This window comes from Heteronotia binoei, chromosome 5 (genome assembly GCF_032191835.1).
Source record: "Heteronotia binoei isolate CCM8104 ecotype False Entrance Well chromosome 5, APGP_CSIRO_Hbin_v1, whole genome shotgun sequence".
Taxonomy (NCBI): domain Eukaryota; kingdom Metazoa; phylum Chordata; class Lepidosauria; order Squamata; family Gekkonidae; genus Heteronotia; species Heteronotia binoei.
In genome coordinates this window covers 38178631-38248827 of record NC_083227.1, presented here as the reverse complement: position 1 = coordinate 38248827, position 70197 = coordinate 38178631, and the positions used below count along the sequence as shown (strand labels likewise).

General features: G+C 44.4%; 3 protein-coding genes across 6 annotated transcripts; 1 reads left to right on the top strand and 2 right to left on the bottom strand.

Moving 5' to 3' along the window:
- Positions 1–657: 657 nt before the first annotated feature.
- On the bottom strand, positions 658–8582 carry LOC132572292 (E3 ubiquitin-protein ligase TRIM39-like). 2 transcript variants are annotated; one of them, XM_060239187.1, is made up of 6 exons: positions 7982–8582; positions 7082–7177; positions 4080–4310; positions 2979–3001; positions 1933–2051; positions 658–1174 (listed from the first exon to the last, which is right to left on the bottom strand). In XM_060239187.1, the coding sequence occupies exons 1-6, from the start codon at positions 8432–8434 to the stop codon at positions 666–668; spliced, it is 1431 nt and encodes a 476-aa protein (XP_060095170.1). In that variant the 5' UTR covers positions 8435–8582; the 3' UTR covers positions 658–665. The 2 variants fall into 2 exon arrangements, with proteins under 2 accessions (XP_060095170.1, XP_060095169.1); XM_060239186.1 differs by lacking the exon at positions 2979–3001 and having other exon boundaries at positions 4057–4310; positions 7982–8501.
- An 8937-nt stretch (positions 8583–17519) lies between these two features.
- On the bottom strand, positions 17520–53530 carry VARS2 (valyl-tRNA synthetase 2, mitochondrial). The gene is made up of 30 exons (XM_060239191.1): positions 53388–53530; positions 52442–52799; positions 50994–51078; positions 49120–49220; positions 48041–48162; positions 47212–47278; positions 46836–46933; positions 46297–46378; positions 44044–44163; positions 43848–43959; positions 42785–42873; positions 42385–42475; positions 41887–42014; positions 41143–41246; positions 38246–38327; positions 37889–37965; positions 36716–36803; positions 36520–36625; positions 35445–35515; positions 33865–33990; positions 32951–33055; positions 31801–31869; positions 31632–31710; positions 30154–30281; positions 28879–29031; positions 28260–28469; positions 27872–27983; positions 26484–26665; positions 20244–20393; positions 17520–18506 (listed from the first exon to the last, which is right to left on the bottom strand). The coding sequence occupies exons 2-30, from the start codon at positions 52682–52684 to the stop codon at positions 18432–18434; spliced, it is 3255 nt and encodes a 1084-aa protein (XP_060095174.1). The 5' UTR covers positions 52685–52799; positions 53388–53530; the 3' UTR covers positions 17520–18431.
- A 2132-nt stretch (positions 53531–55662) lies between these two features.
- On the top strand, positions 55663–68478 carry GTF2H4 (general transcription factor IIH subunit 4). 3 transcript variants are annotated; one of them, XM_060239193.1, is made up of 13 exons: positions 55663–55858; positions 56532–56636; positions 57415–57546; positions 58055–58151; positions 59027–59115; positions 59793–59901; positions 59992–60060; positions 62129–62212; positions 62471–62603; positions 64074–64204; positions 64653–64700; positions 66578–66656; positions 67678–68478. In XM_060239193.1, exons 1-13 carry the CDS (start codon positions 55728–55730, stop codon positions 67848–67850), a joined length of 1380 nt encoding a protein of 459 aa, XP_060095176.1. In that variant the 5' UTR covers positions 55663–55727; the 3' UTR covers positions 67851–68478. The 3 variants fall into 3 exon arrangements, with proteins under 3 accessions (XP_060095176.1, XP_060095175.1, XP_060095177.1); XM_060239192.1 differs by having other exon boundaries at positions 59790–59901; XM_060239194.1 differs by lacking the exon at positions 66578–66656 and having other exon boundaries at positions 59790–59901.
- Positions 68479–70197: the final 1719 nt, after the last annotated feature.

Here is a 70197-nt window from a genome sequence, read left to right as displayed (position 1 = left end):
ACCCTCACATATCTAAAGGCCAAATGACTTGTTATTGTGGGGAATCACTGTTCAGACTCTGTGATGTTTACTTTAATAGTAACATGAAGCCATAGTGTTGGGAGAGTCATTCCCTACACATTTCTTGATAGAAACCCCTTTCTTCTCCCAGCAAGGCAAATACAAGTTCCCATAATGAACCTGTCTTTTCCCCTTCACTTGAGATAACAGCTGGGGAGTGCACTAATGCACTTAGAAAAGGCATGGAGAAGAGTTCCTTCTTCCCCCAATTCAAATTCTCTGCTAGGGTTTCTTTTAATAACGGGATTAACAGATCTCATAAGAACATAAGAGAAGCCATGTTGGATCAGACCAATGGCCCACCCAGTCCAACACTCTGTCACACAGTGGCCAAAAAACCCAAGTGTCATCAGGAGGTCCACCAGTGGGACCAGGACACTAGAAGCTCTCCCACTGTGCCCCCCCAAGCACCAAAACCTCCCATCATCCCACCTTGCTTGGATCTCACATTTGATTTACAGTGAACCAGAGTCTGTTTGATGAGCTAGCTGAGGCCTCCTACTTGTAGAAATATTAATGATGAACATGTCTTAATGGCAAATGCCAAGTGGCATCACTGAATAACTTCCAGGTGAGGAGAAGCAACCAGGTTATGGCTTTATATCTCAAGGACACAGTTTAATAGATGCTTCAGGGGACCACAGCCAGAAGAAAGGGAAAAGCTTCTCTGTGAAGCAGGTCCTGAAAGTAAATAGAGGTTCTGGGTTAGGGAAGTCCGAGAATGTCACCCGGCCTGCGTCATAGTCCAAGGTGACCAGAAGCCTGCGGGTTGGGGTGTCCCTCTCTGTCTCAGGGACTGGCGCTGCAGGAAGGAGCTTGTACGGGCCTAGCTCCACTGCCCAAACTCCACGTTCTGGATGAAGTACCATTGGCTTCTTCCTATCCATAGATTCTTTAGCTACGCCCAGGGCCCAGCCACAATGACCTTTGACATCCACCAGCCAGTGGTGGCGGCCGCTTGTGAAACCTTCAGAACCCAGCACACAGAAGGAGGGGTAGAATCTTCTAGAGTCATTGCAGAAAGCTGGACAAGAACACCTGCGGCTCACAGTCTTCCGATCCGTTGAAATGGCGAGGCTGGGATGAGCTGAATCAGAATCCAAGGTCAAGATCTCTGTAATAAAGAAAAAAGAGCTGTGTTATGGACCATCTCTCACCAGCAACATTAAGGACTGAGCAAATACAACCATCTAGATATCTAATTCTGAACCTTGCCCCAAAGAATGGGTCAAAAATGCTGCACAGTGCTAGAAACAGATTGGAAAGATGGAGAACTAGGAGATCTCCTTCCCCCTGACCTTTCCAAAAACCCAAAAAAGTTAATGAAGGAGAGTGATTTGTTTTTAAAACCCATATGAAGTACCCTCCAATAAGAGCATAAACTCCTCCAGTTGCCCCTACTAGGCTATAGAGTGAATCATAGACCGAGCTTGTCAAGGAACCTGCAATCACTCCAGCCAAGTACACCAGGCCAATTCTATGTCCTTTGTGATCTACATCAAGGGGGATTGCCCAAAAAATATGAAGGAAAAGGTTTCCTAGGATATGCTCAATGCCAGCATGCACAAGCATGTAAGACTAGAATCTCCAAGCTTCTTTCCTCTTGTCAGGAATGTACGTAAAAGGACTGTCCCAGATGCTGGAATCATGGAGGAGAGGTCCATCATTGGCTTCTAGACATGATGACAAAAAGAAACCTCCATACACAGAGACAGAAAACCTCTGAATACCAGCACCAGGACAAGGAGGAAGCATCAGGGGGAAGCCTGGGCCTCTATATACCCTGTTTGTTGGCCCTGCAGCTCTTACATTCTTATGTCATATTCATAGTAATCATACAGTCAACCCACAGCAACGTCGCTGATAACCTACCCCGTGTCTCAGTCATGTCCTCCCACAGAGCTGCCTTCTTCCGGGAGAAATAGGAAATTCTCTCTTCCAGTTCAGTGGTAGACACTGGCACCCATTTTGGAAAGGTCCAGTTTTTACACCTACAGTGGAAACAGTTCATAAGAAATAGCCAACCAGATAGTGAATAGTCATGAGATGGCAGCTAGGTACTTTGTCCAACAAACATTCAGGATGGAGTCATACAGACAACTTTGAGTTACATAACAGGGGCTCAATAGCCTATCACAAAACACCAGTAGCCGTACAGAGAGGCAGAGTCTTTTTTGTAGAAAAAGCCCAGCAGTAACTCATTTGCATATTAAGCCACACCCCCTGATGCCAACCCAGCCGGAACTGCATTCCTGTGTGTTCCTGCTAAAAAAAGCCCTGCAGAGAGGTGGTTGTCTGTATCTCTGATCATACAGTTAGAACCAGCATTATATTGGCATTCCCTAGAAAGTGGACAGCTGAAAAGGTACAGAGAAAATATGAATCTGAGAGAAAAACTTCATATAGGACTTAAGAACAATATTAAGAAAATTCAGATTTTGTAGGCAAGGAGAAAGGAAAACAGAGTGGAAGGTATTTGGTCATGGACTGTATTAAAGCAAACTGAAACTGAACAGAGTGGAAGAAGGCCTCAAAGGTAGCAACAAGGGTCCACCAACCAGGGTGATAAGCAGGTGCTGAAGGGAAAAATGTGGAACAGGCAGAGCCCTATGAGGCAGAATAAGAACTATGGAAAGGAGAGGATCAATGAGAAAAAGAAATGGAGGAAAAAATAACTCATGAAGCGTCTCAGAACAGAGAGGAAGGAAAGGAATAAAACAGAAAAGGAACCTGCAGGGCCTTAAAACCAAGAGGGAAATAGCTGGGTGTGAAATTGTCCATTAGCCGCCCTGAGCCTGCTTCGGCGGGGAGGGCGGGATATAAATCGAATAAAATAAATATGGATTTAAATTGCCCTACAAGACTTTCTTAGTTTAGAAAGAATTTTTTTTTTAAATTGCAACAAACCAGGTGATTACCTGCTCAAGAGCCTTCCAATGTCCTAAAAAGAGAAAAGGGGGAGAGCTACAGTGAAAAACTGGAATTCAAAGGGGAGAAAGCCAGAAGTTCTCAAAGAATCACCATTCAGGCATTTCAAATTCTTCCACACAGAGCAGCACTCCAGTAGCAGCTTGTGCAGCAGCAATGGGTTATGTGATTTCCCTCCCAGTGACTTTGTACTGTTGGTACCACAGGTTATCTTTGAGGAAAGCATCAATATTTCCTTGGCACACATCCCCCTGCCCCTTTTGGTTGTACACAACAAAACAACCATCTTGGGCTACTTTTTAAGGCATGAGGAAGTGATATATAAATGTTCTCACTATTTAATCAATTAATGCATCAAAGTAAATGTGTGAGAGACCCCCTGGTTAGCATTTTTACCAGGTCTTTTAAAAGTTAATTAGCAACCCCATACTGCTGTTTTGCAAATCAGGGAAGCAACCAATCCAATGAGGGAACTCTGGGAAGAAGCCGTGATGGTGTGTCCCATCTGATCAGGATCAAGCAGGGCTTTTTTTTTTTCCTGAGGAAACACAGTGGAAATTCTCAAAAGATGTTTAAAAGTTCACGAGGGAAACACCCAAGGGACACCCATGTGTTTCTCCTTAATTTCCCTCGTGGGAGTTCTGGCACCTCTGTTTCCCGGAAAAGAGCCCTGGAAGTAAGCAATGCTATTCAAATGGGACTAGGGTTGTCTGCTTCAGATTATGAAGTTGTTGGAGATTTCAGGGTGGAACCTGGAAAGGATCCTGAGTGGGGTTTAATACTATAGAGTCCACTCTTCAAAGCAGCCATTTCCCCCAAGGGAACTGATCTCTGTAGCCTAGAGATCAGTTGTAACTCTAGGAGATTTCCAGGCCCCACGTGGAGGCTGGCAACCCTGACTGGGACTAAAGATAGCTCCTTTAAGATTTCTTCTTCCACAAGACTGGAGCTGTAGCCATGGTCAACTTTCCAATGGTACAACCACCTGAACTCCCATATATCTTCTTGCCTTACTAGCTAGGAGCTACCTCTTTAATTTGCCTCCACAATTCAAACAATTAAACACACAAACTTCCCTGGCTGGGTTTTACCTTAAGAAGTTCTGTATCCGACTGCTGACACTTCTGCTCTAGCTCCGCTATCAGCCCTCGTAGGAGTGGCGCCCCCCGCTGGACCCGGCTGTCATTCTCCTGTTGCATTTTTGTCAAGTCACTGGTCACTTTGGCAAGCCCCCAGAGCATGTGGTTCTCCCTGTCCTGCAGGATCCTCTGCAGCTTCTGGAACATGTGGGCCGTTCGCTCTCTCTCTGCTTCTGCACGGCCCTGCAAGGGACAGAATGTGAAACTGTGTGTCCTTATACCACCCTGCCCCAATGCAATGTATTAACATTCCCCTGGCTTTAAAAGCAGACATTTATTTATTTAAAACCTTTTTAGGTTGCCTTTCCACTAGGGTTGCCAGGTAGAATTCAAGAAATATCTGGGGATTTTGGGAGTGGAGCCAGGAGACTTCAGGAGTGGAGCCAGAAGCAAGGTTGACTGAACTTCAAAGGGAGTTCTGGCCATCACATTTAAGGGGACCACACACCTTTTAAATGCCTTCCCTCCATTGGAAATAATGAAAGATAGGGGCACCTTCTTTTGGGGCTCACAGAATTGGACCCCCAGTCCAATCTTTTTGAAACTTGGAAGAACATAAGAACATAAGAGAAGCCATGTTAGATCAGGCCAATGGCCCATCCAGTCCAACATTCTGTGTCACACAGCGGCCAAATATATATATATATATATATATATACATACATGCCGCAAAACAAGGTCTTTTGAGGAGAAGCACTGGATGCCATGCTGCAAATTTGGTGCCTCTACCTCAAACAACAGCCCCCGAGAGCCCCAGATACTCATGGATCAATTCTCCATTATACCCTAGGGGAATCAGCCTCCATAGGGAATAATAAGGTGCCCAGCAGACATTTTCCTCCCCCACCGCTTTCTGATGGCCCTGAAGCAGGGGGAGGGCCTTCAAACCTGGGGATCCCTTGCCCCCAACTGGGGATTGGCAACCCTATTTTCCACCCAGCTAGGGTCTTCAAGGCGATGAACATGAAAACATCTAAACATTTTAAAAAGCATTTAAAATAAAATAAAATGATCCAATAAAAACTCAAAGCTGTTTAGGGTACAATTGGAGAAACGGGGGATACAAGAGAAATAAAGAAAAGAAAGAGGGAAGGGGGGCTTTCTGAGTAGAGCTAGGCTCTCCCGACTGATTTTCCTACCAGCTCAAGGCTGTGCCTCTTAGGCTAAAAACGGAAGGAAAAGAGATGTTTGGCTCACATATGTGGGCAGGCCCAGGTAGGCCTGTGGAACATGAGAAGTTATACAATTCCTTCTAGGCAACTTGCAGCCTCTTCTCCCTTTCCTCCCCTGCCACCCTTTTCCCATGGCAGAATGAATTACACAAGCCCACGACTTTTGGATTTCCTACTCTCAGCAACCCTTTTCCACATCAGTTTGCCTAACAACAAGGTGTAATGCAGAGGATTCTCAACTCAGAAGAAACATTCCCCAGATTTTGCTATTGCCTCACACTAACTGTGGATGCTTTAATTCTTCTTGTTTATTGTACTAGTTAACTGTTTCATTTTAGATTGAGCTCTCTGCCTTATGTGAGTTATGTTTTTCTTAAGGTGCTAGCCAACACTGTAACAAGGGTGGAAAGGGAGTTTTGTAAAATTAAATGAACTTCTGTAAAAGGCAGCTTGGGTAATGGTTGTTTGTACGGTAGGGCAGTTTGCTCTTCAATCATTCTGTTTCCACTTTCCACTATCAGTTGCAAGCAGAACTGAAACTCAGGTTCTGCATGGCTCTTGAAACAAACTCTACATTCCCCTCACTTCACTACAGATGCTATTTTTGTGTCCTCAAGCATTTCCTCAGCTTGATTACAATATATTAGGGTTGCCAGGTCCAACTAAGGAAACATCTGGGGACTCTGGGGGTGGTGCCAGGAGCAAGGTTGTGACAAGCATGATTGAACTCTTCTGGCCGTCACATTTAAAGGGGCCACACACCTTTTAAATACCTTCCTTTCATCGGAAATAATGGAGGATGGGGGCACCTTCTTTGGGGGTTCATAGTATTGGATCCCCTGGTCCAATCTTTTTGAAGGGAGTTTTTTTGAGAAGAGGCACCAGATCAAAAAAACAGCCCCTCCCCAGCGCCTCAGACACCCATGGACTGATTTGCCGCAAAACAAGGAAAATTTAAAAGATTACTGTCCTTGAGAAATCTCAGATTGCCAAATGTGGCAATTGCATTTTATGTTTAACAAAAATCACCACAGCTCAGACCTGAAAAAAGAAAGGATGACAACGGGGAAACCTTTAATCCCAACAAATTTGTTTAAAGTCTCAGTTCTGAGTGAACATATCACGAGAATTCCAGCCAAAGCAGCTAATGTTAAAGTAACTAATTTCTAACATTAATATGCTTCCCCTACAATATTCAACAGCATGACAGCATTGTATGCGTTCTAAATTGCTCTCTGAGTCCATGTGAAGCAATGGCACTGTCATACAACTGTGCAGTGAAAAGGAATATTGATAACTCCAGATACTGGCCAAATTGTCTTTCAGGGAACCTGGTCTGACATTGCCAAATTCCTTGAAAAGTTTCTGAAGAACCTCAATTTCAACACTACTTGAAAACCAATGGCTTAGTTAGGGCTGTTTATTGAGGTGCATGGATGGTTATGCATCTCTGCAAAACGGTTGGACTAACAGCTAATTATGTAGCCTTGTGCTGCCCTCCAGTGGTATTATTCTGAGCCAAGAAATACTGCAAACAGGAGCAGGAAACAGTGTGAAGCCACCCTTGATATCTCATGTGTTAGCTTCCCACAATTCCTGGGCAGGCCTAACTTTTCTAAAGGGAAGGACTGTGCAGTGGTATAGGAGCTCCAAAAAAGCCCCAGATCAAATCCCAGGAATCTCCAGGTAAAGGACTGCAGATAGCTACTCTTGAGAAAGGATGCTGGAAACCCTGGAAAGCCAGTGCCACTCAGAGTAAAAACACCCCTCAGGGATACTTACTAATAGCATTTCCAGCCTCTTCCCTTTGTTTTGTGCAAGTAACTCCCTGTTGTCGTTCTCATTTTTGAGTACTGTCAAGTGGTGCAGAAGCTGTGCCTGCCAAGACAAGGACAGGGAATTTATGATCAAGGAACTGAGTCATTCCTGGTTCTGTTCCTCTCTTCAGTTGCCGAATTCTTACATAGGCCTCTCTCTCTCTCTCTTTCCCTCTCATGCCATTCCTCCAAGGAACCCAGGACACTGTTCATAAGCTCACCCCACCCCCTCCCATTTTATCTGCACAACAACCTATGAGGTAGAGAGACTGACAGGACCATGGGCTTCGAGGCAGATTGCAGAAATGAGCTAAAATTTTCAGAATTGAGACAACCATTTGAAATCAACAGACAACTAAATACAAGAACTTTGTGAGCACTTTATTGGATTTACTAAGGACTAGCACAAGCACTTTAAATTTGCTCTACGGAATGGGTGAGATGACGTCAACACTACTGATTTTCTACAAGAATTATATGGACTTTTTGTGGACTTTATTGATGTATGCTAGGAATTGGATTTCACGATATTGAAAACAGATAGTGGACTATTTGTAAATAATGTATTATTTTTTCACAGTTGTTCTTTCTATTGGATTGGAGGTTGGCAAGCGCAGTCACTCACACCACGTTCAGAAATTTAAATTTTTTGGAGATCCAAGAAAAGTGACACCCAGAAGGATTGACAAGTGCACATGATAACAAGCCATCACCAAAATCAGTCCCCCCCAACCCCCAGGGGCAGTGATTTGGCAGGGAAAGATATCAAAGAACTTGGATTATCCCTTTAAAAATAGCATAGGTCTGGCAATGAATCTACAACCAATTGTACACCTCCCCCCCCCCCCCCTCAAATGCTGTGTACCTTGCATTCCTGAGCTGCCTCCTCTACAGGGACTATCTGGTGAAGTCTATGCTCCTGAGATCTGTCACAAACTACACAGATCAAGGCCTGATCATCCAGGCAGAATAACTTCAGGGCCTCCAGATGCTTCTTGCACATTTCTCTGGCGCTGTCCTCCGGCTTGCTGCTAGGCTTAGAAGCTGCCTCAGAAGCGGAGCCCATGACCGAAGCCAACTCCTTGGCCCTCTCTGCCACTTTCCCCAGCTGGGTGTTTGGCCGGAGTTTCCCTTTGCGAGACCTCTTCCTGCACTGGGGGCAAGGGAAACTGTCGCCTAGGCCTTCCCACGTCCTGGTGATGCAGGCCCGGCAAAAGTTGTGCTCGCAGTTCAGGATCACCGGCTCCGTGAAGTAATCCAAGCAGATGGAGCAGAAGAGCTCGTCCTCCAGGGCGCGGGCAGGGTTCACGGCCGCCATGGCGGCCGCAGGCAGCACCGACAACAACAAACACGGGCAGGAACTGTTCTGTGTGTCTCTTGGGAGCCCTGCCAAGGCCCTGCTGCAGCTGCAGCTTGAAATAGCAAGGAGGCGTGGAGAGACGGGGAAACAGAAAGGGGTTTGAGCTGGGAGGGAATAGGGCCATGAGACTGTTGCAGTTAAGGGAGCCAAAGGCCAGCAGACGGGGTGGGGGTTTACCCTAGCTTGCTTGTGCTTAACGGCAGTTTGATCTGGAGGCAAAAGTCCAGTGGCACCATAAAGATTTACATGTCAACATGAGGAGGGAGCAGAATCTGGTCATAAATCAGTCTGTAAGCACCCTCACTCTAAATGCATCACCATGGGGAGATAAGCATTCTCAGCTGCTAATACTTGGGAAGCCCCGAGGCATAAGGTTGCCAAGTCCAATTCAAGAAATAACTGGGGACTTTGGGGGTGGAGCCAGGAGATTTTAAGGGTGGAGCCAGGAGACATTGGGGGTGGAGCCAGGAGGAAGGTTGTGACAAGCACAATCAAAGTCCAAAGGGAGTTCTGGCCATCACATTTAAAGAGGCAGCACACTTTTTAAATGCCTTCCCTGCTTTTGAAATAATGGATAGGGGCACCTTTTTCTGGGGCTCATAGAATTGGACCCAAACTTTTTGAAACTTGGAGGGTATTTTGATGAGAGTCATTGGACGCTATGCTGCAAATCTGGTGTCTCTACCTAAAAAAAAAGCCCCCCCCCCCCGAGCCCCAGATACCTGCAGATCAATTCTCCATTGTACCCTTTGGGAATCGGTCTTCATAGGGAATAATGGAGTGCCTAGCAGACATCCCCGCCCCCCCGCTCTATGATGACTCTGAAGTGGGGGAAGGGCCTTCAAACTGGGGGATCCCATCCCCATCTGGGGATTGGCAGCCCTACCAATGGGGGAGCGCACACCTTTAACAGGGTTGCCAAGCTCCAGGTGGAGCCTGGAGATCTTCTGGAATTACAACCTCTTCTGGAGATCTTCTGGAATTACAACCTCCAGACAGCACACACAAATCAGTCCCCATTAAAAAGCTGCTGCTTTGGAGAGTGAAATTTATGGCTTTATAACCTGCTTGAGTTTCCTCCCTTTCCCCAAATTAACAAGAATTTCCCAACTTGGAGCTGGCAACCCTAAGTCCAGATGCTACTAAAGGGCACAGAAGCAAGGGCCAGAAAACTGTTGGCTACCCTACTTATAAACAATATGTAGTCAGTTGGAAGTAGGGTTGCCAAGTTCAGTTCAAGAAATATCTGGGAACTTTTGGGGTGGAACCAGGAGCAAGGTTGTGACAAGGGAGTTCTGGCCATCATACTTAAATGCCTTCCCTTCATTGAAAATAATAAAGGATAGGGGCAACTTCTTTTGGGGATAGGGGCAACTTCACAGAATTGGACCCCCTGGTCTGTGAAACTTGGAGGGTGTTTTGAGGATAGGCATTGGATGCTATGCTGAAAATTTGATGCTTCTACCTCAAAAAACAGGGGCCTCCAGAGCCCCAGATACCCCATGGATCAAATTTCCATTATATACTATGGGAATTGTTCTCCATAGGGTATAATGGAGTGCCCAGCAGACATTTCCCTCCCTGCCCCTGCTTTCTGATGCAAGGGAGGGCTTCCAAACCGGGGAATCTCCTACCCCTACCTGGGGACTGGCAACCCTAACTGGAGGTGTGTATGATTTTTTAATCTAATTATGTTTTTGTTGTTTGTGTTTATTCTATACTGCTAACACTGCAAAATATAGATCCAGCTGGGCAGCCATGTTGGGCAGGAGAACAAAGTTGGAGTCCAGTGGCACCTTTAAGACCAACCAAGTTTTATTCAAGGCGCAGAGTGCTAAAGCTGCAGTACTGCAGTCTGAGCTCCCTGCTCACGACCTGAGTTCGATCCCAGGGGAAGCTGGGTTCAGGCAGCCAGCTCCAGGTTGGCTCAGCCTTTCATTCTTCCAAGGTTGGTAAAATGAGTACCCAGCTTGCTGGTGGGAAAGTGTAGATGACTGGGGAAGGCAATGGCAAACCACCACATAAAAAGTCTGCTGTGGAAACTTTGTGAAAGCAACGTCACGGAAACGACTTGTGCTCGCACAGGGGACTACCTTTACTATTAGCTTTTGTGTGCACACACACTTCCTCAGATACATTGAAATGGAAGTTGCCAGTCCATACATATAGGTAGCAAATTAGCATACAACATAATGATGATTTAACAGGTGCAAAGGAATAACAAGCTAAATTTATATGGTCACCATTCGTTTGAATACTGTCTGATGCTTTTGCCCTTCAGTTTAAAATTCATGTCTCTAGTAGGCAGCCATGGGGTGGTGGAGGAAATTGTTGTACAGTTAGGAATGCCAGACACCAGGGGGGGACCTAGGGATCCCCTAGAATTACAGTGCATTGCCAGACAACAGAGATCAGTCCCTGTGAATAAAAGGGATATTTTGGAGGGTGAACTCCATTGGCATTGTGCCCCACTGAGGTCTTGTCCTCTCCAGGCTCCATCCCTAAATCTTCAGGAGTTTCCCAACCTGTATCTGGCCTATTCCCCCCCCCCACACACACACACACACACCGATGGCCAGAGAGACATACACTATCTTTCCAACAACCCTGTAGTTAGTTTATTTATTTTGCAGATTTATAGTCTGCCCTTTCCCAAAATAGAACAATTAAAAATCCAGCAATAAAACAGTTAAAACAAGCAGATAAGACGGCATGGATGGTGTAAGCACATTTTACAGATTAGAACATAGATGTCATAGGTGTCCTAGATCTTTAGGTGAGTTTACCGATTTATAAAATTTATATCCTGCTTTTCTGCCCAACCAGGACCCTCAAGGTGCCTAACACTTAAAAACAGGGCATTATAAAAGCGCATCATTAAGCCAATTAAAATTAAAGCTAAAATGCATACATTAAAAACCACAGGAACATTATTTTAAACACAGGGCATGGAGGATCGTTGAGGGAACACCACACAAAACAAGTCTTCACCTCCTGGTGGAAAACAGTGACATCCCCATATTGCAGAGGAGGGAAAAGGGTAAAGAGCAGGGTGACATCTCTTAAGGTCATTTTCTGACTGTGACTAAAGGTACAATTAGAATTTTTCCTGTAACAGTCAGAGAGGCAATTATTATTTTTCTAGATCTTTGGATTTTTTCCTGGTATATATAGAAACATGATCCTGCTGTCCATCTTTTGCTAGCTCTATGACAGCCAAGACTTGTGAATGACATACTCTTCGAAAACAATCCTCTGCAAAAACTTTCATGGAACTGCCAAATTCTAACTATGTGCTCTTGTTTGTTGCACTTTTTACGGGGTGGTTTGCCATTGCCTTCCCCAGTCATCTACACTTCCCCCCCAGCAAGCTGGGTACTCATTTTACCGACCTCAGAAGGATAGAAGGCTGAGTCAACCTGTTACTTAACCCATTATTATCCAATTACCTTTAAATTAATTAAATTGAAGTGCTCTAGAGGAATTGGGAATGCGACAGTGGCTCAGTGGTAGAGCATCTGCTTGGTAAGCAGAAGGTCCCAGGTTCAATCCCTGGCATCTCCAAAAAAGGGTCCAAGCAAAAAGGTGTGAAAAACCTCAGCTTGATACCCTGGAGAGCCGCTGCCAGTCTGAGTAGACAATACTGACTTTGATGGACCAAGGGTCTGATTCAGTATAAGGCAGCTTCATATGTTCAATTCCCCAACTGCTGCACAAATTAAATGACAAACAGGGTTGCACCTGCCTCTAACTGTTGTTCATTGAGTGGGCTTCTGTGCAGGCACACATTGGGACTTAGGGTTGCCACAGGTCTCCCCTGGCCACTGGTGGGGGATGCCAGCTTCAGGTTGGGAAACTCCTGGATATTTGGGGGTGGAGCCTAAGGAGGGCAGGGACCTCAGTGAGATACAAAACCATAGAGACTACCCTCCAAAGCATCCATTTTCTCCAGGGGAACTGATCTCTGTTGTTTGGAGATAAACTGTAATTTCAGGGAATTTCAAGCTGTAATCTCCAGGTCTCACCTGGAGGCTGGCATTCCTGTATGTGCACAGGCCATCTGTGGAAAAGATTTCCAAAGTGCTCTGGTAGACTAGGAGTGCCCCTCCTCCTCCGGCACTTTTCTGCCAAAATGATCACATGACCGGGAAGAGGGGCACTACTCCCTCAGATCTCTCCATGCTGCCACTAGAGACCCCAAGAAACTAAGTTCCCAGCACTCCAGCCACTATGCCACACTGGCTTCGCTACAAACGGTGTCACATAAGAGTGACTCATGCAAGTTTATCGTTGTTGAAAGTGGCAGCTAAGGAGTCCCCCAAATCATTGATGATTCTGAAGGCTACCATGCAACTGAGAGGCGCACTTGCTTAGGCTTGCCTCCAAAAGCATAGTAGCTGATCAGTTCTGAGTTCCCCATAGAGATGGCCAGGGCTTTTTCTGTAGCAGGAACTTCTTTTCATATCAGGCCCCACACCCCTGATGTAGCCAATCCTCCAACAGCTTAGAGGGCTCTTAGTACAGGGCCTACTGCAAAGCTCTTGGGAGGATTGGCTACATCAGGGGGGTGTGACCTGATATGTAAAGAAGTTCCCGCTACAAAAAAAGTCCTGGAGATGGCAATAGTAAGCCCTGACTGCATTTGAACTAAAACAACACCATCTGCTCCAATAAAATTACAGACGGAACACAATTACCTTCTCAAGGTTTCACAACCCAATGGTAAATTCAAATCAGGTATAATGCTTTGGACTATAACAACCATTTTTTACCCAACTCCATCTGTAACTTTATTGTATTAGTGGATGCTGACCTTTTACCTGATCATGTTATTTTCAACTCTTGACAAAGGAACATATTTGAAATTATCAAACAATCGTAGATTTTCAAGAGATTCTCTCATTGAATATTGAATTATTGGCTTAGATGCAGATTGGAATTGGTCTTTGAAATTGTTACATACATTGTATCCTACTATGCCAGTTTGGTGCAGTGGTTAAGCACCTGCTGGAATGGCCTTGGATTAGCCATATCTCCTGCAGGAGTTGTCCTTGAAAGGACAGCTGCTGTGAAAGCCCTCTCAGCCCCACCCACCTCACAGGGTGTCTGTTGTGGGAGAAGATAAAGGAGATTGTAAGCTGCTCTGAGTCTCTGATTCAGAGAGAAGGGCAGGGTATAAATCCGCAATTCTTCTTCTAATAAAGCCCTGCTATATTACTACATTTTGAGGGAATTCCTTGGACTGCTTGAAGTCATCTTTATGTGGGTTCCGTTCAATGATTTTCTTTACCTTGTTTTGAGGTGGACCATATTGTGATTTACTGAATTCCTTTTGGACTGAATTTCTATCAGGTTATTGTGCAACTTCTTATATGATTCTTGGATTCTGAGATTTGTTATGGAGCTTTCCCTTATTACCATAGTATTTGTTTGGTGTAGAGAGAGAGAGTTTGGTGGAGAGCCAGTTTGGTGTAGTGGTTAAGTGTGCGGACTCTTATCTGGGAGAACCGGGCTTGATTCCCCACTCCTCCACTTGCACCTGCTAGCATGGCCTTGGGTCAGCCATAACTCTGGCAGAGGTTGTCCTTGAAAGGGCAGCTGCTGTGAGAGCCCTCTCCAGCCCCACCCACCTCACAGGGTGTCTGTTGTGGGGAAGGAAGGTAAAGGAGATTGTGAGCCGCCCTGAGATTCTTCGGAGTGGAGGGCGGGATATAAATCCAATATCTTCTTCTTCTTCTTCTTCTTCTTCTTCTTCTTCTTCTTCTTCTTCTTCTTCTTCTAATTGCTAGGGAGCTGTGTTTTTCACAGATCCAAAAGAAGGCAGAGAGGAGGGTTTCCTTCAGCCAGGCAGCATTTGCCAGTCCACACCTCCAGGCTTCTGGTCAAATTTGAGTAAAAGGGGGGGGGGATTCCTGCAGTAGGCAGGAGCCTTAGTAAACAGCCCTTTCTGAATCAGAGGCTTAATGTGCCATTACTTGGGCAGGTGTGAACTTAGGCAGATGAGGAGGGCAGAAAGGGTTACATCAGTGCTTAGTTCTCGTAAGCCTTTCTTACATGCCCAGGGAATTGCTGTTTGCCACTTTGGAATCAGGCAGCAATTTTCCTCCAGGCAAGTTTGGCCAGGGATCCTGGAGTTGTTGTTGGGTTTTTTTGCCATCTTCTGGGCTTGGAACAGGTATCACTGGAGGTGCGTGTGTGAGAGGCATTTGTGAATTCCCGGCACTGTGCAGGGGGTCGGACTAGATTGAAGGAATGAACAGTCGACCCATGTATCTTGTGAAAGCAGAGAGGTCTGACTTTTCAGCCAACCCTTATTTTATTTATATATCCTGTCCTGAAGCTACATATTTGCTTAGTACATAGTGTTTAAACAAACAACAGGATGCATCTGTTCAAGGGGGACAGACCATTGTTTACAGGATTCAATACAGTCATCAATTTGTCAATACTGCAAGGGTCAGCATAAAGAGTGAGAATGTGGTTGAACATGGATGTGAGATGCCTGTGCCCTTTTAACTCTTCAGACACAATGGGGAATGCGGGACTCCAGGCTGGTATGCCAGGCACATGGTCGCACCCACGTTCCTGTCTGTGGTCTTTGTGGGACCCAGGAATCAAGCAGTTTTTCAGGGCATGATTCCTACACTAGATGATCCTGAAGGTCCCTTCCTACTTTCTGATTCTAAACCTTTGAAAAGAGCCAGTAAGTCCAAGGCTCTGTCTCACCACGGAGGAGGGATATGACTTTATTCAGGCTGGCATGTAGTCAAAGCTTTTGAAAAGAGCTTTTTTTTAGTCCAGCTCTACCCAATCATGCCTTCAGGGGAAACTGGTGACAGCAAGAGCAGGCAGCTCTACTGTATTAACCCCCAGGCTGATAAGGCATAAAGAATGGCTGTTTAACAGCACCAGTTGGGCCAATCCTGAGGAGGCCCTGACCCATGATGGGCAGTGGAAATCCAGAAACATTTCTTCTTTAAATGTAGTTTATTCTTCAACAGAATGAGTATTGATGACAAAAAGAAAACTTTTGAAAGAAACAAGTTTCCTCAGCCTCAAAATTGTATTGAGGAACAAACAGCAGTGGGAATCTTCTCTCCGCACTGGCAAAAAGAGAACTGAGGGAGTAACGCCCCTCCTCCTGGCCACATGATCATTTTGCCAGGAAAGTGTCAGAGGGAAGAGGGGTGCTTCTAGACTACTGGAGAGCTTTGGAAATCTTTTCTGTAAAATGGCTTACACATACACACACACAGTCTCAATGTGCCATGATGATGAAAATACATTGGTTTCCGATGAAAGAGGCCTGTGGTTTCTTCTACTGGGGCACAGGCAACCACTCCATGTATAGAACTGAGTTTTCCTGCATTCCATCCTGTTCTTGAAGCCTCTTCTGACCCTTGGGAAAATCATTCTGGATTCAAAGGAACTGCACAGGGGAATAGTCACCTGAGCTGGAGAGGCTGAACAAGGAAGTGAAATAGCCCCTTCCTTTTCTGCAAGTGCAGAAAGAGGTCAATTTCATTCCCTTTGTCCCTCCTCACTTCAGCCTATGACCTCCACTGCTTTCGCTCCACCTGGATTCCATGACACTCAGAATGATCTTTCTGGAAGTCAGAAAGGGTTATGAGAATGGAAGAATATGTTAAAAACTCTTGTGCCTTCTGTACACAGATGGCTGGCTCCATGCCACAATGAGGCTCCATGTCTTGAGCCTGCAGCCATCTCTGGAGTTCTGATACAGCATAGCGGATGCAGCCACAAAACAGTTGCCACAAAATGGCTGCTGCAGCTTACTTTCAGCTACACAGCAAAGATCCTTGTGCTGTGGTGGCAGCTGCTGCTAAAGCAAGATTTTGAAAAACCGACACAGCCAATCAAACCTCCAGTTATCAATCAGAACCCTTGCTGGGCAAAAATCCCACCTGGCTCCGCCCAAATTTTTAAAAACACTAAAAGGCACCAGGAAAGGAGTTAGCGAGCAGCACCATGATTGGGGACCTTGCCAGTAAGTTGGGCCTAGAAAAACAGTAGTTTTTCTTACATATATAAGCACAGGAATCAGTGGGATCGTAAAACAGTATCCTGAGTTACAGGCAAATGAAAATCAAGCTTGCCGATAAATTCTAGTTCAGCAATTTCACAGGTGCGTGTCCCACTAAAATGTCTTTAATGTTCAAGTCAAGCTGTCTCATGCCTTTTCCACACATCAAGGGTGAATGTGGAGGAAACTGCAGAAAGGGGTAAAGCTGGGAATGGTCACCTTTTAAAATCTCCCATGAACATCCATAGTCTAACTTGAAAGTTTTTGTACGATGACTGGAGCACCGTGTGGTCCCCAACGCTGAGTGTCGCCTTGATGGATTAAAACCAAAGGTTTTGATGTATCAGCATTAAAAAACAACTCTTAAGGATTTTGAACCTGTGCTTTAAAGCTGGATGTGGGGTTTTTTGAGGGGTGGGGGAATAGTTGATGGCTATTGCTAATTGAGCCAGCAGAGGGATAAGGCCCTTTTTTCCTGTCCTGGGAACCCAGAACCCACTCCATGCACTTATTCCTCAGATCAACAAATCCATTTAAGATTTTAATGTATTTATTTCATTTTTACCTTAGTTTTCTCCCCAGTCAGGTCTTAAAGTGGCTTGCAACATCTGTCCCTTCTCCACTTTTGTCTTCACAACAACCCTGTGATGTAGGTTAAGCTGACAGTGCAACTGGCCCAGGGTCACCTAACAAGCTTCTATGGCAGAACAGCAATTCAAACCTGGATCTCCCCAGATTCTAGTTCACCACCCTGTCCACTGCACTGCATGGGCTGATATAGGAGCCTTAGCACAATCAGGGGTCCCAGATGCTTATATATGGGTATAAATCTTTCACCCTTCAGAATATTGTAGACAGACACATGTAATTTTGGTATCTACAAAACAACCATATCTGCTTTGCAGAGTGGCCTGTTCTTTCCTCTTCACCATGCCACAGTTCTCATTCCCCACTTCACAGGCAAAAACAAAGCAGCAAAAGAAGACAACCCACTAGATCTAAGTTTGTTCACCCAGCCTTTAATAGCAGATGGACATTTCAGATGTTATTTTACAGAGGAAGTCTAAAAGAGAGGATTTCTTGCATTGCACAGTTAATGATGCCAGCAGAGATGAATTCAGTCCTCTCCATCATTCCCAAATGGGAGAAAAATCAGCTAATTCAAAGACTGTTTAAAAGAAAACAAATTTAGGCCACAAGGGCTTTTTTCTTTCTTAAAAAAACAAACAAACCACCAACAGGGCAATAAATCATTCTAAGGTTGGTTCAGATGTTCAAAACCATCTATCGTAGTAGACCAAAGTAGACCCACAAGAACTGAGTACATGAACAGGATGTTGTCACAGAAATGTTGTCATTTCTCCTGCAATCACAGCAGCCTATTGCCAGCCCCTGTGGATTATGGGAATTCTGCAGGTAGCAATGACCATATCTGCAGAGGGCTAAGACTTTATGTTATGTTCTCCCAGGGGATGGTTAGGGCACATGGTATGGAGAACATTCTGAATGTGACATCCAAAGAGCAGAACCAAAAACATGTGGCTCTTCTGTGACACAACAGTGACTCCTAGAGGCCAGATGAGGGTATTTTGCACCTGGCACAGGCCACAATTCCTGCAGCAGCAAAGACTGGTGTTCAGTTTTACTAAAGAGAAACAATCCTTCCCCAGGAGGAGTTCTATGACTTCTCATCTCATACATTGCTGCTTTTAGGTCAGGTGTTGACCCTTACCGACCAAATCAAGTCAGTGCAGGCCCCACCAGCAAGCTCCATCAGAAAAGTGAAATTTTAAAAATGGCATCTCATAACCTCATGAACCTTCTGAACATCTTTGTCAGCTCTCAGCTTCCTGGGTCCTGTAATAAAAATGCTGCCTGGTCCTGTTACTCAGTTCCATCAGCCGATGATCCTCATCTTGCAGCCATCTTTTGAAAGGTTTCTGTGACCTGTTTTATCTGCTCCAGCTCTGAATGTACAAAGGAAATCTGCAAGCAAGAGGAAAACATATGGATGAGGATGGAAAGGAGGAGAATTGGGCAGATGTTTACCCACAAGTGAATTCCTCAAATTTCCAGGATTCCACACACACGTCATTATTTAATTATGGGATCACTACACAGAAGCAGGCAATATCAAACCAGCTCTGAACATCTCTTGCCTTGAAAATTCTACAGGGCTGCCATAAGTCGACTGACTTGATCACGCTTTCCACCACTACCATTTTCCTATACTATAAATTGATAATAGAAAGCATTGTCTTCCATCCAAGAACTAACCAGGGCTGACCTGAGATCCAAGTGGGCAGATGTTGGTCTGAAGCAGCAGAACAAAGCAAGAGTCAAGTTGTACCTTTAAGACCAACGAAGTACTTACGTTCTGAATAAAACTTTGCAGGGCTGCCCCTGCTTAGCTTCAGGGATCTGATGAGATCAGGCTAGCCTGGGCCACCCAAGTCATGGTATCGGACTAATATCTAGTAGTGTGAACTGGTCTCTTCAGTAGAAAACGTGACAAATGAAAAACAGAGCTGCATTTACCTGTAACTGCAGTTCATCATTGTGTGTTCGGTGCAAGCGCACATGGGACTGCACACACGCATCTGCAGAGGTTAGATCTGCAAACTTCTAACGTTTTCTAAAACTAGGAGTGCTGTGTCCCTCTACCGACAGTTGAGAGCGAGAACTTTCGTGCCCAAACGGTCATGTAATGGAAATGAGGAAAGTGCTCCTCTCTCAGTCCTCTCTGTGCCACTGTGGGGCTCTGGAAATCTATTCTCTGTGGCTGGCCTGTGCATGTTCAGTCCCATGCATGCCTGCACTGAAGACATGACGATGAAGTGTAATTACGTACATACACACATATGCACCCTGCCTAATCAGAGCGATGAAATTCACTGACCTCATGAAGCTTAGCATTATATTATTTTTCTTTAACAAGCTGTTCTACTGTCAAATTACTGGGCCCACCTAGTGCTGTATTTTCCACTGTTATGGACAACCATTCTCCAGGATTTCAAACAGACCTTCCTCAGTTCTGCTATCAGACAGCCAGCTTGCAAAGCATTTACTCTTCACTAATGATTAAAAACCCAAAATATATTTGCCATGCAGTGTGCCACTCAGTGCAATCCTGAACACAATCTACTGTTTCAATGGATTTAGGAAGATATAACACTGTTTAGCATGGCTTTGTACATTTCTCCACCAGACTACCTCCCCTACTCCACAATCTCTTATGTTCTTATGAGCATAGACAGCTTCAAGAGGGGATTGGATAAACATATGAAGCAGAGGTCCATCAGTGGCTATTAGCCACAGTGTATTAATGGAAATATCTGTCTGGGGCAGTGATGCTCTGTATTCGTGGTGCTTGAGAGGGGCAACGGTGTGAAGGCTTCTAGTGTCCTGGCCCCACTGATGGACCTCCTGACGGCACCTGGATTTTTTTGGCCACTGCATGTACAGTGTTGGACTGGATGGACCATTGGCCTGATCCAACATGGCTTCTCTTATGTTCTTAATCCCAAAAAACTATCTAAAAGGAAAACTGAACATGGAAAATTGTATTACTTTAAGGGAAGAAATCATGAGGCAGATTTTTGATGTACTGGAATCTGCTAGTGGGAATCACCTTCTTTTGGACCAAGTATAAATATTTTGAATATACTATTTACTATTTTGGCGACTCTTCAGCGAACACACTTTCTCAAAGATATATGGTACCTTTTGCTGGAGACGTGATTTGGCTTTCAGGGAGACCTGCTCCTGATATCTGGCCCCTTCTACCCTCAGGGTGAGGCTTGCCAGCTGCTGCTCCAGTTTCTGTTGCTGAGATCTCAGTAGAAGCAGCTCCTTTTGGGGGTCAACCAGTCCCTGTGATGAGAGAGAGAACCACAGATGGACTGGTTAAATGTATGAGAGTACCATCCTGCCTTTGTCTCCTCCAATCACCTCGATTCTTATCCGTGGTGTCATAAGTCCCCAACCCAGCCTGGAAAAAGGGTTGGGGTGGAAAGGCTGCAGCAAGACAAAAAAATACAAAACCCCAGCGTGAGACTGCCCTCATACTAGTCAGGTAGGCTACCACCAGCCCTGTTCAGTCTGTCCCAATAGCTTAGGAGCAAAAGGGCAAGTCTCCCAGCCTTTCAGGGAAATTAACAAGAAAGTCAATCCTGTAGGGTGGGCCTGCAGAACTAGTTTCCAAATACAAAATAGTTACCTAGCAGGTGGCCATTGGGTCAAAAATACTGGAATTAGATTTGAGGTCAGTGAAGGCAAAAATTACAAGTAAAATATAATTATTTTATTAAGTTGCAAAAAATACCTTAAGGCTGATAACAGATGGGCTTTTAAAGCCACCCAGGGGGCAGAAGGCAGGCGGACCAAATCCCACTCCTGAGGGTCCCCATCCCACTCCCTGGCCCCATCCTACTCCCGAGTCGCCCCCAGCTTGCCAGGAGCTGGCTCAAAAAGGCACTGCTTTGAAAGTGGTGCCTTTTTGCTGGGGCACCTCTGAGGTGCCTCCCCAGCCATCTGGAAGGCCGGGAAGCGCCCGGAGAGCACCCAGGGAGCAGCGGATGGGATGCATGAACATTCCAGATGCTCCCTGAGCACCCACAGCCTGCCTCTTTTCCAAGTAGCATCCCAAAGCTCCGGGGCACTCTATTTCCGGCTGTCATTTCTTGTCGGCCTAGAAGACTTATAAAAGTCTGAGAAAAAATAAGAAATCTAAAATTTAGGGTACTAGCTGATACAGTAAGACAAGGTTCTAAGTCACTAAATGTTATTCCATCTTAGGCTGAAGGTCTCGGCATCAACAGAGTTATCCAGGTCTCCAGAGTTATCCAGGTCCAGCAAGCTGTAAGGCCCTCTCAAGCAAGCAATCAAGATGGCTGCCAGAAGCATAGTAACTGCACACAGTCCCCAACAAGCAACAGCAGCATCCCCGAACTTAAAAGCCCAACTGTTTTTATAAGTGAAGGTCTCAATATGGCTCCAGACCTGTTGGAGCCAATCAAAACCCTGAGAGGTGATGTAACTCTCTGTTACTGGGCACATAACCTATGAGGTGACTTGACCTGAGGGAAAGGAAATAAAACTTGCTGCACATTTCCCCTCATCTCATTCCCACAGGTGAAGCCCACAGACCTTAATTGCTTTGAATGTATTAATTGGAAGCTGGTGCTAGGCACACACTCCTATACACAGGTGGACAACCATCTCAGTGGACAACTGATCCATTACCCGGTAGAAAAGTAACAGCTAACCCTTCATCTCTTTGAGATGAGTCCTCCTGAACCAGAGACGTTTCATCTCCTGTTGGCTTTCCCCCAAGATTTAGTTTAAAAACTGCTCTGCCACCTTTTTGATTTTAAGTGCCAGCAGCCTGGTTCCATCTGGGGACAAGTGGAGACCGTCTCTTTTGTACAGCTCCTGCTTGTTCCAGAAAGCACCCCAGTGCCTAACAAACTTAAACCCTCTTCCGGGAATCATCATCTTGGCTTCAGAGTTGCCTGCAGATGCTCCCGCAGCAATTCTGATTCTGGGGGCTTGTAGAGGGGGCTTGTAGAGGGGGCTTGTAGAGCCTACTCTTCGGCATGGGAATTACATGGGTGGGGGGAGGGGGCCAAAGGCAACAGCCCCCGAGACCTGTCATGCGTCCCGAAGCTCCACGGCTTTGAACGCTGAAATCAGCAGAGATAGAAAGCTCCCAAATGCTTCAGCTTTCCCTTTCTACAGTACGCTCTTTAAAGCAACATTTCTCCACATCTAAAGTGACAGTTCTGCCTAACAAGTAGATGTTTTATCTTCTTTAACTCTACCCCCACCCCACCCCAGATGGGCCACTTAACATATCGTCAATAGACTAGCTCACGGAGTACTTCAAAAGGCCTTGCAACGTGATGAGCAGTCTTAATTATTCAAACTGGCTTGAATATAAACACTAAAATTGACCAGACTTTAATTGGACATACAGCACAAAGATTATCAAGAATCTGCAAAATGATCTGACTATAAAAGGGAGTCCTGTCTCCTTTATTTGTCTGTAACTGAAAGAATGTCTCTTAACAATTTCTGTTAAAGTTGCTGTAGAACAAGAATTTACAAAAGAGAAGTGAAAAATAACCTGATTTGAGAGACTGAGCTTATGCACAATTTGAGTTTTAAAATGGCACATGGAAAAGATATCAGTGCAGATTTCAGATCTTTAAAGGAGGATTTTATTTCACTTAAGCAGCTTCTTAAAGATTACTTCATGTTTACAGCTAACTATTTGAGTGAAGAAGATTTAACAGCTAATGAAAGGGCAAATCTACAGGAGCCCTGCATTACAAAGAGTGATTCAGTGGCAGTGAAAACAGAAGGGGAAACTGTGATTATGCGAAACAAACGAAGGGAAAAGAAAACGGCCCTGTCTGACACATTTTTAAATCTTCACCGGATGCTGACCGTCAACAAGATCAACTGGAGAAGGGGATATGGCGAAGAACTCTTTCTTTGGTGGTTGAGGAGGCGGGCCATGTCGAAAAGAGGAAAACTGCACTTCAATTGTCAAATCTGGTGTTGGAAAACAATCCGTAAAAAGGATTTTGGATCTTTTTTTTTCTGCTTTGGTGAACGGCTAAATAAGGAACTTTGACTAAGAAATGTAAGACGACATTAGAAGATAAGCTATGGACAAATGGGCTGCCTTGGATATAACTTGGATGTAGAAATTAAAGGAACTTAAACGTTTTTAATTCTGGGGAAGAAGGACTTTGGAATTTGGGTCTTTTTAATGTTTGGTTCTCATTCTCTTTCTTTTCTCCCTGGTGAATAAGTAAATATTGACAATCTGCCTATTTAGAGAGACTGTTGCTAATGGGGTGAAAATAGGATTTATGGTGGAAGCTAGATAACATAATGGCTTCAGAGACCCTCCCCCAAAGGAGAATTTGAACAATTTGGTAATTTAGTAGATTTGATTTAACATGCCTGTAGGAGAAATGTTTTAGTTAGAGACTGATAAAAGTATTTGACTATATTTGAGATATGTTATGCAATTTCCTATGAATAAAGAAAAGATATTCATGTGCTTTCTTGGTTAGGCTTTTGGTTAAATTAATAATCTAATTTGTGCTTGTCATAGCTGCAAGTTAATTCAGCAAAATTGGAGGATGAGACAGTTTGATTTGTGTTTAATAAGAATTGTTTAGTTGTAAAATGCTTTATTAGTTTACTAAAAGAACTATTCTTTTTTTTTTCTTTGGTCTGGTGAAAGAAAAAAGGAAGGTAACATTTAAAGGAGATTTTTATACTTGTAGGTAGAAATATTAGAATATTATATTGAGAGGTGGAGTTATAATTGATATATTTGTACTGGTTTCTGTTTTCTCCCATTCTGTATGTTCCCTTTTCTTGCTTTCCCTTTCTTTTATGTATAATCTGCAATGCTGCTGTCTTGTAGTAGTTTAAATCAATAAAACTTTTTAAAAACTGACAAACTTAAACCCTTCCTCCCTACACCAGCATCTCATCCACACATTGAGACTTCTAATTTGTGCCTGTCTCTCCAGCCCTGCACGTGGAACAGGTAGCACTTCTGAGAAGGCTACCTTGGAGGTCCTGGCCTTAAGTCTCCTGCCTAGCAGCCTAAATTTTTCCTCCAGGACATCACGACTGCATTTCCCCACATCATTGGTGCCAACATGCACCGCGACCACTGGCTCCTCTGCAGCACTGTCTATCAGCCTATCTACAACACACGTAATGTCCGCTACCTTTGCACCAGGCATGCAAGTCACCATACAGCCAGTAAGCGGTTTTACCACACAGCTGTCTACTTGCCTAAGGATCGAATCACCAACTACCAAGACCCCCCCTCTCTCCCTGCCCAGGGATGGTTCCTTGGTGCAAAAGGATACCCGTTCACCAAATGAAGAAGAGGTCCCTACTGAGGGCGCATTCCCCTTATCCTCAGCACGGTGCCGCAGCAATGGGGCTGCCACATTCAGAGTGGGGCTCATCTAATATGTCCCTGAGAGTCTTTGAGTGCCTGACTGTCTCTGCTTCTCCAGGTCAGTCACCTTGGCCTCAAGGGTATGAACTCGTTCCCTGAGGACCAGGAGCTCCTTGCATCGAGCACACACCCAAGACTTCTGTCCTATGGACAGATAGTCATACATGTGACACTCAGTGCAAAACACTGGAAACCCCCCACCCCCCTGCTGGCATTCTACCTTCATGATAGCTTCTTTAAAAATATACAGTCCCCTTTTAAATCCTATTTTTTTATGTGGCTCTCCTTCTGGAGGGTCTACTTACTTTATTGGGAACACAAGGAAAACAGGGATCTGGGTTCCTGGTCCTTACACAGCCTCCAGGTTAAGAGCCACAGGCCAAGAGCCCTTCGGCTCGCGCCAAAGACTCGCACCTCTGGCAAAAGGTGCAGCTTAATAATGCAAAGAGGGTGGGGCCTCAGTCTGCCCCAGAACACAGCCACTCCTAATCAATCAGCAACAATCACCTTCAGCCCACTCAAACCAAACAAACAGCAGTTCCCCAGCAACCACAAACTCAGAATTTTCAGCAATCACAGTCACACAAACTCAGAAATTCTCAGCAACTTCCCCAGCTGTTTATAAAGCCAAACCTCACCTTTATAGCACTTCTTTTCTGTTCTCTCTTAGAGCTCTCTGTCCATACATACAGTCTGCCAAAGTCTCGAGGCAGCAGGAGGAAGGTTGCGAGCCTAACTTGCCTCGGAAATTATAGATGTTTGTATACAAATGCTAGAAGTGCTTAAAGTTCAACGTGGCAGATGAGGTTCAATGTGGCCAAGTGCAAAGTAATGCATATTGGCGCCAAGAATCCCATCTACAAATACAAGTTGATGGGTTGTGAACTGGCAGAGACTGACCAAGAGAGAGGTCTTGGGTTCATGGTAGATAACTCACTGAAAATGTCAAGACAGTGTACGACTGCAATAAAAAAGGCCAATGCCATGCTGGGAATTATTAGGAAGGGAATTGAAAACAAATCAGCCAGTATCGTAATGCCCCTGTATAAATCAATGGTGCGGTCTCATTTGGAATACTGTGTACAATTCTGGTCACTGCACCACAAAAAGGATATTATAGCATTGGAAAAAGTGCAGAATAGGGCAACTAGAATGGATTAAAGGTTTGGAACACTTTCCCTATGAAGAAAGGTTAAAACGCTTGCGGCTCTTTAGCTTGGAGAAACGTCGACTGCGGGGTGACATGATAGAGGTTTACAAGATTATGCATGGGATGGAGAGAGTAGAGAAAGAAGTACTTTTCTCCCTTTCTCACAATACAAGAACTCGTGGGCATTCAATGAAATTGCTGAGCAGTTAGGTTAAAACGGATAAAAGGAAGTACTTCTTCACCCAAAGGGTGATTAACATGTGGAATTCACTGCCACAGGAGGTGGCGGCTACAAGTATAGCCAGCTTCAAGAGGGGATTGGATAAAAATATGGAGCAGAGGTCCATCAGTGGCTATTAGCCACAGTTTGTGTGTGAGTGTATATTTATATTTTTTTTGACACTGTGTGACACAGAGTGTTGGACTGGATGAGCATTGGCCTGATCCAACATGGCTTCTCTTATGTTCTTACACAGCTGCATGTTATCTAAGCATAGCAAGGTCAGCTTGCTCGCTGTATCTTTGTCTCTGGGAACACTCTCTAGGCTGCATTTGCAGCCTGAAGTGAAGACTGTTGAAAAGACCAAAGTTTTCAGGGAACCATTTTCTTTACGCATGGGTCATTTCATTAGCTTTCCCACCAAGCTGATCAATCTAGTCTATCCTCTGTCCATCTGAGACTAGCCAATGCTCATTCCCTGAAAGGAGGCCCACAATTGTCCCACACTGTGTTTCTTCTGGTCACTGTTTTTCCATGGTCTTCTTGTGAACCATTCTGACCTTGAACCCAGAGAGACATCAATGTGGGTCTTACCTGAATATCTACATAGATGTCAGTATGGTTATTTGCCTTTGTGGTTACGCAGCCCACAGGTGGTTCTGCTGTCTTAGGATCAAGGAAGAATCTCAGAGAACTTGCAAAAGACAGAGTTTGCAATGGCTCCTGGTACTTCTCATACACGTTACTTGCAGCCAGATCTGGGCAGACCACATATACTGAGGGAAAACAAGAGATGAAATAAAGACTATTAAGCCAGGTGGCCAAGGGTGGTAGCCTGTCATACTCCATACAGAGCATGATGGGACATCTTATTTCTGTCACAGGTTGAGACTTGAAGTATAATGACAACATCTTTACACATATCTCTAATATACAGTAAGAACGTATAGATCTCAAAAGAAAAATTACCACTCCCCCAAAAGGCAAATTACCTCCCAAAAGTGGGACCTGCTGGTATCAGGGTGATAAAGGAAATATGTTTTGCCATTTTGAGAGAACAAAATAGGTTAACAAGGGGACAATGGGTATGCCAGCTGTCGTTCTTGTTCATAAAAAGAATTTTCCCAATATGAAAGCAGCCACAGCAAATGAGGAAGACCATGAAGGGTTTTTCTTTACCTAGAACTCTGTTAAAAAGCCCTGTAATTCTTTGATGACAAATTTGTTTTTAATGAATGCATCCCCCTGTGTGCTGAAATTGTCACTCAGTCTTGGGTGAAAGCACTTAAATTTTCAGGAGTTCCACAGTGGTGCACACTAAGAACAAATAAGCTTTGTATAGATTTCTCATTTGTGGAGGAAAAGTTCCCCTTTAAAAATGTGTGTGTGTTTATTCCAATTAGTACCAAGAACATTAGCATCAACCCCATGACCATGGGATAAAAATAAGACAGTGGGCACACCTTCAACATGCGAAGTCATAACAATGAAGCAACTAGGTGGTGCTAGTATCCAAGGGTGGAGAGGAATCTGCATCCTATTGTACTGACAGTGCAAAACAATCTACCACCTCTATGCAGGATGAAGTAAAAGTCTATCCAGAAATTGTTCCATTACCTCACAAGAGGGGACTGGATAAACATATGGAGCAGAGGTCCATCAGTGGCTATTAACCACAGCATATTGCTGGAACTCTCAGTCTGGGGCAAGTGATGCTCTGTTTTCATGGTGCTTGGGAGGGGTAACAGTGGGAGGGCTTCTAGTGTCCTGGCCCCACTGATAGACCTCCTGATGGCACCTGGGGTTTTTTGGCCACTGTGTGACACAGAGTGTTGGACTGCATGGGCCATTGGCCTGTTCCAATATGGCTTCTCTTATGTTCTCTTACGTTCTTAAATAGTTTCAGTAAGACTTTCCATCTTGGTTGAAAATGAAACAATCCCCACTTCCCCCACCACAGCAAACAGCTGAACAGGACTCACCTGTTGGCCGAGCTTTGGTAAGGTGGTATCTTGTCCTCAGATTGCGCACTGCTTTGACAACTTCCTGTACTAACAGGAAGTCTGCCTCTTCCTCAGGGTGACTCCAGTGAGCCTGGAAAAAGGAAGGGGAGGCAGGGAGAAAAGGATCACATTAAGAAATTTATTTTTCCTAAGAAGAGTAGGATAGAATACAGAACTAGACCTTGCTATAGCAAGGCCAGGACAGGAAACTTAGAATTGGCTGTGTCCTCGCCAAGGAGCAAAGATTTACACAGCCAGCTTGAAAAGGGTTGCCTTGTGAAGGGGATAACTGAGTCTTAAGTTGTTCTGAAGTCCCGAAAAACCAATTCCACATCCAGGGCCCACAGTCCAATCCAAGTAGACTCACCAGCTGCTCAATGTTGGGGTATCTTGCCACACAAATGCTGGGAGCAGAAGCTGAGTCCACTTTGGAAAGTCGCTGCCACAATTCCTCTGTCAGGAAGGGCATGAAAGGAGACAGGAGGCGCAAGGCCAAGTCTGCACAGGTGTACAAGGTCTGGCGGATGGAGAGGAGACAAGCCTGATCTTGACCATACAATATGGGTTTGATGGACTCCTGTTCAAAAGAAGAGAGTAATTATTACCAATTTTCCAAAACCGTAAGCCTGAAAAAACTTACCAAAAAACACCATATTTACCACTATTTTTCCTATGGAGAAGTCTCACTGAACACCCCCAAATTCCTAGTTTCCATTATGAATGTAGCAAAATCAATGAGCATATCATGTGGCGTAACAGTCTTATCACATTTTTATCCCACCCTTCTTCCAAGGAGTTCAGGGTAATTCATTTTCCACCATTTTATTTTCACAACAGCCCTATGAAAGCAGCCCTTGTCCCTCCAGCCATGAAAAAAAGCTGTTGGATGTCCCAAAGGATCCAGGAGAGTGAATTTATGTTCTGCAAGCTGAGAGCACAGGCTGCTGGGATACTAACTCCATAGCAGCAAGTACTAGGAAGCTCACCATGTAGACGTTGCAGAAATCGTGCAGCCAGAAATGATGGAGAGCAGTGGTGACGAAATGCAGCTCAAACTTTTCAAACCGCTCGGTGCAGTCTTGCACTGTGTGATAGAGACGGCTAAGGATCCATCGGTCCATGGGAGAACTGGGGAAGAGCTGGAGGAGATGGTAAAGTACGAGCACTGTTTACCTACCTTTCTTTATAATCTTTTTTTTTTAATTGTGCAATCCTCCTTGAATCTCAGCAAATCTCAAGGCAGATTACAAACTTTTTAAAAAATGCAACAGAAACAATATAATGCAATAATCAGCACAACAACACAATGACCAGAGCTCAGATTTTTTAAAAAAACTTTTTTGTTTGATTTTCCTCCTCCTAAACCCACTCTGACCCCCTCCTGGAATAGGAATCATGCCCAGCACAAAGCAGAATCAATGTTGGAAAGGAACCAGTAAATCGCTACTTAAAACCCTTCAGCTGTCTTCTATTCCATGCATTACATTTTTAATTTACAGTGGTGTTGCACATGTTAACAAAACACAATATTCCTATGCGTTTTTCAGTACTCGTGTCTGATACTTGCTTTCTAGGATGTGCATTTATAAGACAGTGCTAAGTAAAACCTATGACAGAACTATTCTATACTAAGGATATACATGCTTCCTATATTCTGAGATGTCAGGAAGATCTCCAAGTGGAAAGATGCCTAATTACCCTGGGTGAGAGGGAAAGCAGGCAGGATATAGCCCAATCTCAGCAGATCTCAGAAGCTAAGCTGGGTCAGTACTTGGATGGGAGGCTACCAAGGAAGGCATTGCAGAGGAAAGCAAATCAAACCACCCCTGGTTTTCACCTGCCTTGAAAGCCCCTTGCTAGTCCCCATAGGTCAGTTGTGACTTGACCGTGATTTTGTAATTGCCCTGATAGCAGTGTGCTCCATGGATGCTCTTACAGCCACTGACACTTTCGTATAGTTTAAACTTCATTGTCTATCCAGAACAAGACTGAACTGTTCCTCGTTAGGACATATATATTAACATGGAGGAGTGTGAGAGAGGGAGGGGAAACACATAAAGATCAAGCTGTTAAGTCTCCTAAATTTCAGCCTAACAACTATGAGGGAAAAAAGCCCTGAGTGCTTCCATGTAAGATTAAGTACAGACTTTTTTGTCAGCACACCTCTGTCTTGCAGTATCCCTGTCACTCGGTAGGAAGACAACAGTCCTTAAACTTCCTGTTATGTAAATACACACACATGCACACACGTTCTCAGTTACCTCCTCTGGTGCCAGTGGGGTGAACTCTTCTTCAAGGGCTGCCAAAGTGAATCTCAGAGCATTCCAGACCTTGTTGCAGAAACGACTGGCGTTCTCCACTGCAGCCACATCCAAGTTAATGCCGTCACCTGTGGGAGGGGATGTGTTCAAGTCTTATTTTGCAAATCCCTCCCAACCCTGTTATAAGGCCAAACTGGAAACAAGAAGTCTTGGAGTAAAGCCCCCATCGCCCCTGGCTGGATAGTTTCTTGTTTCTATTTAAAATTGTTTCTATTTTTATCCCACCCCACCTCCAAAGGGTTCAGTATGGCACGTATGACTCTCCCTTTCCCTCTTTTATTCTGACAGCCATGTTGGTAGAGGTCTGTTGTCACCCAGTGAGCTGTACAGCACAGTGAGGATATGAACTCTGGTCTGGATAGGATCTGGTAGATCCAGGTTTGAATCTTCACTCTGCCATAGACGTTTGCTGGAAGACCCTAGGCCAGATACTTTCAAGCTAACCTAACTAGAGGATTGTTGTGAAGATAAATGGAAAAGAGGAGAATGATGTAAGGCACTTTAGGGCCACAAAGGAGAAAAAGGCAGGATATACATGCAGCAAGTCAACAAATGCATATGTTAACCACTGCATCCCATAAGCATGTTCATGACTGCTTTTTCTAGGTAGGGGATGATGAAAAGGGTAGCTTGCACTTCGCCTCCTTCCCAGCAAGTGTCATAAACTGGGTTCAAATCTCTCCCTCTGCAGCCCTGTCCTGGATAGCCCAATCTTGTCATATCTTGGAAACAAAGCAGGGTCGGCTGTGGCTAGTATTTGGAAGGGTGACCTCCAAGGAAATACCAGGATCATGACACAGAGGCAGGCAATGGCAAGCCACCTCTGGACTAATCCAGCTCACCACCTAGTGGTACATAATGCTAAAAGAGCTACACCTTCTGGTTGTAAGACAACCTTAGGATCTCTTGTCTATACCACACTATGCCATAGAAGTATGATGATGAATATGATTTCTCTTAATTATTCTCCCACTGCAATGAGGCTTGTGCCAATCATTTAATCTCAGCCTTAATCTACCTCAAAGAGCCCCGTGGCACAGAGTGTTAAAGCTGTAGTACTGCAGTCCTAAGCTCTGCTCATGACCTGAGTTCAATCCCCGGTGGAAGCTGGGTTTTCAGGTAGCTGGCTTGAGGTTGACTCAGCCTTCCATCCTTCCGAGGTCAGTAAAATGAGTACCCAGCTTGCTGGGGGGGGGGGGGAGTGTAGATGACTGCGGAAGGCAATGGCAAACCACCCCGTAAAATGTCTGCCGTGAAAACGTGAAAGCAACGTCACCCCAGAGTCGGAAACAACTGGGGCTTGTACAGGGGACCTTTCCTTAATCTACCTCACAGGATTGTTGTGATGATAAAATTGAGAACTTTTTTGCTGACCTAATTACTAAATAAAAAGAGACCAGATGCTACCAACTTCTCACCTTGTGAGGAATAAGAGCAGAGGGCAAACCTTAGAGCATCAGTGCCACACTCAGGGATTCCTTGAGGAAAATCTTGCTGCTGCAAAGAGACAGAGAAAGGAAGACATGGGAACAATTGCAGAAGGCACAGGAATAAACAGAAACTGTTCTTGAAGGGGAGAGAACACACCTGGCCTTCCATAGCAATAGCCACCTCCTTTGGGTCCAAGTTGCTGTTCTGGAGCTTCTCTTGCAGGGCCTGAAAAGGGAAAACAGATTCAGTAAAAATATATATGTCTGACACTAGACTTTGAGGTTTTTCCACCAGTGGAAGTTTCCTTCCTGTTCTGGCTAAGCTGGGGTAACTAAGTTTGAAGTTACAGGGCACATGCAAAATTGGTTGCTGAATTTGCCAATGAGAGCCCCAGCTCTGCAGAGTGTTTTTAAAACTAGGTTTCTAGCCCTTATGGTTGTGTCAACATCTTTAAAAAAAGCTGCTTAAAATTCAAAGTGAAAGACTGAATATGGTCTGCTAATTTAAAGTAGTGAAAGGAAACAGACAGCTTCAAGAGGGGGTTGGATAAGCATATGGAGCAGAGGTCCATCAGTGGCTGTTAGCCACAGGTTATCGTTGGAACTCTCTGTCTGGGGCAAGTGATGCTCTGTATTCTTGGTGCTTGGGGGGGGGCACAGTGGGAGAGCTTCTAGTGTCCTGGTCCCATTGGTGGACCTCCTGATGGCACTTGGGGGTTTTTTGGCCACTGTGTGACACAGTGTTGGACTGGATGGCCCACTGGCCTGATCCAACATGCCTTCTCTTATGTTCTTATGAAATACACAACAGGTTCCTTGTTCTTGAATATGAGCTGATCTTTACACACAGCACAGTCATGTCACATGTCTGCTCTTCCTAGACTGAATCATTCAAAATTTTGAATTTGCATGGGAAAAGCATGTATCTGTATCCCCGGGGAAGGAAACCATCCTTGTATATAGAAAATTATCATGCAAGGAAGGAAGCCCAGCTCTAACCTCTTTCCTTATATATGCAAACTTTTTTCTTTCAATGGGAGAATTCAGACATGAGATCCTCTTTCCCACTTGTGATCTGAAGTGATCAAGACCAAGAAAAATTGTACCACGTGATTCTTTTTGTATAAAATAAATTCAAAATCTATACCCATATGACTGTGGCAAGGGTGATGGGGAAGGAATGGAGAGAGCAGCTCGACTTGCTATAAAAACTATGAAAGCACAGGGATCTTTCCTTGCATGCTGTAGGGTGGGTGTCAGATGCTTGAGGAGGAAATGGAAAGCCCCATCCTCTGAAACAGAAATACCTGCAAAGAGGCTCCATGAATAACATCCAGGGGGTCAATCACATTCCCTAGAGATTTACTCATCTTCCTACCATGAGCATCACGGACCATTGGGTGAAGGAACACCTGAGGGAGAGACAGACGCACAGGCAAATATGGATCTATCAGTGACCTTAATCCTGATCTGTAAATACACCTCACTGCTATCTCCAATCCAGAAGTAACACTGGGACATTTTTCTGAGTTAACATGCACAGGGCTGAGTTGTAAGCTGTTTTGGCATATTGTTAGACTAGCTTTTAAAAATACATTAAACACAGTAACAATGAGCCAGTGTTAGCAGGAGGAACCCTGTATGTATTGGGAATTGACCAGAAAGAAGAATGAAAGAAGAGCCAAGACTTTCTAGGCCCACCTTTACGACCCAGAAGAACTGAGTGTAGGTGGCTCTCCAAGTTCTCCCATCTCCTAGAGAAGCCAAGAGAATGTGCCCATTTAGTAGAGAGCCATTACACCAGAGGCTGGATTGAGAAACAGTTTTTATGGAGCTTCAACCACCAGCTGCTTTGGAGGGCCCATGTGATGGGAAAGTTGGGTATAAGCTGAAATAAATAACGCATAACCACCTAGAAGGAATTATGTGCCATAGGTCACAAGGATTAAAAGAATCTGCTCATCTGGGACCATACTTACAATTCAGTAAGACAGAAAAGTCAAGCACATAGAATATGAACAGAATAAAATAGCAAGGATTCATTCATAAACAAATAACTTTGAGGGACAAAATACAATTATCCACTTTGGGGATGGGTTCACAGTTTAGCTAATTAGGTGGTGGCACAGGTTAGAAAGTATGTTACACATATGAGTATGTCCACAGTGCCCTCAAATGGTGGAAGCATATTATTAGTGGTCCACCTTCAGTCCACACATACCTGAGAGAAAGGTAGTTTTCCAGTTAGCTGTTCTCCCAGCATCACCATTCGGGCCACCCAGAAGAACAGAAGGTCACTTCCTGTCTCTAAGAGGCTGTTGGGATAGAATTCCTGGAAGTCTCCAGTCTGTGTGGAAGAGACACAAAAGCCCCGGAAATTATTACTTCAGGCATCCAGCAATATAGTCTTTCAACCAGTGTTCCCTCTAAGCTGAGTTAGTGTGAGCTAGCGCACAGATTTTTAGCCTCCAGCTCACACATTTTTGTCTTAGCTCAAGAAAAATAGCCTTAGAGCACAAAAATCTATGCAGTAGTTCACAACTTTAAGGCCAGTGGCTCACAGTTCTAATGCTAGTAGCTCACAAAGTAGAATTTTTGCTCACAAGACTCTGCAGCTTAGAGGGAACATTGCTTCAACCTCCCCGCCCCCCCTTCCATCTTTGCTCTGCCCTGGGATCAATCCCATAATAAAGAAATCACTAGGGTCTGGGAAATCCATGTGTCTGACTTGAACCAGGGAGATCTGGTTTTAAGCCTCTCTTTTGAGGTTTTTGGCCAAAGGACTCCAGTTAGTCTCAAATCTCTCCTTCTGTAAATATGGAGAAGATTATTAACCTGGCTCCCAGAATGATTGGGAGGGTGAACAGAATAAAGATTGCAGAGTGTTTTGCACACCTCTCTGCAGTGGAAATTACATGTACATTTGATATAGCTGAAACAAATAAATACCTGAAAAATATCTTACGGTATTTTTCAGTTATTTACTTAGCTGGATGCAGATTAGACAATCTGATTTGGCTACCAATATAGTGACCCAAATAAAAGCCAGTATTATTCAGCTTTTATTTGGGCCAGCTATATCATCAAGTTGCACCAGTGCACCAGCAAAGGCACAGCTTGGAGAAGGCATTCCCTGCACTTGTGGAGACATGCTGCCACAGCAGTGCAACTCCGTGAGTGAAGGGAAGGCATTTAATGCTGAATAATTTCCATTTTTCCAATTATTTACCCAAATCCCAATATCACATCAATATTGGGATTCAGGAATATCAGAAAATACTGATATTTTTCAGGTTCAACGGACCTGAATCTGGAAAAAGCAGGGGGGTTTTCATTCACATTTCTAGTTGATACTTCTCACATAGGTTTCTTTAAGTCCTACAATGTCCCTCAGGTAAAACTGTCCAGCTGATGTTCCCGTGCTGTCCAGCTGATGTTCCCATGAAGAAAATAAATGTGCCCTCCTGGGCTCTTTGGAACATCCTTTAGCTTTCTTCCATGGTGGTGGCTTAAGGGGAAATGGCTACAATCACACTCCTAGGGATAATTGCTCTCACATCTCACACCTTACTTTCACTGAAGTAGAAAACATTGTACAGCCATAATGGACCATGTGGGTTGTGCTACTTTAGCTGTTCCAATAAAAGGCATTACAATGTATTTGCTCTAACAAGACAGGGCTTTCCCTCCATCACCTCTTCTGGCCTCCCAAATGTAGCAAGGTGGCATGATCCTTTTGTATTCTTTGCTCTAAGTTTTTCTACATCTAGCCAACAACCCACACCATGTGATACTGCTCACCTGGTGAGGCCATCCCAACGAGGCAAAAGGGAAGAGAGCAGATGAGAACCAAGTGTCCAAGACATCCTCATCTAAAGAAATGGAAAAACACAAATCCTTTTATTTTGTTTTTCTTAAAATGAAAAGAAGATGACACACTAAAGACTGGCAAAAGCTCCCTCCAGAACCAAGGGAGAGCAATTCCATTAGGGCAGCATGAACCACTCCAGGTACAGCAGAGCAAGTTGACAGGAATACAACCTTGAATATAAGTCAGCCTTGCTAAAAAAAAGTTTTGCAAAAGTTTAAGTGAGCATAAGTGTTATTTGTATGTAAATTTAAGACAAACCCCTTTGATATTCCCTACTCCTGTCTGTGTATCTATTACTTTTATTCTATGTATCAGAACTGTGTCCTAGTAAATGGAAAATGTAAAAGCTTCTGATGAATAATGTTTAATGGCTTTTAATTATTCCTTCCCCCCTTTTGTTTCTGTACCCCTTAATTATATAATAAATTTACACTTTTTTTTTTACAAAGACAGTGACTCCTCTTCTTCTTGATGGCATACATGGGGTGGGAGGAACACCCCAACCTTCCTTTCAGAGAATTAGGTTTCATTAGGAGATCTTTAACGGATGTCCACAGAACTGCTCTGCTGCTGTTGGCAGAGGGAACATCAGAACAGTACCATTACGTGGATGCCAAATTCCCCAGCAGCCTCTCACAGCTTTAAAGCCATTCAAAGAAAGCCGAGAGGTTCATTGTGGTCTTTCTGGCTACAGAAAGAGGACTAGAACAGCGGGGCAATGGATGCACTGCAGCAGTATGGGTGGAGGTAATGCAAATGATCACTTGGGCCTTCAGGTGCTATTTGCCAAATCCTCCATATAGCAGTGGGCAGAATATTTTATCTGACAATATAATCTCAAGCAAAGTGGGATGGAAAGCAACTACAGGAATGTGATAGGGAAAGCCTTTGTGGCTAGGTTTCATGACATAAGGGATTATGAGTTGTTCAGAACTCAGGCTCTCAGCCTAAGCACATCCCCATCTTCCCTTCCAGCATCATGAGAGTCTGGGAAATTTCCTTTACCTCTGACAAGCTTCAGATCCTCTTCTGATTTTCCCAGCATGCCTGCTGCTTTTTTCCGAGCTTCTGCTTTTGTCCTGCCCACTACCCATAATCCGTCACTATCCTCCTGTTATGGGACAGGCAAAAAGAAGCTTAAGCGGTATGATGGGAGTAACCAGGAGTTCCCTTCCCAGCCAACGGTTATGCTTACACTCACCTTCCCTGTATCAAGCGACTGTGAAACGGTGACTCGATAGGCTGGGATTTGATGGCCCCACCACAGCTGGCGGGAAATACACCAGTCACTAAGAAAAACAATCAATTGAAACATCATTAGGATCTTAAGAACTCAGGTGTAGCCACAGGTGAGGCTGAGCATCCATCTTGTCCAGTTTCCTGTTTTCCACAATGACCAGCTAGACGCTTTCACCATTGTCTTTGATTCCAATTTCTGGGCAGCCAAACAGTGGCAAAAGAGATACAGCACACACCTTCTGTTGTTGACATTCTTTTGAAGTACTTCAGGGCAGGATTTGGCACATTATACATTTCAGACAGCATCCAGAAACATGCTTTAAGCCACTAACAGAACAACTTGGAAATAATGAGTGATACTCAGGGATAGTTCAGAAACCAGGGAGGGGCCCAAAAGCTGGGATTCCACAGCAAGTATGCACTGACTGAAGGAGTTTCTGGTAGCAGAACAGGAATTCCTCCCCCCCCCCCCCACTCCTTTCCATTACATCTCAAAATGGTGCTCCTGAGGTTCAGGTAACATCACCCCCTCCCCAACACACCAGAGCAACATCAGGTCTGCAGTGCAGGAGGGACTCAAAAAAATCATGACCCCCTTCTGTTAGCAAAAATTTATCATGGAATCCAAACGCATGATCCAGATTATGGGAAATACCCCAAAGAGACTCCATTCGAGGAAATGACCTCAATCTCAGGTCCTTTAGTTCCACTACCAAGGCATGGACTCCGTTATATGAGTATAATGTACTGACCACAGCATTGAACTTGTACTAGAAAGACACTTGAATTTAAGTCTCTGTTCAGGCATACGGCACATTGACTGGCCCTAGCCAAGCCATTTTCTGCCTCAATAGTAGAGACCACAACACTGGTCTAACATTACAGTAACTAGGGTTGCCAAAAGGTCTGAAGAAAAATGCCCTGCCCCTTTAACAGAGGCTAAATGTGTGGCAATGGGCTGCTAAACCTTTTCTGGCATGGAAGCAAATAAATTACATGCCATTCAGCCTCTACTACAGGCACAGGACATTTCCCCACCACCACCACCACCACCACCAGGCAGCTGATAACCCTACCAACAAAGAGTCCTGACTGACCATTCACCATTTGGATATGACGACTGCCCTCTTCTCACCTGACTTTTGAAAGCCAAGTCCTCCAATTCTTCTCATGAAATTCAGGAATTAGTTTCAAATGTCCAGATTCCACAGCCTTAAAAAAAAAAAAAGGATGAACTGGGTTAATTCCACTAAGATCTTGAATGAGGAGGCAAAATCTAATATCCAAGTATTAACAGATCTCATCCAACAGTTTCACACTCCCGGCATGTCTGCCCCCTAAGTCTGATGACAAAGATTCCTGAAATCTAGCACATGCACACAAGCTTTCATCTCTACTGCCATCTTAGACCCAAGGCTTTGGGACTCTATGGGAATGGAGGGATACGGAGCCCAGTGGGTGAGTCCGCCTAAATTAAAGTTATGAGACTTACCTCCAACGCTCTACGAGCCATCTTTTCACATTGGACAAACCACTGGCTCTTCAGGAGGTTTTCAATCACATCTCCAGAGCGGCTGCAAGTGGGTGAGAAAAAAAACAGACAAAAGGTCACTTTATATTTCCCAGAATGCCTTTCAGCTTGCAATGACATTATGCCAAAGCATCACCATTTAGGCGTTAGTATAACTTATATAAAGCCATCAAGACGTATATTTTACAGAATGGAGTATGCAGACCATGCCTCAAGGAACTTACATCGATCTCCAATTCTGACATATTTATTATCTATCTTACTCCTCCCCCCGGTTGAACCCAAACAGATAACCATAAACCATTTCACCATTTTGCATGCTAAATCTACTACCCACCCTCTATATGTATGACTGCTTTTCCTAATTCCACTTCACTGTTTGATGAAGTGTGCTTGCACGTGAAAGCTCACACCTTGAATAAAATTTTGTTGGTCTTAAAGGTGCCACTGGACACTAACTTTGTTCTATTACAACCTCAAATGTTGCACATGACCAGTTGTCCTGAGAACCTTTTTTCCTACACACTCCAGCCTCCCCTCTGCTCACACAACAGAAAGGTTAATCAGAAGTAGGAGAGTGCTGAATGGAAGAGGCCTAGAATAATGATTGGGCCCAGGGGTGGAATTCTAACAGGAGCTCCTTTGCATATTAGGTCACAAATAAGCAGGCAGCACTGATACAAAAGTCAAAAAGGTGAATACATTTGCATTCTCCATCTTTGTTTAAAAAATAAATCTGAGTTCTGGTAACAATCCTAAACCAAACACACACAAAAAATGGGGGGGAGAGAATACCCAACCCAAAAATTGAATTTGGAACAAAAAGGTTGAGCAAAAACAATTTATTACACAGTGAACTTAAAATACAAATTAATCCAAAACATAGGGCTTGAATTTAGCCTTTAAATTGAAAGCCACTGGACTAAGACTGCCCTCTTCCGGCTGGCATACAATTGACTGCCACCGGTATTTAAGAGCCGTGGAAGAAGACCACCGCCATCAGAACAGCACCAATTTAATCATCTGTTTTCTGTTTTAACTGTTTTAATTATTGTTATTTATTACTGAAAGTGTATTTAATAGTATTAGTATCTATTGTTCTTGGGATTTTATGTTGTAAGCCGCCCTGAGCCTGCTTCGGCGGGGAGGGCGGGATATAAATCGAATAAAATAAATAAATGTTGGCCATGTGGGGTCCCCCATCTGCAGATAGTTAAATCCATGAATCAGGCCACATAGAGGCTAGGTAGATTTTTCAGCAAATTTAGGGCACTCTCCTAGTTTGCAGAAAAATCTGAAAACAAAAATAGACAGGGGGTTTAAATCTCCCCCAAAGCATCAACCCTTGAGGGCACTGGTCCCAGAAAGCCATGCTGGGTTCAGCAGCAGCTGCAGCTTCACAGCCCAGGATCCTGCACTGGGCCCAGCGGTGGCTACGCAGCCCAGAGCTCCAAGCTGGGCCCAGCAGCGGTTGCACAGCCTGGAGCCACACCGGGCAAGCTGCCACCAGTGCAATCCATGACATGCACTGTGCATGCTGCCACCAGCACAGACTGGAAGAGGAACTGGGCATGCTGCTGCGGACAGCACAGCCCAAGAGTCACATCAGGCCAACAGGCAGAAGAGGCACAGGCCTTGGAATTGTTGATGGGTGCAGGCCTGGAGAGAAAGCGTGAGGGATGAAGAAATCTCCCCAACAACTATTGTGGGCCTACACCTGTATAACATATAATACAAATGAAAATCTCAAAACTGATGAGATACAGACAAGACCACAGTACACCAGACTCAATGAGTATCTCAGTCTACAAAGCTACAGTAAATAAGGTCAAACTTTCTTCTGAGGTCACAAACGCACACAGACAGCAACCGTTGATAAAAATCAGCCAGACCAGGTATTAATTGATTTGTGCACATTTTATTCCATTTGGCCAGACTATAAATTATATCTAGTATTCAGACTATGAATTGTATCTATTTTTTGTCAGATTGTTGGTTGATGTATTCATACAGACCATAAGGAAATTAACTGCCAAGATTAGATATAATTTACAATCTTATATTTTCATATGTGTGAGCATAAAATTACGGAACAAGAGCCATAATCTTTATAAAGTCGCCATTTGGCCACATTAAGTAAAATATGCATGAATAAATTACTACCTGGTTGGCGTAATTTTATCAACATTTTTTTCTCAGGGGTGTGTGTGTATTAGTGACCACTTAAGAAGGCCCAAAGAGCCAAATGTGTTTATTTACTGTGGCTTTTGCTGTGGACTATGAGACACTCATTATATATTGAATATTGAGGACTACTGTCTGGTGGCTTCAATTATAAAGCTAAATTCAAGGCCTATGTTTTTAAATTTGTATATCAAGTGGAAAAAGCAAAGGAAAGGTCCTCTGTGCAAGCACCAGTCGTTTTCGACTCTGGGGTGACGCTGCTTTCACAACATTTTCATGGCAGTCCTTTTTACGAGGTGGTTTGCCATTGCCTTCTCCGGTCGTTACACTTCTCCCCCAGCAAGCTGGGTACTCATTTTACCGACCTCGGAAGGATGGAAGGCTGAGTCACCCTTGAGCCTGCTATCTGAACTAGTTTCCTCTGGAATCGAACTCAGGTCGTGAGCAGAGGGTTCCGACTGCAGTACTGCAGCTTTACCACTCTGTGCCAAGGGACTCTTCAGTGGACTGTAGAATAAATTGTTTTTTTTTTTTAATTAATCTTTTCACTTCATCTTTGTGGTACCTAATAATCTTAAATCAACACCACAGACATTCTAGACCACATATACTGACTCTGAACTGGAATGGAAGGGTGGAATAATGAGGAGTTTTTAACATTTCTGTTCCTTTACCTGCAAACAGGGAGCACCATGGGATGTTCCTTCACACCCCGATACAGGTCTTTCTCTTTCAAAGCAGCCAGCACCTTCTCTCTAGCCAGGAACCTGTTCTGCCCCTGAAAAGAACATCACTGTTACCATGAGCATGTCCCAGATTTCCGATTCTAAAAACTGCAACTAGTTCCAGAAAAACCACACTCACCAATCATAATAATTCCTATTTTTAATGAGAAATCATTAGTCTACTTTCATGGGGAAAACATTCAACTAGAACTATTTCCTATTATTGTTTTCTGATTAGAAACTTCAGACAGTGACCTCGATGGCAGGTGGAAGGAAAAGAAAACATGCTGTGGGAACCCAAACCCAGGGATGAGAGGTACACATTCAGACAAGTAACCTGTAAAACACCTACAAAGCATGCGATGCGGTTTAGCAGGCAAAGCTAAATAAATAAATAAAATAAACCCAAAAAAGATTTCTAGTTTTGTGGTCTGGAAAAGCCTCTATAGACACTTCTACTAAAATGAGTATAAGAAAAAGATTGCGTGGTCCATGGGCATAGAACAAATCAGAATCAGAGGTGGAAGACAGCAAGATTCCAGTAATGGGTAGAATAAAGATCAAGCACAAGGGCCTAAGAGGCACTTCTGCTCAGGCAAAAGCATTTTGCTTCGACCACTTTTTGGATGGAAATACCCCGGAAGTATAACATAAAAAGCAGAGGCTTTTTATGGAAACACCATCCATCCTTACCTGAAGCCACTCCCCGCACTCAGCTGTCATAGTTCCATCCTCTGCGATGACAGAAACAACAGGAAGGCCATGCCTCCGACCCAGTTCATAGTCAATATGGCTGTGTGCTGGTGTTATCTTCACAGCTCCTGAAAGGCAGTATATAAAGGAGGGAGGGGGCGTTCCCCTGAGAACAGTTATCCTGTGCCCAATGCTAATATTGAGAAAAGTCGGATTTATATCCCGTCCTTCATTCAGAGCAGCTTTCAATCTCCTCTCCTCACAACAGACACCTTGTGAGGTAAGAGGGGCTGAGATAGTTCTGAGAGAACCACTCCTGAGAGAACAGCTCTGAGAAAACTCAAAGTCACCCAACAGCTGCATGCGAGGGAGTGGGGAAACAAATCAGAATCTCCAGATTAGAGTCTTCTGCTCTTAACCACCAAACCAAACTGGCTCTCCCATATAGCACTCCCTTTGCCAGCACACAGCAGCAGCGCGACATAGATCAGTGCTCACCTGTGCCCATGTCCTGCTCCACTGAGGAATCAGTAATAATAGGAAGAAGCTGTCCGGTGAATGGGTGGCATACTCTCTTGCCATGCAGGTGCTGGCCAAAAAAAAAATCAGATCATATTGATGTCGGATATGAAGAAAATAAAAGGGGGGGGGCTCTCCCTCCAACAGAACTACTGCAAACAGTCCCAAACGATATCCCCAGTTCCCCCATAAGGCTGCCTTATACAGTGTTAGTCTAGCCTGGTGGTGTTCTGCTCTGACTGGCAACAGCTTTCCAGGGTCACAGGCAGATGTTTCCATTTTGAGAGGCAATGCCAGGGATTGCTAAAGCCCAGAGGCACATTTCCTCCCATTGAACAGTGTGCTGATAACCGAAGACACCAGGATGAAGAAGCCTTACCGTATACCGGAGATCACCAGGGTGAACAGCAACAGCCACGTCTCCCAACATGGTCTCTGGGCGAGTTGTAGCCACAGGAAGTTCCCCGCCTGCCCTCAAGTCAACGAACACAGATATCAAGAGAGGAAAAAAGAAAGAGGAAAACCTCAGTCAGAAAACTATCTGTAGGGCTGGACAGAACCTAAGATTAGTTTCAACATGGACAGAGTTGTCTGGGGGAGGGAGGTGTAGTTGTTAACAGTTTGTCCAGGGGTAGCTATCAATGGTGGAAAGTGCCATCCAATCACATTCATGGTGACCCCTCCCCCCAATAGGTTTTTCAAGGCAAGAGACATTCAGAGGTTGTTTGTCATTGCCTGCCTCTGCACGGCAACGCTGGACTGCCTTGGTGGTCTTCCATCCCAATATTAACCAGGCTGACCCTGCTTAGTTTCCAAAATCTGATGAGATTAAGCTAGCCTGGGCCATCCCTGGCCAGAATTAGCCACCCTAAGGCAGATTCAAACTTCCTACAATGTGAGCTATGGTCCTCTTGTGATTGTGCACTAGTAATTTTCTCTTTAGATAAAAATCACTTTTAAATGTTCGTGCACAGTTTGTATTTTGTACTGTCAATCCTATCCTACAGCTGCACAGAAAATCCTAATGGTAGTCTGTTTGTCATGGAACTTTGGCTGCCATTATTTATCATCTTGTCTTGAAGCAGCAATTAAATTCCCAAGGAATCGTTATGGGTAACAACATCAATGACAGTTTCACTGATCGATTACTGAAGAATTACTGCTTCCAAGGAACGCCGTGGTGCCCAGAAATGCAGTCTATAACCTAACATGCATCTCCTGATCACTGAACAAAAGGGTACGTGAAAATATTAGATTAAGCTATACTACAGCAAAGATGGGACAGTTAACTTCTCTCAGCCTAACCTATTTCACAAGACAGTTGCAAAGAACGAAGAGGGTAAAACGCCCCTTTGTCTCTTGCCCTGAACTCTTAAAAAGAAAGGCAGGACACAAATTGTGATGCTTGTCTCTCTCCAGCCTCGCATTGTATTGTAACTCACCTTCCTCTCCTTCTAATTTGTAAGCAAATGTCACCAAGACTCCAAATGGCACTTTGCCCGAAACCCCTGGAACAGAAAGCTCTGTCCGTCCCTCAAGTTGCCTGTTCTCCACCTGGCAGAGGAACAAGAGCTGTCAGTTGCCTCTGTACAAAGAGAACCAGGCTCTCTCATCCATATCTTCACACTAGTTCCATACCTCAATGTCAGAAATGGCAGACCGCAAAGCGCATGACCAGTTGACCATCTGCCTGTCGCGATATATCAAGCCCTCTTCGTGCAGACGCACAAAGGCCTCAGTCACAGCTTGGGAGAAGTTCTGGGGAATATAAGCAACAGGAAATGGAATTAACTGTTTGTGGCAGATGGACCTACCAGCCTCTGGGCCAATGCCTTGAACACAAGGCCTCTGCATTACCAACAATTTGCTCTTCCTCCAAGGAGCTCAGAGCAATAGTTTTGCCTCACAGCAATCATGTTAGGTGGATCAAACTGAGAAACAGTGGCTGGCCAACAAGCTCCACAGCTGACCAGGATCTGAACCCATCTCCCCACATATAACAATCTAGTCACCAACTCACACTGAAGCCATTCTACTAATAGCACTGTAAAGAAGTTAATCTCACATGATGCATGGGAATGCCCATGAAAACCATCTAGAAACTTCTACTGATGCAAAAGTACTGGTCCAGCTGACGTAAGACAACCCCTCATGGGGCTTTCGAGGCAACAGACATTCAGAGGTGGTTTACCATTTCTGCCTTGGCGTAGCAACCCTGGGCTTCCTTGGTGGTCTCCCATCCAAGTACAAACCTGGACCAACCTTACTTAGCTCCTGAGATACATGGCATAAAGACGCATATTTTACACACATGGTCTGAGAATTACACTGGCTACCGATAAGTTTCTGCTCACAATTCAACATGATGATTTATAAGTGTTTTTATGTCTAAGGTATCATGGAGGTGTCATACAAGCTTTTTAAGCTCTACTGGTGAGGCCCTACTAAAAGTACCAGCTCTGGTAAGATGCACACAGCAAGGACTTTTCAGTGGCTGCCCCTACATGGTGGAAAACTCACTCCCCCTTCCCCAATGCCAATTTGCCTTCACTACTGATCTCAGTCCAGCAATGGAATGAGCAAGACCTTCATCTTCTGCAAAATGTTTAAAACAGAAGGCTGAGTTTGAGTAAGAACATACATTTTGCCAGCTGTATGCATCCATTGCTGCTATGTTTCTGCTGCAGTATTTGTAACACTTTGGAGCTTCCTGTGTTTAAATATTAGTGTTTTACAGCACAATCCAGAGGAGTGGGGCTGAAAGCGCTGTGGAAGCGGACTTACCGCTATTCCGGCAGTATGGAGACCTACGCCGGTGGATCCTCCTCCGCACCGGCGGAAATGGGGCATGTGCCACTCTCCGGCCACCGCAGCACCACCGTGGGCTGATGGCGGAGTGCTGCCGCACCGCACTTGGGGCACAGCAGAGGTGCAGGGCAGCACTTTGGCGTAGGAGGGGGCTGACCCAGGGGCGTGGCCACTGCTGGTCGGCTCCCAGAGAGCTTTCAGTGCGGGAACGCCCTCCCCCCGCCCCCGGCCAGGCGCAAACTTGCGCCACGCAAAATGCTGGCGTACCCCATAGGTGCTAGTGGAAGCAGAAAGCACATGCTGGCGGTGCTGGCGCAGCAGCGCACAAACCCATTTGGGAGCAGCGTTATTGCCCCATCAATATCCTCCCACTCCGAGCTGGGCATGGACCCCTCCCGTACCCAAACAGTGCCCCCCCCCCCAAAACAAATGTTTCGACTCCTGCCACACACAACTCCCCATGGAGGGCAGGGCGGATGGCACGGCACTCTGCTCCAGAGGGCCATGCCATGTGGACTTAGCGCAAGGAGGGGTGCACTTGGTGGAGGGAACGGTACAGAGAAGGATGTTAGTTAAGTTAGAGCTGCTGGACTTGGGGGGAAGGTGAGCTAAGTTTGGGCTGCCTGCTTAACCACTTGTGCTTCCCAGTCCTAACAGGTCTCGCTTCCAGAGCCCCTGCTCTGGGAGTCCACGCTCCAGTGTATTTTACACATTTACAGGCAACAGCTGGGGCTTGGCCGTGCCGTGCTCCGGCACCCCAAACCCCTTTGGAAGCCAACGAGCAGCGCCGTAGATCCACCCACACCCGAGCAGCCAGCCGCCACGTTTGTCTGGATTGGGCTGCCCGTGAACTATAAAATTTTGCTCTGCAAGTGCTGCAGAAATCTAGGAACTAAATATGACGATGAAGTAACAGATGTTGCTAATGGTCTCAAATTATTTCAGAAGTCATGTAGAAGTCTTGCCTCCATTGTCTGACTCCAAAATCCAGCCATTTTCCTCTGTAAATTTAAGGGGGTGGCGAACCCACAAATACTGAATCACACAGACATTCATATGTCAATATATTTCACAGTCTCTTACAGAATCCATGGTGAAACAGGACCGGTCCCAGTCTAACGATGTTCCCATCACCTTCAGCTGCTGGAGTATTTCATTCCCTTTCCTGATTTCGGAGAGAAAACAAAATCAAAAACAAACCTCATACTGAAATCTGAAAATTCACACTGTTCTCTTTTTACTGCTGTCATGAAGTAACTTTTTTGTTGTCATTAAAAGGATATTCCCCCTCCCCAATCTTGCTCTTTGTGGTATGTCCTGGTATACTAAACCATATATAACAAAATCAACACAACACAAGAGTCGCAGAGTATGGAGGCTGCTCAGATCCATGTCTGAAATTATCAGTTTGAAAATAAATAAATAACTAGCCCAGCCTTTTTTCTTATAGATGTTTAATGAAAATACGCAGGATACATTCTATTCAGAAAGGAAGTAAATTTGCTCCTTCCTTTTTCACAAAAAAACTATGTACATTTAGGTTTTACCTTGACAGTTTCACTGCCTTGCCCCCAGCCAGTGCTTAGGCCCCACAGTGCAGACCTAGATCCACACACACTTACTCTTCTTTCCAGTTCCAAACTTCCTGCAGAAACCCCTTTCGTGTCAGGTCTTGGCGAAGAGCCTCCCGTTCTTTCCAGATTTTTCTTTCTACCACAGCCTGGCCAGATGAGAAAAAAAGCAACCTAAAAGCCATACATGTGGAGAAACCTGACTAGAAGCTTCTACTCATCCTACCTTCCTCTAAACCCTAGGATGTCAGTTAGGAACAGCTAGAAGGTAAATTATTCCTCAAGAAAATTTTGTATTGAGTTAAACATCATGAATGTTTTCAATAAATGAAGCCCTAGGAATGGTAATGAGGAGGCAGGCAACAGGAAGGTATTTGTCCTTTGCATAAGCTTCCCTTTTGAATCACTCTGAATCGGGGCTCCTCACCTGAGTGGCAATCCCAGCATGATCTGAACCTGGAACCCACAGCACTTTACAGCCTTCCATCCTCTTCCTGTGGTATGACAATCAAGTGCAAAAACACAGAATTTGGGAGTTGTACAATATCCTGTTGCTAAATATCTTAATAGGGTCAAAAGGCAACGTAAAAATATTTAAAATAATCAAACACACAACTAGCTATACCTACTGAATTACAGCTAGTGGTGCCTAGAAAACAATTCATTCCCCCCACCTCCACCTTCTCAATCAGGGAGGAACCGAAGCTCAACAACACAGAACAAAATTTGCATGGGGATGGGGAACCCTACACATGGGGATACATCAGGAAAGTCCCTATCAAGGTGTTTGGGGCTCAGAAGAAGCCCCCCCCCACTCTCCTGCTACACCTGAATTACTTTCAGGGTTAGGTGATGCCCCGGCAAGACAAAGAGCCTTTGCCTGTATGCTCTTGACACTGATTGTTTATCCATCCCATTTCAATGAAGATGAAGAAGACCGCAGATTTATACCCCACCGTTCTCTCTGAATCAGAGACTCAGAGCAGCTTACAATCTCCTATATCTCTTCCTCCCACAACAGACACTCTGTGAGGTGGGTGGGGCTGAGAGGGATCTCACAGCAGCTGCCCTCTTAAAGACAACTCCTGCAATAGCTATGGCTGACCCAAGGCCATTCCAGCAGCTGTAAGTGGAAGAGTGGGGAATCAAACCCGGTTCTCCCAGATTAGGGTCTGCACACTTAACCACTACATCAAACTGACTCTCTTAATGCTTAAGCCCCAGAAGCCCCAGAGACCTTCCAGGATGTCACTTACCACCGCACCAGAGCGTCTTCAATAGCTACAGTCAAAGCATGACCCAAGTGCAGGGACCCTGTGACGTTCGGTGGGGGAATGCAGAGAGAGAACACTTTGGGTTTCTGGTGGGGCAACTGATGCTGCCAAAACAGAAAGAGAAAAAGGAATTGTCTATGGTGAGTATTTAAGTATTTGAAGGGTGGTCACTTAGATGAGAGCAGGGAGCTGTTCCTGTTGGCAGTAGAGGAAAGGACTTGCAACAACAGGTTTAAATTAAGGGTAGGAAGGTACCAGCTGGATATGAGGAAAAACTTTTTTGCGGTAAGAGTTGTTCAACAGTTGAGTTAGCTACCTGCCCTCACTGGCAGTCTTTAAACAGAGGCTGGCCAAATACTTCTCAGGGATGCTCTAGGCTAATCCTGCATTGAGCAGGGAGTTGGACTAGATGGCCCGCATGGCCCCTTCCCACTCTGTGATTCTATGAGTACTTTTATCCCTCCCTAATGACTGCAGGTGGGGACTTGAAGCAAAGACAGAATGACTTGCCAAAGGAAACACACTGAGTTCACGTTGGAAGAAACATCTGAGCAGGGGTCCTTCCAGATCTATGACCGGAACTTGGTTCACACATGCAGGTCAATGAGGTGGCAGAGACCTAAGCTAATGCCCTCACTGTAGATGGAGGACCACATTTTGGTATGTTGAGCTGCCTGCAAATAGAAAAGGAGCAGCTTTTAACATACCAAAATTAAAGGGAGGGGGTTAGAACCTTTCTTCCTGCTTGCTTTCTATCCACATGGAGATTTCTATATGTAAACAACCATCCAAAGGTGGAATCAGCCATCTGAGGTCTGAAGTAGTGTGGCCAATGCTACAACCTCATTCTGCTGCCTGTGTGTGCCTCTGACTCTTACCTGCTATGATTCACAATCTGAAGACAGAGCAACCTCCATCTACAGGCACACTCCCTTGCCACCTTGTAGCATCACCAGCTCCGAGGTCCATCTGTACATCCATCAAGTTTCAGGGAAGAGCCCTCATCTTATTCATTTACAACAGAACTGAATGCAAGTAATTTACATCATATAATTCTCTACCTGGTATTCTGGCTTTAAAAATCCCTCCTTCACCCACCAAGCATACCAGGCAGCTTCAGTGTAGCGTGGGCTATAGGAGGCAGGCAGTGGTCCTGAGGTATCTGTGGGTAAGACAAACATACAGAGAACTATGTTATTATTATTATTTTTAAAGGACATTATTCAGGATTTAAACTGCGTAAGTGTCATCAAATTATTACAAGGTATGAAACCCATCAGCCTTTCAGTTTCTAGCCCTTGTGACAGAAGAAGGAAAACTTGGAAATGTGTGGCAATGTCTGACTCTTAGGAGGAGATTAAGAAGGACTTGTTTGCCTCTTGTCCCCTGGCTTCCTTCCCTTTTCCCATTCTCACTTTGCCATCTTCCCTGCTGATATGAATTTCCCAGCAAGATATGAATTTCTCCCTCCTTCTGTGATTACAGTTCTGCTTTACACTCTTTGCACATTTCATGAACCTAAAGTGTATATAGCTGTCCTGGCTTCAGAAGGCCATCCACTCACTCCTCCCACCATTCCTACCCCCCCCCCCAAAAAAATTGATTCCTGGAAGCAGAATTATGCTAGGCAAACAGGCACTTTCATACCTGCTGAACGTGCAAAATTAAAGTCAATGTATGTGTTACTCCAGTTAGCAAAAAAATGACTCATGTAAATTTTCCCTACGCTGCACCACAATTTCATTCTTGGCACGGGCTTCTGAAGGTGCCAATCTGCAAATGGGCAAAATCAGACACTGTCCGCATACATGCTTTCTCTGTTTTGGCTCCTGCCTCCAGAATGGCTTGCCTAAGGAAAGCTCTCACTCTCCTGGCCTTCCACAACTATGCAAAATTGAACTATTCAAGAGGGCTTTTCTACAAAACTAACAGGGTTGAACTATACAAAATGGTTGGCAAGTTTACCAGGATAAATTAATGGGACTGTGGTCCATATTGCTGTGTACAGCTTTGCAGTAGGATCCCATTATGTAACTTCTGTGTACTGCATCATGTTAATACTGCAGTGCTTCAGTTTGATTACTGAATGTCCCATTTTGTTGACTGTACTGTACAGTGATGGTCTGTATTCTTGGTGCTTGGGGGAGCACAGTGGGAGGGCTTCTAATGTCCTGGCCCCACTGGTGGTCCTCCTGATGGCACCTGGTTTTTTCGGTCACTGTGTGATGCAGAGTGTTGGACTGGATGGGCCATTGGCCTGATCCAATGTGGCTTCTCTTATGTTCTTATGACTCCCTATGTATAACTCACCTTGAATCCCTATGAGAAAAGCTGACTATAAATAATATAGATAAATAAGATATGTCCAGGATCTCATTTAAAGTGGGCCTGTAGCTGCCAGCATGGTGTAACCGTTAAAAGCAGTGGACTCTAATTTGGAGATTTGATTCCCCACTCCTCCTCATGAAGCCAGCTGGATGATCTTGAGTCTGTCATAATTCTTTCAGAGCTCTCTCAGTCCCACCTGCTTCACAGGGTGTCTGTTGTGAGGACAGGAAGGGAAGGCAATTGTAAGCCACTCTGAGACTCCTTAGTGAAAACCAGGATATAAAAAACAACTCTTCTTCTCTGCATGCAACACAAGCATGCTAGGACAAGGCCTGCTGTGATGTGCTAACATTGCACACACAGCTACTGAGAGCCCAGTTTAACTGAGATGCTCAGTGCTGGCAACACAGAATAGCTTAAGTTCTTCCTGCCCATAGACATTGCATTTTAATAGGGCTGTATTCTATTCCCCTGAGGTTTCTTTGGCACAGAATTTCTGATAATCTTTGTACCAAGCTTGCTATTTCAGACGATGTTTCTTTTTTACACCTATCTGGATAAAGAACACACTATGAAGAACAAAGAGTTTTTAAAAATTCCACTGTACCTTTTTTTTCTCCAGCTACAGTGGGGATGTCATACAGAACTTCACTTTTTAAAGCCAAGGCCCTGGTTTGTCTTGGAAGCTTTTTCTGAGGAAGGAAAAAAACAAAGATAAATTTTAACTGCAGACTTTTGCGCTGAGGAGAAAAAAATGAAATCATTTACCATTCAGTTGCAAACAGCATAAAGTATCACTCATATTCTTATAATACAGATGGAAGGAAAAGCATATAATAATAACAACTGCATACAATCACACAACTGACTCACGGCAACCTCAGGACTATGGAGTTTTTAAAGCAATAAGCAGAGGGGGTTTGCCATTGCCTGCCTCTGTGTAGCAACCCAAATTTTTCTTGGTGGTCTTCCATCTAAGTATGAACCATGGCCAACCCTGCTGAGTTTCCAAGTTCGAATTGTTTCCCGTTTCACAAATGAGATCAGGCAAGACTGGGCTTCATTGCAGCTCACTCAGTGCCACACAAAACACCATTCAGTCTTCATTCTAAATCAAAGCTGAAGTATATGTAACTGTATCTGTGCAACATCACAGTCCTCAGTGGTGTCATTTAATTTCCTTTGCAGTCAATCCATCCTTAGTGGTCCTGCTTTTTGTTCCCCACCTTCAACAGTAAGGTGGACAGCAGCCAGAGACAGGGCCTTTACTTTGGTGGCACCGTGACCATGGAGTACCCTCTTTACAGCTACTCACTGGGTATCCACCTTCCTAAGCATTAGCTTCTTAGGTAAGAATATTTCCCCCTAGGATTTATTTGAAACTGGTTACTGGTGGGGGGGTTTTTTTTGGGGGGGGTGGAGGCTGTAAACTTGAAAATATTGGTCTGGTTTAGAACTATGCATACTATATGCAATACTTTAGTTGGACTATAATGTATTTCACTCTGCTGCTATTTGAAAAGGAAGTTTTACTGGCTGCTTTTATTGGGTTTTTTTTTTTTACTGGTGCACCATAATATGCTAGTTTTTAGCTATTTCTGTTTGTCACAGTGGATGTAAGTAACCCTGAGCATTTTTTTTAGAAAAAGAGAACTATCAAGCAGTGTTCCCTCTAAGCTGAGTTAGTGTGAGCTAGCGCACAGTTTTTTAGCATTCAGCCCACATATTTTTGTCTTAGCTCAGGAAGGATGACCCCAGAACAAACTAATTTATGCAGCAGCTCACAGCTTTAATCCCAGTAGCTCACAAAGTATAATTTTTAGTCACAAGACTCCACAGCTTAGAGGGAATATTGCTACCAAGTATTTTAAATAAATTCTACGTACTTTATGTTTCCAATAACAGATCACAAGACCACCATGCTATGGTCTCCCACATCACCCCATTCCACTCCAGATCTGGTCTACAGATCTGTCAGCATCTAACTGCATTCCCTTGTTAATAACAGCCAGTCAATCAACATTTGGCCATCTTCTGTTCCACGGGCTGCCTCACCTTCGGGTCTGTTGCCAGCCTGACTTCAATGGACTCCATCCTCTCCCGTTGCCGCTTCTGTTTCTCTGCCCGGTTTTTCAAATGAGCCAATTTACCTGCCTGCTTATTGGGATCAGGCTTCCAGGCTTGGGAATATGCTTTCCACCCACCAGGGACCTCCCAGCTTCTCTTCTTGGCCAGAAGCAGACTGCAGAGAGAATGCAGCCTCTGGCTGGTACCACAATTAAGCTGGGTTGATGGCATGTTTGTGAGCGGCTGTGTTCAATCTTTATAGATGCATGGATGAAAAATTATGATGCCTCCTCTCACGACTGACAGAAATCTCTTCTGTCTTCAGTAGGCACGTAGGAGACACAATCTGCACAAAGACAAACCCCAACAAAATAAGACCCTAATCACACATGGATAAGTTCCAAATTCTCAGATGTTTCACTCATGCTGGCTTGTCAAGAAAGGAGAAAGCAGAAGCATATACACCGACATCTCAACTATTTACATACGTTAATATTATATAGAACACGGTGCCTCATGCCAGTTAAGCAAGCATGCTCTATTCCCATATAACTTTATTTAAAGTAAGAAGAATTAGTCTTTATGCCACCACAATCTAATGCCACATTCTTGCCTCTGCTTCTGCGTCAACAGGACCGCTACGTTTCCCTCCAAACAGCCCCTATGTGCTGTATCCGCCAGCAGAAACACAGCAGGTGAGAAATCTTTCCCAGCCTTGCGGATGCCACGACAGGAAAAGCTTCCCCAACTGAATTTCTTCGTGGCACGAGGTTGTTCAAAGGCACAAGAAGCCTGTCCACAGACCTCGGTTGCCACCATTTGCTCTGACCACTGGACTCTATTCCCTTTCCATTCTCAGAGCTGGGGAAAGCACCCAGGATTCCGGCTCTCATTTATAACCCAGGTATTGTAATAAACGCGACTTCGGATTTACCTTCAAACACACCAAAGGTACACGAAGCAGAACACAAGTACATTCTTGGCCGATCCCTCTGCTTGCCTGCAAGGGCATAGGGGAAAGCCGCTTCACGTGCAGCATGCAGTCCTACCCACGATCTCGGGTTTCCTGTGTGAAATGCATGACGGGAGATCGGAAGGGGAGGGAGGGCTTTGCTCTGTGGTTCGGGAAGAAGCCGTGAGGATTTGAAGTCTGGGCAATGCAAGCCTGGTGAGCTGCCGGGAGGGAGCCTCGGGGTTGCCTGTAGTTGCAGAGGAAGGGAAGGGAGAGGGTGGCGAGCAACACAATGAAATCCAGTTAACGGCAGGGGAATTTTTAAAAGGGGGCGCCTCTGATTTTAGTGGGAAACTTTGGGAATCGGGTGTGGAGGTAGGCAGACAGTCCTTTCTGTTAGCCATCAGCGTTGTTTGGAGGGGAGGTTTCCGGAAGACGATATAAAATTTACAAAACGGTTTGCGCATTTAATAGTACAATATGATGGCAAAGGCTGTAATCCTGTGCGTACCTACCGGGAGTTCCATGTTTTGGGGTCACTGGGCAAGAATGCTCAGGGGCCCCCTATGGCCACTACACGGAACTCCTTTTTGCCCACCTATATGACCTCCCCTGCCTCTGAGTCCTTCGTCTGCCTGCTTTCAGGCTCTCCAACAATCTGCAATCACAGCTGCTCACGCTGCCTGCATGCCCTTCACCTGATAGTGCCGCTGCCATAATCACCCATGTGCTCTTCTCCAGCGGTGCTAGGCAGCAGACGCAACCGGGAGTATAGGCTGTCAAAGCAGTGGCAGGCAGGGGAAGTGTGTGAGTGCAGGCATCAGAGGATATGAATGAACAGAGAGTCCCAGTGGGACCCATCAGAAACCACGGCCCTGGCACCTGTCCCACCTCAGGGTATGCTAACACCAGCCCTGAGCTCAGTTGTGAAAACAGGCATACTCTGACTCTACATCTAATAATGGGAGCAGAGGCCAAGTAGAGAGGGGTAAAGAGTAGAAATGTCCAGAATGAGCTCTTGAACCATAAATGCTTGCTTCCAATTTACATCTTGAGGGGTTACAAGTTTCAGTTGGCTTGATCTGGATATGCAACAGAATGTAATGGCCAAGTCGACTGCATCATTGGAGACCATGGGGGTGGGGCTTGCAATTCTGAATACTGCATCCAGTGGAAAACACTCTGTATTTAGTAAACTAGTATATCTGAAAGGAATTCAGTGTCATCATCTTGATGTGCTACCTTACCACTTGAATAGATTTTTTAAAACCTGGAGAATCTGAAAAATTCTCTGCAGAATGTAGGAGACACGATCTAAGGACTTTTCCTTCTTGTGTTGCACATATATATCTGGTCTTGGAAGTGTCACCCTAAGAATACTATCTTGCAAGTAGGCCCATGAATTAGACTTGGGTAGGGATGCTGAGTAGGCCTGTTCAGGATTAGTGATTTGTGGCATAATCCATGAGAGTCAAAACTATTCCTACCTCCTTTGTTGTCCTTTCCGCCCCCTCCTTCAGTTATCCATAGATTATATGTATTTAAAAAAAGAAAAAAACACAATTTTGATAACGTTGATTCTTCACCAAGCTTTAATTAATATTACTTTAAATGGTGATTTCATACTACTGAATACTTAATATTAACACATAATCTATTCTATGTACTGCCCTGTAAGTCTATTAACAGTTTTTAAAAATATCTAAAACATATAATAATGTGATATGGTAATTGTGAATATTAAATAAGTGAATAGTGAATATTAAATAAGCCCCCTACTTTTCACACTTTCTCACTTTTTCCCCATTCTTCAGACATTTCAATATGATAGTTCATGTATAACATTTCAGTAACTTCTGTCTTTTCTCCTAATTAAATAAAATATTAGTGCTTTCAATTTATCCTGGAATTCTTTTATCAGCTTTTTATTTTACATAACTTGTTAGTTTCGCCATTACTGCATATCCAGCTAATTTGTCTTTCCAATCCTCTGAGTTTAGGCACACTTCTACCTTCCATTTTGTTGCAAATGTAACTTGTGTGATGACCCATCTCATGTTGGGTCTTCCTGGTTTTCCACTGTCCTTCAGCTTTTCCTACCATTATTGTCTTTTCCAGTGAGTCTCGTTTTCTTACAATATGACCAGTGAATGATAGCCTTGGTTTAATCATTTTAGCCTCTAGGGAGAGTTCAGGCTTGATTTCACCTAGAACCCTCATGTCTTTTTGGCTGTCCAGAGTATCCATAAAATCCTCCAGCACCACATTGCAGATTATCAGAGTCCCTTACCTATACCTTCCTTCTTTGGCCTGTAGACTGTTATGGACTCCGTGATGAAGCTTCAGAGGGTGCAGCTGAAATGCAAGAACCTTCATGAATTCCTGAGGGGCCTTAGCCCGGGGATCTTAGACCGGCTGTACAATCATCCTGCCACCTGCCTAGCAGTCTTCCGGTGAGTAAGGATCCATAGCTTCCTGTGCATGGAAGTGCCCAATAGGGAGCAATTTAACTGAACAACCCAGATTGCTGATAACAGAATATGATCAATTCTTGCCTGATAATGCTGGGACATAGGTCTCTGGCATGCTAACAGTGTATTTATAGGTATACATTGGGTGTAAGGATTACTGTGCAGTTTGGGGTTTTGTGTGCTCTGGTGTTACTTCCAAATTAGCTGCACTATTTGATTGTATCTGCTCAGAGGAACCAGAAGATCTATTCCTGTTATTTAAACTAAATAGCCATGGTTCTTTAAATTGTTAAAATGAGTTGTTTCCTGAGGTAGATAAACATTTACCATTGTCAAGTTTTAAACATTAAAAATAAAATGCATTTGTGTGTCTCATTTGTAAAAGCAGTATTTTTAACTAAAGAATTTTGCTCACAGGCATCTTGAACTGATTTATCATCCTCCAACTTCTCTTATTTATGTGGAAGTTTTCACAATTTATCTAACTGGCATCTGTGGTGCAATAAGCAGAATGCTATTTAAACCTTTTCAGAAAGAGAGCTTTTGGGGTGACTGAACTTTCGTGGCAGCTTTCAAGCAGGAGGTACTTGGTAAAAATATTTAATATCCTTCGGTATTAAATATCTGAGAAAGTGTCATGTTCTTTGTTTTTTAGTGAGCTGCCAGGATTGGCTAAGAATTATGTAATGCGAATGCTCTTCCTGGAGCAGCCCCTCCCTCAAGCAGCTGTAGCATCATGGGTAAAGAAGGAATACGTCAAGTAAGTTCTGTGCTTGAATTTCTGATCTGCCACATCCCCTAGAACTTGCATGACACTGTATTAAAACCACCACCAGTATCCATTAAAATGAAACTAGTAGGCTGAATAAAGTCCCCTAAGCCTGTTCAATGAGGGCTGTTGAAAGCCAGCCCAGCTAAGAATGGCTCTGGAAATTCTCCAGGTTGGGCTTTGATAAATCTCATGGGGAAGGGAGTTTCATGGCTGTGTAGTGTGTCTCTCCGTATGTACCAATATAAGAAGTATTCTGGATCAGGCCATTGGTCTATCTACCCCAGCATCCTGTTTCACACAGCAAACAATCAATTAATTTATTTTATTTATTTTTATTTACAAAATTATTATCCCAACTTTTTGCCCCATCAGGGTCACCAAGGTAATTAAAAGCAGACCATTCTAACACTCAGCATAAAACCAGAAATAAAATACGTTGGGGTTTTTTTTAAGGAACAAGCAGTTAAAACATAGGGCAGAAAGGAGAGGTCATTAAGGAAATGCCTAGCAAAACAAAAAAAAGTCTTCACTTGCTAGGCAGAAGACAATGATGGAGGGGGATAGAGATCCCTGGGAAGGGAGTTCTGCCCTGCTGGTACTATGACCAAGAAGTATTTTTGTTGGTTTGCTAACTGCCTAACCTCAGAAGGCTTGGAGGGCCAACGAACAGGAAATAGAGGCCGAGGAAACCCCTTACCGGCTTGTCCTTACATGTTTCTTCTAGATTCTGTCCTCATTTATCTCACAGTTTTCTCTTATTCTGCAGGGAGCAGGATGAAAGCTCAGATATCTTGTTGGGGCTGCGACTCTGGCACACACAGTTGCTGCCAGGTGGGCTTCAAGGGATCATCTTGAACCCCATCTTCAAGGAGAACTTGCGCATTGCTCTGCTAGGAGGGTGAGTACCTTGAACATACTTGTGGTTTGAGAATCAAGGCAGAAGGTTGTGATTTTGTAGAGACTAAGAAAGCATGACTTCATTATTGTGCAAGAGAAACAATTCACATGTGCTTATGTAATTGAAATTCTCTGCCCCCTGCTCTCAAACATAATTTTCCTCTCTCCCCCCCATGTCTTCCATGGTGTTCTTTAACTGTGAATCACATATTACATTGGCAACAGAATGAATATGTTTAAAACAGATCATACTTTGCCCTGACCTGGATATCCCAGGCTAGCTGGATCTCATCAGATCTTGGAAGCTAAGCAGGGCCAGCTCTAGCTAGTATTTGGATGGGAGGCTCCAAGGAATACCAGGGTCATGATGCAGAGGCAGATTATGGCAAGCCACTTCTGAACATCCCTTTGCCTTCAAACCCCACTAGGGGTTGCCAGAAGTCAGCTTGTCTTGATGACAATAAATAAATAAAATATATCATGTCTTGCTTCTCGTCCTGTCTGTGTAGAGGCAAAGCCTGGTCTGATGACACCAGCCAGCTGGGGCCAGACAAACATGCCCGAGATGTCCCATCTCTTGACAAGTATGCTGAGGAGAGGTGGGAGGTGAGTGCCTTTTGTCCTTTGACTTCTTCATAGCTAACGATAGGGCTGAAAGGTGCAGAGGTTGGAGGGGCTTGCCTCTAAAGTAAATGCTTGGGTACTGTTGTTACACTTGCACCTCATCAAGGATCTCCTGGATTTGTTCAAGGATTCTCTTTTGAATACTGAGATATGAGTCAGGGAATAGTAGGGCTCTCCTTCTCTCCTTTCCCTTTCCCTTCCTTCCCAGGGTCCAGTAGTAGTAGAGCACATGCTTTACATACAGAAGGACCAGTCCCTGGCTTAAAAACTGTTAGATAGCAAGTGTTGAGATAATGAGACATAGGATCACTGCCAGTAGACAGTATGAAATTCACCAGCAGTTTGATTTAATATAAAGTAATTATGTGCTGCATTTCCGTATCTTTTGGTTTGAGTCGAACAAGGATGAATCACTGTCCCACATCTGCACAGGGGCCATTTCAAATAATGCTGTGTTTACTGGATCTTGGATGGAGGTCTTAACTTATTTCCATTTGCCTTAGTGGCTGATTTCAGTGGGTCAGTTGCATAGATAGCACTGAATGAGCAGCCATTGCTAACTCAAAAGCCCATTCCAGAGTGCATTCTAGTGATCCCTCTGCTGGCCCTGTCCTAGCTGTGCTGTTGGGGACCACATCCCTTCTTTAACCAAACTGGGCCAGTTAGTACGTCTATTATGCTTACATAGCAATTTCCTATTATGTTTACATAGCAATTGCTACAGCTAGTGCAAAATGAAGCCACAATGCAGTTGATTTTGTCCTAGTGGTAAACTTACCAGCGCAAAAGCATCAATGCAAAATGCAGCTGAAGAGGTCTGAGCCTTCTGCTTCCCCCCCTCCTTATGTTTCCATTAGGTCATCCTGCACTTTATGGTGGGCTCTCCAAGTGCAGCAGTGAGCCAAGACTTAGCTCAGCTGCTCATTGAAGCTGGACTGATGAAGAGGTAAGTGGCAGAGATGAGACCAAGCTGAACAGACGATTTTAAAAGATTTAGGGCTATGACACTGGGAATGAAGAGTAGACGAGGCAGTATTCTGACTTCCTTTGGCATAACAGGGGAAGGCACTTGGTTCTGGAACCTCTCTATATACCTCTAGTGAACAGCAGCTTTAATCCAGCCGCATGTTTAAAGAATAAAAATTTTAGTCCTGTCACTGATGACAGTAAGTCTCCAAGTCAGGGAACATCTTAAAATTCCCCTCTCCTTCTCGTGGCATCTATAATGTACATTCTGGTCCTCAGAGGGAAGGTTAAAAACTGGGGAGACCAGAGGAATACAGAAACCTTTTTACATAGGAGGCTGTATCTCTGTTCCTAACTGAATACTGGAAGAGTAGCTACTCCATTCTTTCCTGCAGTGCCTCTGTCCACCATAGAGAGAACTGTTCTCTGTAAAAAGAACTACCTCCTGACTTGAAAACAAGGCTTAGGAGAGTGCTGAGAGATCTTCACTCAGTTAAGGCTTCCTTGTGTGGAGAAAAATGTACTTCTTTACATGGTGGGTGGATGTATGCATGTGAGAAAGAGCCAAACAGAAGTAAGGCACACCATCTCCCCTCCCCACCCTGCAGTTTTAATACCATGTTGCCTTTGACCTCTGTGCCTTTCTCTTTTCAGTAGTGAGCCTGGAGAACCACCTTGCATCACGTCTTCCGGTTTCCAGTTCCTGCTGCTGGACACCTCATCTCAGCTCTGGTACTTCATGCTGCAATATCTCCAGTCAGCTGAGGTGACTGCCCACAACCTCAGCCCCTGATTCTCTGTTTGTCCCTCAGCTGTGTTTTTAACCCCTCGCCTTTCTCTGTATTGCTCGCTACAGACTCGGGGCATGGATCTGGTGGAGATCCTTTCCTTCCTCTTTCAGCTCAGTTTCTCCACTCTTGGCAAGGTGAGGTAAGGCAGGGCATTTTGCTCTGTTCCAATCCATTGAGTATAGGGCTTATAAAGAGAGTGGGGAGATGGGGTAAATTCCATAACTAGGCATAACAGGGAAATATATATATGCATACACACACAAACAAATATATACTTATACTGACTTAGAGATTTACTGTCATCAGTAACAGGACTAAAATTTTTATTCATATATATATTTCTGACCCTAATTAAGTTGTTGGATAATCTCTCTGGTAATCCTCTCTACAGTTTGATGTAGTGGTTAAGTGTGTGGACTCTTATCTGGGAGAACCAGGTTTGATTCCCCACTCCTCCACTTGCACCTGCTGGAATGGCCTTGGGTCAGCCATAGCTCTGGCAGAGGTTGTCCTTGAAAGGGCAGCTGCTGCGAGAGTCCTCTCAGCCCCACCCACCTCACAGGGTGTCTGTTGTTGAGGAGGGAGATAAAGGAGATTGTGAGCCGCTCTGAGACTCTTGAGTGGAGGGCGGAATATAAATCCAATGTCTTCTGTCCTCCTACATGCTTCCTAATTCAACAATATTTCATTTCCCCCCACACACACACATTATTTCTGTAGCTTAAACACCCTAGACCAGGGTCTTCAACCTTTTTGAGCCAGTGGACATGTTTGGAATTGTGACACAGGGTGCTGGGTACAACCACAAAATGGCTGCCCCCAGGAGGTGGAGCCAACCACAAAATGACCACCATGGGAAGCAGAGCTCCCCCCCCACACACACACACATACACTCACTCACAGAGGAAGTCCAAGGGCAGGAAAAAAGAGGAGCAAATTTTAAAAATACACTGGAAAAGAAGGTTGAAGGAAGGAACAAAACCAATACTGTGGTGGCAGCTTCTGCCAAAACAATATGGTTTTAATTTGCACAGTCAGTCAGAAACCTTGCTGGTCAGGAACCCCATCTGACTCTGCCCACTTTCTAAAACACTTGGTGGGCACCATGTTGGGGATCCCTACCATAGACTCTTTAGCTTTTCCATATAGGAAAGGTGATATTCAAAGTCATAGCTGGTTGTGAACATACCAAACACTATGGTGGACATGGTTAGAAGTCACCAAGGCTAGAATCCCAACATCCAGTGAAACCAGGGTTCGGTATATTAAGCTAAGCCTGCCTTCTGTGGATATATTTTGGCAGTCACCATGGAGCTGTTTGCCAGCACAGAAATCAGTGAAGATGTAATGGCCAGCCCAGTCAAATTATAATTTGACATTCTTTCCTCATCATTTAGAGAGCACTTAGCAGAATTTAAAGAAAACATTTATCCCTGTACAAGGTAATTGTGAGTTGACTTGTACATGCCCACTCATCACTTGATAAATCCAGCTTCATGTGATGGCCTGGATGTGTGAATGAGCCATTGCAGAGTAAGTGCAATTCTGTATTGCATCTCAAGCCCTGTTCAGATGTAACTGCAAATGTGTGTGCATCCTATTTGTAAGGAAGAGCCAAGGTCACTTTACAAATGAAACATGACCAAGTGCCTAGATAAATGTGAAGTTTCAACTACATGTTCAGCTGGACATGTATCAAACATAACATAATTACTCACAGCATTTATAATGAAGAAGAAGAAGAAGATGAAGAAGATATTGGATTTATATCCCACCCTCCACTCCGAAGGGTCTCAGAGCGGCTCACAATCTCCTTTACCTTCCTCCCCCACAACAGACACCCTGTGAGGTGGGTGGGGCTGGAGAGGGCTCTCACAGCAGCTGCCCTTTCAAGGACAACCTCTGCCAGGGCTATGGCTGACCCAAGGCCATGCTAGCAGGTGCAAGTGGAGGAGTGGGGAATCAAACCCGGTTCTCCCAGATAAGAGTCAGCACACTTAACCACTACACTTAACCACTACACCAAATCAAGTGTACACCATACACACAGATTGCATGTGCATTCATGGTGACTTGTGAACTGGGCTGCTGTGCTTTTCAGCCAAGCCATCATTCACACAATCATCCGTCAGTCACTGCATGCTGATTAATTCCAGCGATATGCTTGCCTGTTTGTACCAGCCCTGTTTGTCTCTCTTCCAGGATTATTCTGTGGAAGGGATGAGTGACTCTTTGCTGAATTTCCTTCAGCATCTTCGGGAGTTTGGCCTGGTCTTTCAAAGGAAGGTAATGCCTAGACAGGCATAAGAAGTGGATGCATGATTTGAGGGAAGCCATAGTTTGGGGAAAAAAATATCCAGACAGCCACAGGCTGGGAAACTGAAGATGTTAGCAGCAGTATTGATAAGGCTTTAGTTGTAAATTGGGATCATAGATGTGTGCTGTGAATTGTCAACTAAGTTGTAAATAGAGGGGGAGGGGGTCTCAAACCAGCCAGTGTCTTACCACTGCTGTCCTTTCTTCTCCTTTCTTCTCCTGTTCTAGAGGAAATCCAGGCGTTACTACCCAACTCGCCTGGCCATCAACCTTTCCTCTGGCATCTCAGGCACCACAGTGGACACCCACAACCAGGGCTTCATTGTTGTGGAGACTAACTACAGGATTTATGCATACACAGGTCAGAGGTCAAAGCCCAGTGTGTCCCTGTCGTCCTGGTTTGCTTCTTTCGCTGGGATTGCATTGCCATATCTTCCCCTGGTTCATTAGCTTCTTTCCTCCTCATGTCTTGTTTGGCTTGCTTAACTGCCTGCCTGGCTTTGCTTGTTAAACATAGCATAAAATGCAAGGGTTGATATAAAGTTTATTAAACATAAAAATGCAAGGGTTGATAAATAGTTGATTTTAATTTATCTGGCTTCTCTGCGTCAGCCATTCAAAGCCATTAGGCTATAAAAACGGATTCATTAAAGTAATAAAATCAGTAAATAAAAGGAAACGTTATCAATAAAACAAGTCGAACCAATAGAATAAATTACCTGGAGTCTCTTTCCTTTCTGTTTCATATGCGCACTCTGTTGTGGGCCCCCACTTTATGGAAAGGCCTGCCTGGTTAGGAAGGCTTCCATTGTCCTGGCATTCTGCAAACTAGAAAAAACTGAATTATTCAGGAGGACTTTTTACACAGGTAATAGGGCTGTGCTTAATCAAATGGTTCAGGAAGTTGTTTTGATAAAGGAGTAGGGAGGGACTGTGGACCAGTGTTCCCTCTAAGCTGAGTTAGCATGAGCTAGCTCACAGATTTTTATCTTCCAGCTCACACATGTTTGTCTTAGCTCATGAAGGATAACCCCAGAACACACTAAGTTATGCAATAGCTCACAACTTTAATGCTAGTAGCTTACAAAGCAGAATTTTTGCTCACAAGACTCTGTAGCTTAGAGGGAACATTGCTGTGGACTATTCTGTGCTGTCCAGTCTTTTGCTGTAAGTATGCTTCCGCTAACTTCTTCATGGTTTAACATGTGACATTCAAATGCTTATGATTTTTCCAGATTTCTGCAATCCAAACCCTATTGCATTAATAATTGGGTGTCCCACCATCTTGATCATATAGGCTGTGATCACACACATTAAATAATCCACTTTCAATCCACTTTCAATGCACTTTCCAACTGGATTTTGCCAGTTCACACAATAAAATTCAGTTGGAAAGTGCATTGAAAGTAGGTTGAAAGTGCATTATTTAGTGTGTGTGATCACAGCCATAGACGTGCACTGTGTAATCTGCCTTAAGACTCAGTGAGAAAGGTGGACTATAAATATCGTAAAAATAAATAAATTTTAGGGGCTTCATTTAAGCAATGTTCTCTAGAATTTAGCTGACAACCTGTTTTCAATTCCAAGGCTTATTTCATCTGATAAAAGGAGAGTGTGCCTTTGAGTGAGTTTAAGAGTATCTTGGCATTACAACCCAATGAATACATGCAAGCACTACCACTCCTAATCTGGGCTGAGGGAGATCTCATTTTGCTTAAAAGGTTCCTTTCCCAGGGAGGCTTGAACCTGCATACTGACTTTAAGAAATAAAAATGTGACTCTTTTTCTCTCTGCTTCTCCCCCTGCCCCCCAACCCTCTACCTTCTTCCAGACTCTGAGTTGCAGATCGCCCTCATTGCCCTCTTCTCAGAAATGCTGTATCGTTTCCCCAATTTGGTGGTGGCTCAAGTCACCCGAGAGAGTGTGCAGCAGGCCATCGCCAATGGCATCACAGCAGATCAGGTGAGAATCACTGGGAGGCAACTGAAAGTAAGCAAGCCACTTTGAAGAGGGTTGAAGGTTGCAGCTTGTTTGGAAGGCCGCTTTGTTTCCTTTGTTGCTGGGTTCCAAGGGATATTTCTCCTCATGGACACAACATTCATTGACAACCGGGGAGGGACGGTGGCTCACTGGTAGAGCATCTGCTTGGTAAGCAGAAGATCCCAGGTTCAATCCCCGGCATCTCCAAAAAAGGGTCCAGGCAAAATGGTGTGAAAAACCTCAGCTTGAGACCCTGGAGAGCCACTGCCAGTCTGAGAAGACAATACTGACTTTGATGGACCAAGGGTCTGATTCAGTATAAGGCAGCTTCATATGTTCATATATGTACAACAGGGATCAAGTAATTATGTGATCAAAATGTGGTAAGACCAGCTTTTGATTAATTTCTTGGGTTCTCTCTTTTCTATAGATCATTCACTTTCTGCGTACCCGAGCCCACTCTGTGATGCTAAAACAGGTGAGGAAGAGAAGGAAGGCTGGAAACCAGCATTCCTGAGTTACTTTGGAAGGATGTCCTATAGATTATATTTTATTATTGTGTGTATTTCTGTCCCATTTTCTTTTCATGTGCTTTATTAAAATGTTTATACTCCACTTTTCCCTTGTGGCTCAAGATGGCTTACAACACTAAAAACTCAATAGAAAATACAGGAAAAAACTATTTTGCCCTTTCTTCTGAAAATGCCTGCCTCTTAAACCCTGTTACAAGCCCAAATAGAACAGCCTACAGGCCCTCCTGAAAACTTTCTAGAAACAGTGGTCCTTTCTCTTCCTTAGGGAGTCCATTCCACGAGACAGGAGCCACTGTGGAGAAGGATCTGGTAGATGAATAGTGGGCCAGTTTGCCTGAGGGAAGGACTAGCGGATGGCAACCAGAAGACAGTAGTTGGCAACCAGAAGACAGAAGTCCATAATGACTTAATCTGGGACTCCTGTGGAAATAGGGAGGCTATAACTTCCATCCAGGCATTGACCTGGCCCATACCTGCATCACAGTGGCTATGTCATGTGTCCTTCAAACCCACCATGCTTTACAGCATGTAAGCACCACTACAAGTAATAATAAGACATGGCAACACAGCCCAGCCTAGCTCTATCTCATCAGAGCATGGAAGCAAAGAGGGTTGGCCACTATCAGTACTTGGATGGGAGAGCGCCACCAAGTGAGACGAGCTGCTGTGCAGAGAAAGGCAACAGTAAACCACCTATGCTCATCTCTTGCCTTGAGGACTCCCTGGTCCTGGATGACCCTGAGTTGGTTGCAGCTTTCTGGCACGCTATTATTACTATGGTAGCAATCAGGGTGGGTTAAGTTACACATCCTTGACTTCAGACCCTGATCAAAGACAATGATTCAGAGAAAAATTGGGTCAAAAAAGGTTACCAGCCCCTTTTGTGATCACTGCTAGAAAAGGTAATAATGTAATCTCTAATGAGATATCTAGTCGAAGAAACCAATGTTATCTGTGCAAAATAAAGCTTCAATAACTTTCCAAGGGAACTTTTTTTTTTCTCCACTTTCCCTTTCCACAGATATGTCCCATTTGGGAGAAAACCACAGACTAACATACACCCCTCCCCAAAATAGGGCTTTTAAAAAACCTCTTCTGCACCCTAATATTCTGAGCTCTCAATCCCAACCACAAATCTCAGAATAGCTGCAAGATTATGCTTGGAACTGTTTCTGATTTCAGTGTTCTCTAATTTTGTAATTCAGTTTTATTGCATTGTTTGTACATATTATTGCATTGATTTCTAATCCTGTAATCCACCTTGAGTACCAGTGAGAATGGCAGGCTATGTAAAGTAACACATGAATGTTTAGTAGGACTACCTCTGTTTCTCAGCTTCTCTAACAATAAGATGAGAGACACTAAGGACTGAGAGTGAAGCCCTGTATAGATGTTGGGGGGGGATTCACATGATCAGCAGGACATTAAAAGGGTATGACCACACCAAAGAAGTAGCCACATGTATGTCTTCTCTCCATGTTCAACAGTGCTGCTTTCTGAATGTTGCTGATCACAGGGAGAGAGGGTTCATGCGACCACTTCCTCCACATGATGGCACCATAGAGGCAACCATATGATTACAGAAGGCAGGGCCAATGCTTTCACCTGCTTTCCCTCCTCACACATTCAGTCAGTGTGTATGGCTGTTGTCTGTACTGGGTTTTAATGTTGGTGTGGAAGAGTAACTGGGATTCTGGGTAAGGGGGAACAGGCAAATGCTAAGGGAAGGCTCAGCTGCTGAAGCAACAAGAAAAACCAATCTTTTTTTCTGCACCTTGGCTTGTCACATACCCATAATTTCTTCTGTTTGGTCTCCCAACAGACTCCAGTGCTGCCCCCCACCATCACAGATCAGATCCGACTGTGGGAACTGGAAAGGGATCGGCTGCGCTTCTCTGAGGGTGAGTATGTATGGAAGAAAGATCCTGTAAGGAATGTGATAAGGAAAGAAAGTGAACTTTGTCTCCCTCAGGTAGATTTTTGTGCTATGACAGTTCCCCCCCCCCCCCCATGCACCTCTCCAGGACAATAATTGATTTTCCTTTCCAGTTTTCTGCCTTTCCCATCATGAACCCATCTGCTGTTTATGTCCTGTGGGCTGAACTTTGATCCATACATATTAATCAATGAAGGGGAGGCCGTCTGAAAGAGAGGAGGGCTGTGGTTCTGAGGTGGTGGAATCGCTTCTTTGGGGTTTGGAGCTGCCTCTGATCTGGTTGGTTTTCAGAGGATGTCAAAACCAACCTCTGCTGGAAGGTCTGCGGCTACCAACTGAGTGCTATGCCCCTGCGGAGCTGCTGTATTAGATTTTATTATATTGTATTTTAAATTATTTTGTTGTTGTTTGGATGAAAGCCACCTTGAGCTCAGTTGGGTTACCAAGGTTTTAGAAATGCAGTTATAATCTGTTCTGCATGCATCCACGTTGTTCTCTCTCTGTTCACATTGCACTTGTTCTTCTCTTCCTCTCTGGTGCCTCTCTTTTCTCCTCTTCCTTTCCCCTGCAACCTATCTGTTGCCTGCACTTTTCTGATTCTCTGCTTCCTTTGCTTTTATCTCCCTCTCCCCTTTAATTTGTTCAACAAAACTTTTGGCCCATAATCCTCTTCTCCTCATAACACTTGGCCTGTATTCTCTTCTATCTGATCCATTTTTTTTTCTCATCTCCATTACTTTTCCTCATCTCCACTTTCTTTTATCTTACCACATTTTCCTCTTTCTTCTGCCTAATTTAACCATGATCTGCCCTTCTGTTAGTATCATGTTTCCCCTTTTTGGTCTTCTCCTCACCGATTTGGCCTTGTACTTTCCCTTCTCATGGCCACTTTTATGCCCTTCTTTATTTAAGCTTCCAGCTGCTTCATGTATCTTCCCTTTCTGGGATCCTCTTTATCCTTACGCTGTGGCTTTGCTCCCTCTTAGGTGTCCTATACAACCAGTTCCTGTCCCAAGTGGATTTTGAGCTACTGCGTGATCATGCAAGGGAACTCGGGGTGCTTGTCTTTGAGAACCCAGCCAGACGCCTCATGGTGGTGACTCCTGCTGGCCATTCGGATGTCAAGCGGTTCTGGAAGCGACAGAAACACAGTTCCTGAGGAGACTAATAAAGCTCAGAGCTTCTCCCTTCCACCCTTGATACTACATGGTAGTAGAGCAGGGTGTAATTTGCTGGATCCCTCCCTCATAACTTTGAGTGAATATCCTAAAGGAGAATACCCACAAGTTTGATGACCAAGAAGAAGGTGTGATGGGGGTTGTGTGGTGACTCCTGTTCAGGCATGAAGAAGAGAACTGTTGGAGGAAGGGAAGCCCTGGAAGTTCCAGTTTAAGCAGTGAAATAGTTAAAACTTTATCACCTGTCAGCAGTTCTTCCTGGCAGGAGGGTATTGAAATTGGGCTAGTTTTATTATGGACCAGATCTGAGCCTAAAATGTTCAAATAGTTTGTAAGCACCGTGTCCTACTCCTTAGAGGACCCATACCAGTGTGTGTGTGTGTGTGTGTGTGTGAGAGAGAGACTGCTGATAGGCAGGTTACCTTAAAGCATCAGTGAGAGAGTGAAATGCCAGTGTCCTTTGAATGTTTGGGATGCTCAATGTATTATTTTAAATCAGTAACAAGGGCTATGTAGCCCACCTTCCACGCAGTTCTACTGAGATGCCTCCTTTTAGTAGGAGAGGTAAGATTCAACGGCTGTTCTACTCATATATGACAGACTGCAACCTTTGGGGTTTTGCCTTGTTTTCTTGTGTGAGAGTGTGCACAAGGGAGAATGTCTGTAACTTCACACATAAATTAGGAAAGCCAGCAAGCCCACCAAGTCCTAGGACTGCATCTCCATGCTGAGGGAGAAAAATACTTGTGGATTTTGTAGGCAGCTGGTACAGAAGAAGTTCTTACTGGTCCTGTGTTCTTTAGAACTTTTTCTCAGTATTGAATGGGAAGAGTAAACCTCCACTGGTCCATAACTACAACTGTAGTGAACAGCAAAGGCCTACTGCCAGGAGCACAGAGGTTGCACCAACCTTATCAGTTTCTTTCCTAGGTTCTTAGTCGTGACACAATGAGTATGAAGCACTGCCCCCTTTACTCTCCTCTCTCAAGCCAGAAAAGATCAAAGCACTGCAACAAAGTCACAGTCCACCACACATCTTGAGAAGACAGAAGAAATAAAACTGTAAATAAGGAGGCTGTTATTTTCAGCCCCTTGGCTAAGATGGAACTGAAAGAGGCTAATGTCACTTGAATGGAAATTGATAAGCAGTGTGAGACTCCAGTAAGTTTGGGGAAATTGGACAGAATCCAATGAGAGCCTAACGGTAAATAAGTCTTTTTTTTTCTACTTGTTTTTTTGAACCGGAAGTATGAATAAATGCTTCATCTGAAAGGTATTTGTAGAGCATGAGGGTGTGGAAGGAAGCCGTGGTGATTTTGTTTCCTCTGTCAAAAAAGAGCTCAGTAGCTTGGAGTGTTGCAAGGGCTACCCTGTGCCTCAAATTCAGGATGCAGACCCTGAGGTGTAGTTAGAAAAAGTACCTGACTGTTCACTTCCCTGTTGAGCATAAAGTTCACAAAGTGGCACCGTTTCGCAACCTGGCCTTCTTCACAGGGTTGTTGTGAGGATAAAGTGGGAGGGGGACCACATACACTCCCAGAGCTAGTTTGATCTAGTGGTTAAGTATGTGGACTCATATCTGGGAGAACCAGGTTTGTTTCCCTATCCCTCCACATGCAACTGCTGGAGGGATTTGGGGTCAGTCATAACTCAGAGGCTATTCTGGGAAGAACAGTTTCTGTCAGAGCTCTCAGCTCCACCTACCTCACAGGATGTCTGCTGCGAGGAGGAGAAGGGAAAGGAAATTGTAAGCCACTCTAAGACTCTTTTCGGGTAGTGAAGGGCAAGGTATAAATCCAATCTCCTCTTCCTATCGTAAGGGTGGGATAAAAAGAAAAAAGCAGAAGTGTATGTGACAAATTCATGTCCTGCCTATGGGAAGCTCTTAGTAACCAATCAGAAGAGTGTGAGGTGAATGGAAGGTGGAAGCAGATAGTTAAACTGCCGGATGGGGCTGGGTAAAAAGAAATGGTCAGATGGAGTTAGGTCCTTATCTCAAAATTCCTCTTGCTAAGGAGGGTATTTGAAGGGCTTTTCTTTGGATTAAGGGAAAATTGAAAACCTATCCAGATTGTCAATGTCTTGTGAGATGCTCTGGTTGAAAGTCAGGTTTGAAGACAAGGTTAACTGAATTTTTAATGAAACTTTGTAACTTAACTTTTGTTGCACAATATTGGTGGCCCACTAAGCTTTTGACCATCTTTACATCAACAAAAATATTCAGGAATAAGCCACCATTGTCTCAACCTACATTTAGCCAAGGAAATACAATATACCAAGATCACGAAAACTGCAGATGTGCTGACTGTTGAAAAGACAATCTGCTCT

Excerpts from the sequence above, each read along its gene's own strand:
- LOC132572292 (XM_060239187.1), bottom strand. The coding sequence starts at position 8,434 with ATGGCGGCCGTGAACCCTGCCCGCGCCCTGGAGGACGAGCTCTTCTGC. Across the intron at positions 3,002-4,079 it reads CGGATACAGAACTTCTTAAG|GACATTGGAAGGCTCTTGAG; the intron begins GTAAAACCCAGC and ends TTCTCTTTTTAG. Across the intron at positions 2,052-2,978 it reads ATTGGAAGGCTCTTGAGCAG|GTGTAAAAACTGGACCTTTC; the intron begins GTAATCACCTGG and ends TTTCCACTGTAG.
- VARS2 (XM_060239191.1), bottom strand. The coding sequence starts at position 52,684 with ATGCCATCAACCCAGCTTAATTGTGGTACCAGCCAGAGGCTGCATTCT. Across the intron at positions 38,328-41,142 it reads ATGGTGCTCCCTGTTTGCAG|CCGCTCTGGAGATGTGATTG; the intron begins GTAAAGGAACAG and ends ACCCACTTGCAG. Across the intron at positions 31,711-31,800 it reads CTATTGCTATGGAAGGCCAG|CAGCAAGATTTTCCTCAAGG; the intron begins GTGTGTTCTCTC and ends GTCTCTTTGCAG.
- GTF2H4 (XM_060239192.1), top strand. The coding sequence starts at position 55,728 with ATGGACTCCGTGATGAAGCTTCAGAGGGTGCAGCTGAAATGCAAGAAC. Across the intron at positions 56,637-57,414 it reads GTAAAGAAGGAATACGTCAA|GGAGCAGGATGAAAGCTCAG; the intron begins GTAAGTTCTGTG and ends CTTATTCTGCAG. Across the intron at positions 66,657-67,677 it reads TCGGCTGCGCTTCTCTGAGG|GTGTCCTATACAACCAGTTC; the intron begins GTGAGTATGTAT and ends GCTCCCTCTTAG.